General features: G+C 38.6%; 1 protein-coding gene across 1 annotated transcript; it reads right to left on the bottom strand.

Moving 5' to 3' along the window:
• Nucleotides 1-50496: 50496 nt before the first annotated feature.
• Nucleotides 50497-58342, bottom strand: LOC149167204 (ABC transporter C family member 10-like). The gene is given in 14 exon segments (XM_089432900.1): nt 50497-51018; nt 51167-51406; nt 51525-51588; nt 51688-51993; nt 52105-52319; nt 52420-52546; nt 52548-52715; nt 52819-52983; nt 53111-53716; nt 53896-53982; nt 54130-54450; nt 54545-54814; nt 55080-56911; nt 57143-58342. Coding segments are annotated over 14 exon segments (4545 nt in total). The 5' UTR covers nt 57159-58342; the 3' UTR covers nt 50497-50890.
• Nucleotides 58343-72089: the final 13747 nt, after the last annotated feature.

The raw sequence follows: 72089 nt of genomic DNA, 5'->3' as shown, positions 1-72089 counted from the left end.
CTTTCCATTTCCGGATAGCCATGGTGTGATGGGGTTCTCATGTTTTGGTTGAGCTGGATTGTCAGATGGATTCAAAGCTGAGTGGGGTAGATCTCCGAATGATCAAGAACATAGCCTAGTGGTCCCAAAACCGGACTATGGATGACTGTAAAGCCACTGGCCTAGTGACCCCTGAGCCAGACTGTGGGTTACGGTAAAGAAAGGATTGTGTTGTCTCTGTGGGCCTAGGAATCCTTTCCAGTGAATGGCATGATATACGGTAAATCCATGAGGTGGTTTGCTCTCTGTTGGGCCTAGTAATCCCAAGTTTGTGATATGTGGTAAAGCCTAGAGATTGGGACTCGGTTTAGGGCCTAGTGATCTGGGTTTGTATTGCGGTAAAGCCTGAGAGACTAGGAGACATGAAAATTCCCCACGGTGTAGGTGGAGAAATCCAGTGGCATCCATGCTTGTTTGCCATAGTGATCAGGTGGAGATTACAATAACGCCTGTTATGATGTATTCATTATGTTGGCCTAGTGATCTGGGATGGATTATGATAAAGCCCGGTATCTATTGATGAGAGTGAGGTAGTTTAGCCTCAGTATGCCCTAATTGCTTCTTTTGGTTTGAGTCCCACATTCATGCTTGGAATATGGCATGTGGTTAAACGTTTGAAGAGAGATTTGGCTCAATCATTCTATGGTCTAGTGGAGCATGGTAGTCCCATATTTGGTTGGTTTATTGCACTCATTAATGAGAAATTCATTCCCTTGATTTTCATGTGTAAATGTACTGATGTATATGTGGATTTCACGGTTGATATGCTTATAATATTTTTGTCCCTATTATGTTGGTTATATGTATGTTTTATGACAACAGCTATGTATGGATCTCAGCTTGTTTTTACTTGTAAATGAATGGATAATGTATCTATGGCCTAATAGATGATAATATAGAACATTTGTTCATAGCGATTCTTAGATAAGTATGAGATCCTACACTTAGTTTTGTTGTTTACACCTGTAGGTTACATGTTGATGATACGTTTGATGAAATGCCTGGCATGGCTAGTGTTATCACTCCTCCAGATCTCCAAGGCTAAGGAAGAGTCTAGCTAAGATAACCACAGACCAATATTTTGACTTGGTAGCTAGCCCTACCAAGCTAGAGAGGGCTCTTTCCAAATAATCACAGCCAAGAGGGCTGGATGAATTATGGTTTTAGGCTAGTTGTGATGAGCAGAGGTTGTTTAATTTGATTTGGTGGGGTTGTTGAAGAGGATTGGGTCAAAAAGACCAATTCAGCGCAAATAAGGGTATGATTACAGACATCTGATGGAGCAAGGTAGGTAGGAACTCAAACACTTTAAGGTTATGAAGTGAGATGGATAAGACTGGTGAGGTGCTAGAAAGAGAAAGACAAGCACGTATTCTTTCTAAACTAAAGAAAATGGACAAACTACGAAGATTTCCCCAAAACAGAGCATGTAAGATGTATTCTACTCATCAAGTTGAAAATCAACATATCATAGAAGTGAAATGAAATATGGGAGTGCAAAATATTCAAACATATGAAACATAAGAAGAAACTATGTCAAAATTCCATACCACGGGTATTCCATCAAAATAGCTACAACTCATTCATTAAATTCTGCCAAATATTGATTACGCTAGTGTCTATGATCAATAGCCAAACATCCAACTGAGTCCAACCATTGTCTATGGTGAAGAAAGGAACTAAATATACATTAAAACCACTTCCCATCATCCTCAGGGGATGAATCCATGAGGTGAGGAAGATATTGCTCAAAAATCTGAACTGATAGCTAAATTGTAGGATGGTCCAAGTGACTCATTCCTATCTTAACTGAACTGATTCATTACACCTCATCTGCTTGATTTACCTAATCAATTTACCTTAGGTAATAGTAAAAACATGATAATTACACCCAATTTAATCATTTACATAGGTAAAATCATCATTTACCAAGGTGAAAATCAAAACAGGAGAGAAACTCAAAAAATTGGAAAAGATAGTCAAACGCGCCCTCTCTTTGTCAAACACACCCTCCAAGTTCAGGACTACTTTTGGGTGCCCTCCCAGTGTCCAAATTTGCTCCAATATAGCTCGTTTGAAAGCCCTTCAAGTATAATTTCTATTGATGGCTTCATTTTTCAATTTGGAGATCTTTTTCCTTGTCAAAAACTCAATCTCCCAAGACTGGTAAACGCAAAGCGCCCAAGCCAGAAATGAGGCAAAAAGGTGGTTTTTTGGTGGTTTTTGACCTTTTTAACTGACCTGTTTGTCTCCAAATGCCTAGAAAATGCATAGGGTGCATGTCCTCATCACTTTAAATCCAATTATGTTGACCTTTTTTGATCCAGGTGGATATTGGTGGCCACCTTCCAAGTCCACCTGGACCCCCACCATTGTCTTTCTCAGCATTTTCAGTTTCCTTCATTGTAGCACAACTTACTATTTTTAGCAGTTTTTCGGGTCCTAAACTTCTGGAGCCGTTTTGAGGCCCTAAACGACGTTTTTTGGGGAATCCGGGGGCAACATGGGTCCATGGAATGGACCGACGTTGCCTGTTCCAACAATGATAGTGCTCGGATAGATCTTTCTAACGAGCTATTGTATTCGTCAAACGGAGATCATATGCCAAAGTTACGACCCCGGGAAGTTGATGTACCAATTTACCCCAAACGAGGCCCACAGTTTGGCGTTTCATCTCCTAGGGTTAGGTTTTGGAATGTTAAGGGTTTTCCATTGTTTCTCAACAATAAATAGGCCTTCGAGCCTCATTGTAACACAGTTCAGAGGCATGTAGCCATCACATCTCTTCTCAGAGATAAGCTACCATCGCCCTAGCTGGTTTATTTCCATTTCTGGTTGTAAGCATATTTCAGTATTTTCCATTAATGAAATGAAGTATTATTTCCGCTGCATCTTTGGGTATATGGTTATCTCTGTAATTTGTTGCCTTCCTATTTAAATCCGGATCAGTGGTATCAGAGCGGTCTGCTTTTTCTCTGTTTTTCTTTGCATGTCCCCAACAAGGTCGGGATATAAGGAGTTAGGGCTTGAACTGGTTGAACCTTTGCAAGACCAACCTCGCAAATCCCGACAGCCTCCCATGGCGGACGAGAAGAAAGACGAGGGGGCAGGAGATCCCATCAAAATCTTGCTCGAAGAAGCCCTCGAGCGACAACGGAACGCGATGATGGACAGCTTTGCCCAGATCCTTCAGCGGCTACCCAGAAGCAACGCATCGGCTTCCAGCAGCTACTCTGGAAACGCCACACCCTTTAAGGTACAAGTTAATTTTGAAATCCCCATATTCGAGGGTCAGATAGACACAGATGCCGTAGATAAATGGTTAAATCTGCTAGAGGGTTATTTTTCTGTTCATGAATTTTCGAGTCAGGAAAAGATTGTTTTTGCTCTTCTCAAAGCAGCCCCCCATGTCAAGGACTGGTGGGAAACCTACTGCGAGCAGAAGGATGAAAGTACTGGCTCACTATTTTCAGCCGCACCCACCTGGGCTTCGTTCCGGGATGCCATCAAGGAGCAGTACTACCCTGTCGGAAGCTATGAGGATGAATACATAAAGTGGACCACGCTGCGGCAGGGAAGGGACCAAGACGTGCCGGAGTTCACCAATCTTTTCCATACCCTTCGGACAAAGTTGGGTATCAAGGAATCGGAGCAACATTTGATACTCAAATACCGTGGCTGCCTGCACAAGTACATCCAGGAAGAAATACAATTCCTAAACATCCCCTCGCTCGGCGCAGCATACCGATATGCCGTCAAGGTCGAGCAGAAGTTTAAACAAAAGAAGCGAGACTTTGGATCTGTGAATCCAAATCTGGGGAAGGGTGCCCCTAAACCACAGAACAAAGGACAAAGCCAAGGCGGGACAGCCCAAGACAACCAGCCAAAGCTGCAAGCAAAGAACAGCGCCGCGAAGCCGAGAAAGGACACTGGAAAATGGTGCGAGTTCCATAAGAGCTCCACTCACAACACAAGTGAGTGTTGGGCCAAGCAGTCACTGGTGGCTGAGCTAAAGGTTTCCGAATCAGATGCATGTTCCGACTCTGAGTCAGAACCCAATAAGGGGTATGAAAAAGGGAAGCAGATCATTAATGCGGATCCCAGCGCCACTATTGCTACCGCAAAGATCCAGAAAAATGAACCCGAAGATCCAGAGGAGGAGGAGCGTCTCTTCCACTCCCAGATGTGGGTAAAGGGCTCCCCGATACAGTTCATTGTTGATAGCGGGAGTCAAAAGAACCTCATTTCGGCAGAGGTCGTGAAGCGGTTGGGCTTATCGACCACAGCACATCCACAACCATACACCATTGGGTGGCTTCACCAAGGACGAGATCTTCGCGTGAGCCAGTAGTGTCGCCTTCCATACAACATCAAGCCCTTCAAGGATGAGGTATTTTGTGACATTGCTCCCCTTGAAGTTTGTGATGTATTACTAGGACAACCATACTTGTGGAAGCGACATGCTGTGTATGAATCAAGGCCCCGTGCTGTTATTATTACATTGGGAAATAAGTTGTTCAGGATACCAGAGGTAGCACCACCTGCCGCCATCTCTTTGATTACTGCAAAACAATGCAGTAAGATCATTTCCAAAACCAGGAAATTTGTTTTCCTGATGATACGCCCTCAAGGAAAGAAGAAGACAGTGGTCGCGGCCTCCAAATGGGGTCCCTCTGCACGACAACTACAGATGGACAAGATTGTGGAGGAGTACGAGGACATCTTCACCTCCCCGGCAGGGGTTCCTCTGCACTGTCAAGTCAAGCACTCCATCGATCTGACCCCAGGTGCGCCGCTACCCAATGGACCAATTTATCGGCGCTCCGTTCTGGAGAACAATGAAATCAAGAGGCAGATTCAGGAGCTCCTGCAGAAAGGTCACATCCGTCCAAGTTCATCGCCCTGTGGGAGCCCGATCGTGTTGGTACAGAAGAAGGATGGGACGTGGAGACTCTGTATTGACTATCGGGCGCTGAACAAGATCACTGTCCGTAATAGGTACCCGATCCCGCGGATTGATGACCTCCTAGACCAACTAAAGGAGGCGAAATATTTCAGCAAGATTGATCTGAAGTCAGGATATCACCAGGTACCAATCGAACCCTCTGATGTGTGGAAGACTGCCTTCAAATCCAAGGAGGGCCTCTTCGAATGGTTGGTCATGCCTTTCGGATTGACGAATGCTCCTGCAACCTTTATGAGGCTAATGGATGACATCATGCGGCCATTCACCAACTCCTTTGTAGTAGTATACTTGGATGACATTCTGATCTTCAGCCAGAGTTGGGAAGAGCACCTCCACCACATCCGACAGGTTCTCCAAACACTGCGGCAACACAAGCTATGTGCCAATTTGGCGAAATGCACTTTTGGCATGACCCAGGTTCAGTATCTGGGATACATCATTGATGAACAGGGGGTGCATGTCGATCCAGCCAAGGTCCAAGTCATTCGGGATTAGCCCTCTCCAACCACTCTAACAGAGCTCCGCAACTTTCTAGGTCTTGCCAACTTCTACCGCAGGTTTGTGTTGGGGTTTTCTCATATTTCTTGGCCCTTGAGTCAAGTCACCAAGGGAGGAGCGAAAGCAAAATTCTTTTGGTCTGAATATCAACATAAGGCATTCAGGGAGTTGAAGGATCGCCTCTGCACGGCACCAGTGCTCGCGTTACCAGATTTACAACAACCATTTGAGGTCGAGACAGATGCCTCTGACTATGCTATTGGGGCAGTCCTTACTCAACATGGACATCCAGTGGCATATCACAGTGAAACACTTTCAGACACAGTCCAGAAGTACCCCACTTATGATAAAGAGATGTATTCCATTGTACAGGCCTGCCGACAATGGAAGCATTACATTTTGGGGAAGGAAACGGTCATCCACACAGACCACCGACCCCTGCAGTTCATACAGACCCAAGGGAAATTGCAGAATGATCGCCATCAGAAGTGGTCTACATACCTGCAACAGTTTCACTTGAATATCAAGTATAAAAAGGGCAGCACCAATAATGTTGCAGATTGCCTCAGTCGACCACCGATCATGGCGCTAACCACCGTGCTCAACTCTTGTGGACACGAGACTTCTGATTGGCCACTTCTCTACAAAAGCGACCCAGAATTCGGCCACACATACCAGACACTCTTGGAGGGTCGGCATGTTGCAGATTTTCACCTCCAGGATGCCCTATTATGCCACCTCGGTCACCTTTGGGTTCCTTCAAGCGAGCGTGCCAAGATGATTTGGGAAGCACACTACAGTCGGGCTGCCGGGCATTTCGGGGTCGAGAAAATAGTGGCAGTACTGCAAAATTATTTCTATTGGCCGAATCTTCGACAGGATGTTGGGAAGTACATCCAATCATGTACTGCCTGTGCCATTGCCAAACCGACCATTAAGAAGCACGGCCTCTATACCCCGTTGCCTACCCCTAGTCGACCTTGGGAATCCATCTCCATGGATTACATGTCAGGCCTTCCTTCCACTAAGCATGGAAATGACTGTGCTTTTGTGGTCGTCGACAGGTTCTCGAAGATGGCCATTATGGTGGCCTGCAAGAAGAATATCACAGCAGAAGCCACTGCTAAACTCTTCTTTGAACGAGTGTGGGTGCACTTTGGGATCCCACAGTCTATCATCTCAGATCGGGACAGTCGGTTTCTCAGCACATTTTGGTCCAGTCTCTGGTCAATGCTGGACACCAAACTCACGAAGTCCACAGCCTTCCATCCTCAAACTGATGGCCAGACAGAGGTTGTCAATAGGATGATTGTGCACATTCTGCACATGTATAACTCAAAGCATCCACGCACATGGGACGAGAGCCTCCCCTATGTTCAGCACAGCTACAATCGAGCTCTTCACAGCTCCACTGGCCATAGCCCTTTTCAGGTGGGTTTGGGATTCCAACCACTATGCCCCATTGATGTGGCCATGCCGCTTGCAGCTACTCACATGAATTCAGCTCATGTCCAGTCCGAAACAGATAAGGCCACCAGCTTCATTGAGCGCATCCAACATATTCGCCAGCAGGTCCATGACATTCTTGAGAAATCAAATGCTAAGTACAAGCAGCGACATGATCAACATCGGGTGCCACACAAGTTTCAGGTGGGCGACAAAGTCTGGTTGCATTTGCAAAAGGAACGCCTTACTGGAGCCTATCGGAAATTGAGACCACTCCGATATGGTCCTTACACCATTACTAAGGCTATGGGAGACAATGCATTTGAGCTCAGCATTCCCCCATTCCTCGGCCTGCACCTAGTGTTCAATGTGGACCGCCTTCGGCCATACTTTCCACCATTGCTAGACACATCCAACATTGCAGAATAGCTCAAACCCACAGAATTAAATCCAGATTGCATGGAACAAGCTGCAACTAATCGGATCATGGACACACAGATCAAGAAAACTCGCCAACAGAATATCCAACTGTATCGAGTTGTCAAAGCAGGCCAACTCCTTCAGCAGGGCAAGTGGCTCACCAGGGAACAAGTTCAGCAGAAGTTTCCTCATCTCATGGAGGAGCTCAACGCAATGGGGACCATTGCTTCCTAAGGGTGGAGGAATGATCCAGGTGGATATTGGTGGCCACCTGCCAAGTCCACCTGGACCCCCACCATTGTCTTTCTCAGCATTTTCAGTTTCCTTCATTGTAGCACAACTTACTATTTTTAGCAGTTTTTCGGGTCCTGAACTTCCGGAGCCGTTTTGAGGCCCTAAACGACGTTTTTTGGGGAATCCGGGGGCAACATGGAACCATGGAATGGACCAATGTTGCTTGTTCCAAAAATGATAGTGCTCGGATAGATCTTTCTAACGAGCTATTGTACGCATCAAACGGAGATCATATGCCAAAGTTACGACCCCGGGAAGTTGATGTACCAATTTACCCCAAACGGGGCCCACAGTTTGGCGTTTCATCTCCTAGGGTTAGGTTTTGGAATGTTAAGGCTTTTCCATTGTTTCTCAACAATAAATAGGCCTTCGAGCCTCATTGTAACATAGTTCAGAGGCATGTAGCCATCACATCTCTTCTCAGAGATAAGCTACCATCGCCCTAGATGGTTTATTTCCATTTCTGGTTGTAAGCATATTTCAGTATTTTCCATTAATGAAATGAAGTATTATTTCCGCTGCATCTTTGGGTATATGGTTATCTCTGTAATTTGTTGCGTTCCTGTTTAAATCCGGATCATTTTTCTCATTAGATGCCCCAAAAAAGAGCGTAGCACCCTAGGTGATGCGTGTTTGACCTTTTTATTGTGCTAAAAATGCCTTAAAAACACATAAATTAACAACTTGAACACTTTGCTCAAAACTTGTCAAACTTGAGCCTAGGATATCTCATTGGAAATATTATCTTTTCTAGTTTCCAAATATGCCTTTAGTTTTCAAAATGGACTTAATTTGACCCTCCAAAAGTTCATTCTCCCAAGGCTAGTCAAAAAGTGCAGAATGAGGGTGAAAAAATGAAGTGTGATCTTGCAAGAAACTTTTGGAGGTCTTCCTAAACTCCAAATTGAGCTCATGATATCTCATTGGAAATATATTTATGCCTAGTTATCATTTTACTCATCAAGAAAGTCATTTGGACACTCCATCTAAGAGAAATTTTGATTTTCCTAAGGTCAGTCTAGCAGTGCAGCAACTCTCTTGTAGCAACTGTATTTTTTACATTTCTTCAAAACCACGACACCTGTGTAAAAAATTAAGAAGATTTTTCATCCTTGGCCTATTATTGAAAATAAAATCTCTCGCGTTTGTAAAATTCATCTCTGTTTGGTTGGAGACATACTTTCAATCGAAATTGGCCCTATGTGTGGCAAATGATTTGTCCCTTGGAATGACTTCTTGAAAAATGATGGAGGCATGATGTTTTTGAGTTTGGAATGGCCTCATACTTGATGAAATGACCTCCCTTAGACCTCCTCTGCTCAAATGTCTCTGATTCCATAGCCAAACCTAGCTCAGTGGGAGAGGAAATTAGGGTTTAGTGTTTGTGGAAAATGATGATTTGGACACCCTTGGGAAAAGACAACTCCCTTTGGCATTCACTTAACTTTTTGAAACATTACCCTTTCACTTGATTGTTTCCTTTGACAAATTGATCTTTTGATGATCTTTTAGAACTCTTTGAATTTGACTTTTCTTTAATGAAGTTGGCATATAGAGATTGAGTTGGCAGCTTAGGAACAATACTTATTACATATAGTGAACATAAAATTACATGATGAAATAAGCATTTCTCTTTACAAATAATCTTCACATGGTGAAGAGATGTTATTTGATCACCCTTTACTTTCCATTCTTATGCAATGAAATGGAGTTTTATTGGAACCTTGGAAACCCTAATGACCTAATGAAACCTTGAAAAACCATAAAAGACTTAATTAGACCTTGAAGGACTCAATTTCAAGATGACATGACTGATGTGATGGCATGATTTCATTAACTTTATGGACAATGGATACTCAACAAGGTTAAAATGAGCCAACAAGGGGTCAATTTCTCAGAGTAAAGGAAACTCTAATCCAACCTTCAGTGACCAAATTTTTGCATGACGACCTAGTGGAATGACAAAAGTTTTAGAATGGGACCCTAATATGATATGAAAATAGGATTTTTGATCATTGATGGCAGTATGCAAATACTAACACTAAAAATTAGTAGGGGTCTGATTAAGGTCTTGTTCAACCCGTTTCTTTTGCATGATTTTTTCCCTGTTCTCTTACTATGCCTGATTTATCATTCCATTTTGGGCAGTGAACTTGGCTCCAGGCCTGAAAAAGTGGCTCAAATCTCGGATTCATTGGCATAGCACTACCAAATTTAGTCTCTGGTAGTTGGCAAGCAAGCCTGTGAGAGTGACTTTGGGTTTTTGGACGCTCTCTTTCCTATAGCATGAGAGAGATTGAGGCCTAAGATGTCTAGAACATCAGTGGGACCCAAAGACAGGATGTCTGAGTGGCTGACATGTCTCATGAGGGTTCTTTTTCTGATATGGATAGGTTGGTTAATGTGTTCCGTCGATTCCACTTCGTTAAGGTCACATTGGGGGTCAAATATAATCATAGTAGCCTCTAGTTGCATGTTTACCCCGTTGGCATGGTTATTTAGGTAGATGTGGGAGGAAGGTGTTACAGAGTGGTATCAGAGCATGGTTCACCCCTCAGACTGGATGGGCGATGTGTGTTATTCATGCATGCATGCCAGTTGCATGTGTGTCTCTTACACTTGCATTCCATGTGATTGTTGCATTTTCTTGATGTTGATCATGATGGTAGTAAGGTTGTCATGAGGAACTTGATGATTGATTTTGTGGAATGCATCATCATGAGTATATGACTGGTTACATATTGTTATATGAATCTTACATGTTGTTATATGTCGCTTGATTACATCTTTTCATGTTAGGTTGCATTCTTGTATCTTTGATTACATGTATCAGTCTTGTAAGTTGGTTACAAGAATTGATCGCTTATGCTCGACTACATGCATTCATGTGTATGTGTAGTTAATTAGGAATTTCTTATGCATGTGATGGTTGCATGTGGAAATGTGTACAATGGAGTAATGGTTATGTCATGCATGAGATCATGGTTTCTGTGGTTGATATGGTCATGCATTGATGACTGGACTCTAGCTAGAATGAGGTGTCTATGGTTTGGTACTGATATGTTATATGTTTATAAGTAGTCGTTATGCATGTATGGTCTTGGTTATAGTTATGCATGAATAGAAGGTCAAACATTCCTTCTGAAGTCACAATATGCAATTTAGGTTATCATGATGCTATTGGTTGTTATGATGCTAATGTGTTGGCTGAGATCAAGCAGGAGATGTAGATCATCAAAGTGAAGTTGCAACAATGGACCTCAAGGCAAGAGCATGTCGTCATACAGGTGTCTATGTTGGGAGTTCAAGTACGTAAGTTAAGGATTGTTATATGCATTAGGGTTATATACATTAGGTTTATGTACATTTCTTTTGATGCTATGGTTACATACATGATAGATGCTAGTTGATTAGTGTAGTCATATGCACATGTGTCGAATAGTCATAAATGATGGTAACCTGTGGTTGTATGCATTTCTATTGTTGTTTTAAGTCAGATAGCTTGATGATTATGTTATATGTTGTTGATGAGTATGTTACATATTAACTTGTTGTTGTTATATGATAGTTAACTTGATGATTATGGATATTTCATTGAGATATTGATGTTGTAATTTGGATTGGTCATATGCATGATGGTTATGTTGATTGCATTGAAAATATTGATGTTATATGTATTGTGTTAACCTGTTTTGACCTATGCAGATGGTTATGGTTGCAGCATTTAGGTATGAGTTGACATATTTGTGATATGGTGTCATACTAATCTAGAGTGATCGTACATATGTGATTGTTATGCATGAACGACAAATGCTTATGAGCTTATGATGTGAACATGTTAGTTAGTTATTGTTATGGATATCATGATTTATGTTTGAGTTGATATGTTGTGAAGTTGTATCATGCTAACTTGGATTGATTGTGCAGACAAGATCACCTTCCCTGAGATACATTAAGGTATGAGTTTGTTTATGTCGTATATATGGTACTTGATTGTTTAATTATGTTTCCTAGTTGATTTATTTAACATGGTATGTTTGAAAATTGGTTGAATGTTTGATGAATTTCTTAATATGATTATGTGTTGAAATGATATTGTTTGAGATGATTGTACTAATAATATATATTGAGACAGTTGATATGTACTTGAGTATAGTAGGTGATAGTTATACCATTGTGTCTAAGGACTATGAGTTGATTGTGTATTATGACATTATTGTTAGTCTTGGTAAAGGTTGATTTCAAATTGATAGATATGATTGTCTTTATATTTGGAATGTGAGACTGACATGTGTGAGCAAGTTCCAAGGAAACATGCTTGTTATTAGTGTGAGAAGGTAACAATTGATGTGCTTATATTACTAATAATTGGGTGATGTGACAATTTTAGTAAGCCTTGATTGCAACAAGGTAAGAAGGTAAATGAAAGGGATTGGATAAGAATTCCTTTGGCTATGTTTGGAAACCCTAATTCCAAACGAATGAGTGCTTTGCATACAGGAATTATTATTAACCTTGATTTTGTCTAACATTATGTGGATATGTGATATAGTCATGAATATGTACTTGACGAGTATATTAGCTAGCCTCTAGTTACAGGTGGATCTGTTAAGGGAATTGGAGTCCCTTGAGAGATGGCGTGGATGTGTTCGGTTACAAGGCAATGTGTGCGGCACAACAAGGTAAGATAATCAGTGTATTGTTATGTTTAATTATATGCTGAAAATTATGTGTTTATGGTAGTATGATGCAGGGAGTTGCATGGAAAGAGACACTGCCATGAAATCTTGGAGAAGGCTTAGTTTGAGCTTTCCTTTGGAAGCACTGAGAACCATGGGGATTGATTCATGGTGTTTGTTTCTAGCCTTGTGCTTTTTGCCTTTTGGTGATTTGTTTTCCTTGAATGTGGTTTTTGTTTGTGTCTTGTGCATGGCCATGCCATTTTGTCTGTGATATTGGTTTTCATGGTCTTCTCTTGTTGTTTCTTGGTTTTCCTTTTATGTTTTGATTCTTGGGAATTGGTTTGGGAAAGAGGAAAGTTAATGGAGCTTGGGGAGAGATGTGAGGTACTCGAAAGGTAATGTAAGACATAGATGAATCTCAGTGCATGAGTAAGCATAATGGGAAGTAAGACTATGACATTCAATTCGACTGGTTGGATCCATTATGATAAATGAATGGTGGAAGCACAAACATGCAAAAGGTAACCAGAAAAGGTAAAGTAAATGGATCCGATGTGTTGGATGCCTTGGCTATGTTGGGAACCATTGTTCTCAATTTTGTGCATGTTGTGCATGAATAAAAGAAGTTCTCTTAACCTAGACCTTATGTTATCTAGTAATTATGTTATAATCATGATTATGTTGATGTTTATATATGTATACATGAATGTATGTATGTCATTGTCTGACAGAATGATGATTGTTTTATGCTAATGATTATATATGTATGTATTTATGTATATATCTATGTCACTATCTGATAGGGTCATCAGGAATTGTCCTTGTGGAGGAATGATTGCTTACGCAGGAAAATGACATGAAGTGGTTCCTGGTTTATGAGGAATCAAGTGGGAAGAGTAGTCCTGAAAAATATACGAGGTCAATATCATATGGTTATGAGTTGATATTTTGTGATTATATTATGCATATGTTATGGATAGGTTATACCGAGGCATACAACAGTGAAATGAAATCAGTGTGGTCTATGGCATGCTAGGACAAGCATGGATAAGACACTAGAAGCAAGGTTCCCTGGTAGGGACAATGTGCCTTCAAATGTGAGGTACTATTGTTATGCATCTATTGTATATGTTGTACATGTTTCATCTGTGATATTGTGTGCATGTGGTGTTGTGTATACATAGTGTGTGTACATGTCGTTTATGGAATGTTATGTACAGGATACAGATAGTGTTGTGCGAATATTGCATGTGCAGTGCTGGGTATAGATGGTGCTATGTACATGATGGATATGCGGTGTTTTTGTACATATGGTGTTGTGCACATGTTGGATATGCATTGTTGTGTATAGATGATGCTATGTGGCGTTATGTACATATGGTATTGTGTGCATGATTGTACAAGTGGTGTTGTGTGCATGTGTTGTTGTGTACATGTTGTACAAGTGACATTATGTGTAGGTGTTGTTGTGTACATGAATTGCACATGACATTTTGTATATGTGGTGTCGCCTACCTGTCGTGCATGTGGTACTGTGTACATGTGGTATTGTGTACACATTGTACAATGGTGCAGTGTACATGAGGCGTTGTATACACATTGTGCAGGTGGTGTTGTGTACATGTAATGTTGTGCACACGTTGTGTAGGTGGTGCTTTGTACATGTGGTACTCGTGTGCATGTTGGATTGAGTGCATGCCATACATGTTGTGTTGTGAGCATGCAGTACTATGTATGTGCATTGTGTAGTCATGTTATCATGACATATGTATTCATTTTGTTGGACTCTATATACATATTTGTCTTGTGTTGTATGTTGGGTGTATGTGTATGTGTTGTATGTCAAGTGTAAATGCATGTATTTCATGTTGTTGTATGCAGTGTTTGATTGTATGTGTGTGATGCACACTATGTGTACACGCACATGGTTGAGGAGAAGGCATTGGGTGATTGTCGGATGTGGAAACCGATCCAGAGTGTGTACAGAATAAAGACAAAAGTAGAAGCTAAGGATTGATGAAAGGATAATTATCAGTATTTTACTTCAGTTTTATTATGCATGTGATTTATGATTCTGGTTTATGATGATTACATTTGATCTATGATTCTGATTTATGATTTTCATCTACGATGGCTATGTTTAAACTAAGCTGATGTGATATTTTATACATGTTGATTTGGTCAAATATGTTAGTTTTATTTGTTGTGACAAGAAGTAAATCGGATTGCAAGTGTACCTTATTGACGAGCTACCAATAAGGTATAGTTTGAAGTTATTTCAATTTATTTTAAATCTAATGGAAGGTATGTGCTTGGCACAGGAAGCATGGAAATGCTTATTTGGATGGTTGAAATCCACTGCAAGAATTGGTAGCAACACTGAAAGAAATTAGAACAGGCAGCAGTATGCTAGTAAAACACTTCAAGAGCAGAGCCATTGTGGTACATTGGTACCCAATAGTGTCCATTGATTTACAAGATCATTCTATTGTCGGTATGATGGTTGAGGCGGGTATATGCCTTGTTTGTTTGATCTTCTGATGTGAGGAAGCCTTGCCAAGGGATGGATTTCTTGAGATAGGGGATGTCGGTGAACTTGGAAGGTGAGTGACTACATAGAAGAGGGTGACTGAATTTCCCGAGCTAAGGCTTTGGAAAGGTATGACACATTAATTGGCACATCAATTTATGAAAATAATGGAAATTAGGAGAAAATGAAGGTGAAAGGTCACAGGTTGCAAGTGAGGAAGAAATTGAAGGAAAATGATGGAAAATGAAGAAAATAGAGGCCTCATTAATAAAAAGGCTTCTAAGGATCAGTTGGAAAACTTGATTAATTGAGTTTCAGAGCTCTCTCATTATTCTCTCTCTCTATCTCTATCTCTTGAATAGTTAGATTTTTATTGGATAAATTTTGGCATTGGAGCAAGAAAGGCAAAGAAGGCAAGAGGAAGCAAAGATCAAGAAAGGAAATGCATGATCAAGCAGTTATAGCAGGATTCATTGCATGTATTGATTTGCATGTGTATTTTCGTTTCTAGATTTGGCATGAATGGTATTGCATGTGGTTCATTTTTATCATGGCATGGGTTTTTCCAAGTGTAACAATGTTTTCAGCCTAGCCTTTCCATTTCTAGATAACCATGGTGTGATGGGGTTCTCATGTTTTGGTTGAGCTGGGTTGTTGGATGGATTCGAAGCTGATTGGGATGCATCTCCGAATGATAGAGAACATGGACTAGTGGTCCCTGAATCGGACTTTGGATCACGGTAAAGCCACTAGCCTAATTACCCCTGAGCCAAACTGTGGGTTGCGGTAAAGCTAGGATTGTGTTGCCTCGATGGGCCTAGGAATCCTTGCCGGTGAATGGTAGGATATATAGTAAATGCAAGAGGTGTTTTACTCTCTATTGGGCCTAGTAATCCTGGGTTTGGGATATGCGGTAAAGCCTGGAGAGTGGGTCTCGGTTTAGGGCCAAGTGATCTAGGTTTTTATTGTGGTAAAGCATGAGAGACTACGAGACAAGAAAATTCCTCATGATGTAGGTGGAGAAATATGGTGGCATCCATGCTTGTTTGGCCTAGTGATTGGGTAGAGATCACGATAAAGCATGTTATGATGTATTCGTTGTGTTGGCCTAGTGATTCGGGATGGATTATGGTAAAGCCTAGTTTCTATTGATGTGGGTGAGGTGGTTTAGCCTCGATATGCCCTGGTTGGTTATTTTGGTTTGAGTCCGACATTCATGCTTGGAATATGGCACAAGGATGAATGGCTGAAGAGAGATTTGGCTTAGCCATTCTATGGTCAGGTGGAACATGGTAGTCCCATCTCTACTTGGTTTATTGCATTCATTAATGAGAAATTCATTCCCTTGATTTTCATGTGTAAATGTATTTATGTATATGTGTATTTCATGGCTAATATGCTTATGATATTTTTGTCCCTATTATGTTGGTTATATGTATGTTTTATGAAAATAGCTATGTATGGCTCTCAACATGTTCTTACTTGTAAATGAATGGATAATGTATCCATGTCCTAATAGATGACAATGCAACAAATGACATGAGGGAACAATCATTCATAGTGATTCTCATATAAGTATGAGATCCCTACATTGAATTCTGTTGTTTACACTTGTAGGTTACATGTTGATGATATGTTTGACGAAATGCCCGGAATGGCTAGTAGAGTTCTGATTAAAGTCTTATTCAACTTATTGCTTTTGCATCATTTTTTCACTTCTTTTACTATTCCCGAGTTATCATTCCATTCTAGGTAGTGACCTGGGCTATGAACCTGAAAAAGTGGCTCAAATCCTGGAGTTGTTGGCATAGAAATGACAAATTTAGTCGTTGGTCACTGTCAGGAAAGCTCGTGAGAGCGACTTTGGGTTTCTGGATGCTCTCTTTCCTATAGAATGGGAGCGACTTTGGGTTTCTGGATTCTCTCTTGCCTATAGAATGTGAGCGACTGGGGCCTAATATGTCCAGAACATCAGTGGGACCCAGGGACAAGATGCCTGAGTGGTTGACATGTCTTCTGAGGGTTTTGTTGGTAATGTGGATAGGTCGGTTGATGTGTTCCATCGATTCCACTTCCTTAAGGTCACATAGGAGGTCGAATCCAATCATAGTAGCCTCTCAGCCACATGTTTACCTGGTTGGCATGGTTAGTTAGGTAGATGTGGGAGGAGGGTGTTACACTTACCTACAACCATTTATATTTCATATAAGTTTAAAAAATTCCTCTTTTTAATGCTAATTTTGTGAAATTCTTCATTTTTTTGTTGTTAGCAATAAATAATAGATCATGATAAGTGTAGAACATGAATGTAAGAACAATAAAATGAATGAAAATGAGGTATTTGAGGGAATTGTAGTTGAAATTCCTTCTGAAAAGTGTATGGAGCACTCATATGCTTCCATATAATGATTATCCTAACCCATTTTTTAGTAACTACATGATCTAACTTCTCCACTGATATTTTCATACATTAAATGTTTAGCTTTCTAAGTCAATGTGGGTGGATGGTTTCATTTAAAGAATCTAAGGGAAAGGGGATGATCTTAGGCTTACACTTGACTATTGAGGGTTACTTTCCCATAGCCCCACTTTCTTCTTCACCTATGAGGGAATCATATTCTCTCTTTTTCTATTGGAAACCATCTTTGACCATCATGATTGAATTGAAGCATTAATATTTACATATATCTTGGGAACATGATGAAGTTTACGATATGGTGCATATAATTATATTTACAACATCTATATACATAGTCATTCACTATTTGGGCCTTCGATTTGATGTCCACATTAGAAATTCATATAGACATATTTACATAAGTTATAAGTGGGGCCATTTACTGAAGCTTGCACATATTGAATCCCATCATTATAACCATACATTTACAAATTATACATAATATGATCCAATACGTTCTTGGAGTTAAAATTAAGGCATTGTGTTCCTCTCCCCATTAGAAGACTAATCTTGTCGTAGATTTACGCTATAAAAAAATTAATATGCCTCCTTCATATAGCATCCTCTACTTCCTACATAGATTCATCAGAACAAAAGTGAAACTATTGCACATTTCCACATCCAATGGCTTAATTTCAAAGAATTATCACCTTCTTGTCATGGATGTAGTGGCTTTATTTGGAAATATCCCCATTGTTCAACTTAGATCATAGTCAAATCAATCACATGGTTAGGGTCATGTATATATATATATATAGATATATATATACTAAGCAAGATCACATGGAAAATATTGTAATCTTTAATGTCCAAAACAAATATATATGTGACTATCCCTACCCTATCAAAGACTTTAAATCGCCTAGAATATTTAGGTGCCAACTTAACACAACTTCCAAGATTTAAGGAGCTCTCCTTTAGCTTGACTCTAAAGACTTGAACCCCATCTTTGAATTCTTTATGCACTTTGTTCTCTTTTGTATAACTTTTCTTCCTATTTTGGGTTGCCTTTAAGTTATACCTAATTCTAGAAATCTCTTGCTCCATTTTATTTAGTGATTCTGGCCCAAGCACAATTCCATTTACTAAATCATCCCATCTCACTATAATATGGCATCTTCTACCACATAATGCATTAAAATTACTCATTTGAATGATGCATGATGCCCATTATTATATGAAAACTTCACCATGTATGTTGAATCTTCCCACTTAAACAATTTTTCCATCACATATATGAAATCATATATTCAATCACTTGATTCACTCTTTTAATATGTCCATCTTTCTCTATATGGTTAGAAGCATTAAAATTTACCTTGTTGTCCAAGTCTTCCAAAATAATCTTCCATAAATAAGACGTAAGCTTTATATCCTCATTGGAAAAAATTGCTTTGGGTACAACATGCAATCTAAATATCTCTCTCATGAATATTTCACAATGTCAATAGTTTGACTAGATTCAAGGGTGAAAATGTGAATCTAGATAAAAAAAATTGTTGTGTTTGACTATTATTTAATTATAAGTCCATCAATATTTTCATGATTAGCAATTAATTTTGACATTAAAAAAGATAGTGTGGGATTCTATGTAGTGCATACCATTTCTTTCATAAATATTTCTATAAAATGTATTTTCCCAATTCTTAGAAACCACCAAAACTTATTTCCGAAAAATGTTACCAAGATTTGTGTTTTTAACCCCAACAAGCATAAAATGAGCTGTCTTAGTTAACATATACACTATAACCATGATAGAATCATGGTGTCCTATTGTCCTTAGAAATCTAGTAATGAAATAAATTTTTAATACCTCCCATTTCCATTCCAAACATTAAAAATGTTGCAACAAACCTACTAGCTTCTAATGATAAACCCTAACATTTTGACATTCACACATCTCAAAATGTATTCAACAACATCTGTATTCATTCTTAGCCAAATGTATCATTTTGTTTCTTTAGCAATATTTTTTTGGTATCTTAGGTGCTCAAAATATGACATCTTATATATTTCATCTATGGTAACTCTTCTTAACTCACAAGAGTTGGGAATATACAATTTATTTTTATAAATAAGAAGTATAATATTGTTTCGATGATAGCCTTCATTATAACCTCAATCTTTTCTAAATCCATAAATATTATTATCCAAAAAAAATGTGACATGAATAATGAATTTATTTTTGATAAAATAGATGCTTTCTTATTTTGCATATAACTTATACCCCTCAACACTTTCAAAATGATCTTCAAGTAATTTTCATGTTTTTCTTATTTTTTGAATAAATTAATATATCATTAAGAGAAACAAATTGTTGAAGTATTTACCAAAAAAATACATGAAACACATGAATGTAGCCAATGTATTAATGAGATTGAATGGTAGCATCACAAATTAATAATGAGTATACTTCATTCTAAAGATCATCTCATGGATCCCTTGTTTTTTAATCATTAGGATGATATCCCAATCTCAAATCAATATTTGAGAACACATTTTCCCTTTTTATTTGGCCGAATAAGTATTAATTTGAGGCAATCGATACTTGTACTTCACTATGAAATTATTTGGTTACCTCTAATGAATTCAAATCCAAAGAGTTATCCTCCTTTATAAATAATATAAGTGCTCCCCATAGAGACATAGTTAGTTGAATGTATTTGTTTTCTAGAAACTATTGCAATCACATCTTTAGCTCCAATAATTTTGGGTTATTTATTTTGTATGAAGTATTGAAAACTAGTGCAATTTAAGATACAAGCTCAATTGAGAAATAAATATTCCTCTTTGGAGGATTCCTAACACTTGATCTAGAAATAAATTGATGAATTCTTTTAATACAAGATAATATTCATGTTTTGGGTCCTCACCTTTTGCTAGTTCCAATATATGGGTTGCATACAATTGACATCATTTTCTGAAACATTTCTTTAGCTACAAGATTGAATTTTCCTGACAAAGACTTTTTTTGGAATTCTTCTTACCACTCTTAAGTTTTCATTTTCAAAAATGACTAATCATTTCCTTTGGAATTCTTCTTACCACTCGTTTTCATTTTCAAAAATGTCTAATAAATGGTGAATATTAATTCATTGTGCTTCCAACCAATTTATGCCAATGAATATATAGTAAGAGCGAAGTGGAAAATTGTTTAAAATTTGTTGGCATTATGATTCTGGTATGGCTCTATGATACAGGTGTTGTACTTGATGGCAACTCACTCAAGTGGCAAAACTCTGTTCAGGCTCTCAAAATGATGGAAATTAAGAGGTTCGCAGGTGAATGGTTCAAAAGGTGCGGACCCGCAGGTTCTCCTTCCAGGAAGTGCGGTCATACCCGCAGTTTATCCGTTCAGAAAGTGTGGTCCCCTAGTTCACTCACTTCAAGGCAAAGAAGTGCGCTCACGTGGGGTTTCTTATGTTTGGCCTGTGGTATTTAGCCCGTCGTTCATGATCCTATGGTTTTGGCCTGTGGTATAGGATCTAATTTAGCCCCGGTTTGGATCCCTTGTATTGATATTGATGGTTTTGTCCCATGGTGTGAATAAGGGCTTGACTATAAATAGGGAAGGAGATCACTTGGCTTAGACAACTTTGAAATTTGAATATCATAAGAACTGAATTTTGGGTTATCAGTTTTAAAAGCCAGATCTAAATCAAGGTAAAATTTAAAGGCGAATCTATTGCTAAGTCGTGATCTCTCGGGCGCATGATCAGATCTGTGGATCTGATTGTCTATGGTACATTGGAGGACTGTTAATTTGGCCCTAATTAGAGGTTCGCAGGCGATCTGAAGGTGCAGTGCGGGGTACACAGTATAGAGGAAGGCACAGTGCGGGTATACGCAGTGCAGCTGAAGGTGCAGTGCGGGGTACGCAGTACAGAAGAAGGCACAGTGTGGGTATACGCAGCGCAGCTGAAGGTGAAGTGCGGGTATCCGCAGGTGTATATTGGTGAAGTTGCGGACCTGTTTTGAAATATTTTTTGGCTGCCTGTTTTCTATTTGTTGTCGTGTTCTAGGTTTAGGTTACTGGTGTTGTTTTTCTGTTACAGCATTCTGAGAAGTTTGGGTGGCTCATTGGATTGATTGTATAAGGAGATTGGTTGATTCACATGTACTTGATGTTTATTGATGTTCTTGGATCCAGTCTGAAAATTAATGAAACGTGGTCCTTGAAAGAAAAGAAGTAGGGGGTTGTAACTCCCTTCCATGAGAGACTAGAAAACGAGAGAGAGTTGTAGCTCTCTGCAGGTTGCATCTTGCGTACTGGTAGAGGACTGCACCAATACAAAATAATTGTAAAAGGAGTTTCTAATTGAAAGAAGATAAGAGACATATTGCAGCAGGTGGTTTTCACCCACATTGGGTTTCACCTTATATTTGGTGTTCTTTGGTGTGACTATCTGTTTTTCTTGTTCATGCTCATTATTTTATGGTACTGACATACAATAATTCAAAGTATAAATATATTGAAAAAGAATTTGATAATACTGATTCACCCCCCCTCTCAGTGTTATTTCCAACAAAATTTTCATTAAATTAATATTTCAATGAATTCTTACATACAACTCTCCACTATTTCACTATTCTTTTTCTTCATCTCGATGGAGGTTGGAATAGGCATGACTTATTACACTTATATTTATTGAAAGCACATGTTTCAAAATATGAGTAACATTTCTTTGAATTTATCTCAGAACAATTAAAATAGAAATGAATTGTCTGGAAATCTCACCTTTAATTTCAACCACCCATCATTGATTATTTTCCTAGAACATTCATAATGTCGCATAAATATGAGGAATTATTCTCCCCACATAATTCACAATAGTGGCCTATTAGATGTTATGATCAATCTTACTTTTTTATTTTTAGTTAGGGAAATTCAAAACATTTGGTGTTCTCCACTTCTTTAACATTGAATAGGTTTCCTTAATCTCTTTCCACCCATTTATCTTATTCTCACTTTGAGATATCTAATTTTTCTTAAACTTGTCCTTGTATAATTTCTAAAGTGAGGAGGCTTGAACCATTTCTTTCATTAACAAAGCTTATTTCCTTTCATACCCTTGATAAATATTACTTGTATTTAATCTATTCATAATGATACTTTTCCTTTTAATGGCCACATCATGTGTTTGATGTTTTTTATATTTAATTAAATGTTTATATGGTTGAGAGAAATTAAGAGAGTATTATTTTTTTTCCATTTGATCTCAGATAGATTTGACATGTCTTAGTGATTAAAAAAAATATTTACATGTTCATTTGTCCTAATTTTAGTTCATGGAGTTCTTCAAATTTACCTTCATAATGATGATATGAGAGGTATTTTTGTAAAAATTATTTCTGGAATTTCTTTAACACAACCTTCCTCTCATTGAACTTCTTTACTTTGTAGTGGTCCCAACAAATAGAATATCCTTGATCCAAATTGAATATGGAAATTGTATCCTTCATATTTCTAGAGTAATCATTGAACTTTGAAATATTTTACCATCCCAAGAAGCTAAACTCAAACTGCTTATCTACATTTAACTTCACCATAAAATGTAGGTAGTATTTCATTTTATAATTCTCCCTGCAAGTTAAGTTTAAGATGCTTATTCCTCCTAAGACCATTAAGAGAATATTTTTTGTTTATTAATAAGTCTTCAAATGTACATGACCCTCTAATAGATTATTACGATGAGAATGGTTCATTTGTCACATATTAAAAGGTTCTTCTTGAACTATGGGGCATCCTATGAGAATTGATTCTTGAGGTATTCCTATTGCCAACATTATTTGAATTATATTTACTGTAAATTTTCCTCTATATATTTATCAGACATTGAAGCGTGTTTTCATTTATCTATTTTTTCTCTTTTTGAGCTCTGATTATAGGTCTTTCCTTATTTACTATGCGATTTTCAAATTCTACTCTTAGCTTCTCATATTGTATCATAACTTTTGAAGGAATATTTTGGATCAAACCCCATTATGTTTTATCTCTATATTCATAGATTTTATATTTTCATCCATGGAATTTTTTTTAAATTCGTAAGGGTTTTGTGGATCATCCATGAAATCAATGTCTTGGTCCAACCAATAATGTATCTATTATTTCATTTCTTTTGATAAACTAGAAGGGTCTCTACAAGATTTGAATTTTCAATTCTCTTCTCCTTTGCAATAGCTTTCCAATCACTATAATTTTTTTCAATTTGGATATCAAAGTTAGAATTTATAAGCTTTAGAAGTTCATTACATGTTATGACTTCCTCATATTGAATAGTAAAAACTACAAACATCAGCAATGAAATAAATCATCATAATAAAATTATGCTATGATAATGAAATATAAATAAGTTCCTCCCATGTGTCGTTGTTAAACTAAGGAAACAATTTCATGGGGGTTTTCATATTCTTGAGGAAAGTTGTCAAGATCAAGTGGTAATAATTCCATCACACTATCATCTTATTTTTTTAAATCCATCATCGAATGCACACATTTTTCAACTAGATTCAAAACATTTTCCTTTACTTTTATAGTCTACCATTGTCATGTGTTTCCTTTTCACTGGTTGTGCGGGGCCCGTTTTTTGTATTTCCACAGTTCTATAAACCAAACTCCACTTCATGGTCTCATCCTTCCACTTTTTTTCTACATTTGATGTTATGTAGCCCGAAGAACATACATACCACAACACTTAATAGTTAATTTTTTCCCAACAATACTCACACAACACTCTTATTATTTCTATATGCCTTAGGCCTCATTATGTTCTTGTAGGTTTTAACCCCGTACAGAAATTACCTGCATACATATTCTAAAACAAAGAAAATAAACAATGCGAGAGCATAACACATAAAAAACATATACACAGAGATTTTCCCCTGGACCCCAAAACCAGGACTACTAGCTTGATTTTTCATTATGTTCCTTTCAATGTTATAATACATATTTATACATGCCGAAGCATCCAATACCATGGACCAAAAACCATCGCATCCAAAAAACATGTGCGAAAATAATGCACAAAACCATAGGTGGGTCCACCCAACCTAACATAGAGTCCAAAACCAAAATTCTCTGGGGCGTTGCTCCGGACCCCATAAAGTGGGGTTACGGGTACACCTAAAACCCCCTGTGACCCCCCCTCGCTACATAATCAGCGCAATGAAGCGGGTGCTCTGCCCCCCCTCTAACCCCCCGGTTAACTACGTGGGCTAGTTGTGGAAAGAATATAACACAACCCAACATTCTCCCACTTGTTGTTTTCTTTCCACAGGGGGCCACAAGAGAGCTTAGTCATTTTTCCAGCCCTGAAACACCCATTGTTTCTCTACACCAAGAGAACTTCTTAGAGCTCATAGATTTTGTCAATGCATCTGCAGTATTCTTCAAAGTGTCCACCTTTACCAACAACACCTTTTTGTCTTCTATCATATCCCTCACAAAGTGATACTGAACATCAATGTTCTTTGTCTTTGAATGATATGCAGGGTTTTTTGCCAAGAAAACTCCACTTTGGATATCACAGTCTATCCTTATAGCTTCCTGTACTAACCCTATACTTGAACACAATCTCTGCAACCAAACTGCTTCCTTGCTTGCATGAGTGGCTGCCATGTATTCTGCCTTTGTAGTTGATAGTGCCACTACAGATTGTTTCTTACTCATCCAACTGACTGCACCTCCAAATAGGTTAAACACATACCCACTTGTAGATCTTCTCTGATACAGATCTCCAGCCCAGTCTGCATCAACAAAGCCATGAATATCCAACACTCTGTCCTATCCTGGTCTTCCTTGGTAGCACAAACCATAATCACTAGTGCCACGCAAATCCCTGAAAACCCGCTTCAATGCTATCCAGTGTTCCTTCCCTGGTTTTGACATAAACCTGCTTAATACTCCCACTGCATGTGCAATGTCTGGTCTAGTACAGACCATTGCATACATCAGGCTACCGACTGTACTTGCATATGAAACACAGGACATGTCCTCTTCCTCTTCTTGTGTCTTGGGACATTGTTCAACAGATAACCTAACACCTACAGGAATAGGAACCTTCACCGGTTTACTATCCTGCATATTAAACTTCTACAGTATTGTCTCGACATACTTCCTCTAGTTTAACTAGAGCTTCCTCTTTGTCTGATCTCTTTTAATTTCCATGCCCAAAATATAGTTTGCAGCACTAAGATCTTTCATGTCGAATTTGGAGGAAAATTGGGTCTTCAAATCCTGGATGATTTCTTTGTCATTTCCAACCGGCAACATATCATCCACATACAAGACCAGATAAATAACACGGTCACCAATTAATTTAAGATACACACAGTGATCTGCTTTGCTTCTTGTGAAGCCAAGTCCCCGTATAAATGTATCAAATTTCTGATACCACATCCTTGGTGACTGTTTTAACCCATACAGAGACTTCTTTAACTTGCATACCAGTTCTTTCTTACCCTTTGCTGCAAAGCCTTCAGGTTGCTTCATGTAGATTTCCTCTTCCAGATCCCCGTGAAGAAATGTTGCCTTCACATCTATCTGTTCTACCTCAAAATCAAAAGCAACAACAACAGATAAAATTAATCTAATAGAAGTTACCTTGGCAACAGGAGAAAAAATATCACCAAAATCAATTCCCGGCACCTGAGAATAACCTTTTGCTACCAACCGAGCTTTGTATTTCTCCACTTTTCCTTCTGAATTTGTCTTATTTTTTAACACCCATTTTCTACCAATGGGTTTCCTTCCAGCCAACAACTCCACCAGATCCCAAGCTTCATTTTTGTGCAAAGATGTCATTTCATTAACCATGGCCTCTTTCCGGAGTTTTCCATCCTCTGAATCTATTGCTTCCTTCACAGTTCTGGGATCATCGTCAGTAATAGATAAAGCAAAATTTGAATAGAAAGCAGATGGATTATACCTTTCTAGCTACCTTCTTTCTCGAACTAATCTTCTCACAGTCGGAGTTTGTGGCTCTTCATCTTCTGATTCCTCCTCTGTTGTAGAGTCTGATTCTTCCTCCTTTAGCTCAAACTCTATCTTCTCAAGTTCCTTTCATTGAAATTCATGTTTAATAAGATCTTTCACCTCTCTAAACACCACATCTTGGCTCTAAACAACCTTCCCTGTGACTGGGTTCCAAAGCTTATAAACCTTTAAACCATCCTTATACCCAATAAAGATGCACTTTTCAGATTTACTATCCAACTTGGTTCGTTTCTCCTTTGGAACATGTACATATGCATCACATCCAAATACCCTCAGATGTGAAAGAGAGGGTTTCTTACCAGTACATACCTCTTGTGGAGTCTTATCCTCCAACACTAATGAAGGTGACATGTTGACCACGTAACATGCAGTATCCACCACCTCTGCCCAGAATTCCTGTCCTAACCCGGCACCACTGAGCATGCTTCTTGCCCTTTCCATCAACGTCTTGTTCATTCTTTCTACAACTCCATTTTGCTGAGGTGTATATGGAGTAGTCTTCTACTATGCTATACCACACTTCTTGCAGAATTCTTCAAATTCCTTACTGCAAAACTCTCCACCATTATCTGTCCTCAGCACCTTTATCTTCTTCTTTGTCTGTTTTTCCACTAGAGCCTTAAATTCTTTAAACCTTTCAAAGACTTTAGATTTCTTCTTAAGGAAATATATCCATGTATTCCTTGAGAAGTCATCTATAAATGATACATAGTACACAGACTTACCCAGTGATGGAACCTTCACAGGTCCAAACACATCACTGTGCACAAGTTCTAATATCTGTTTCGCTGTCTTACTACCAGAGGGGAAACTCACCCGATTATGCTTCCCATATACACAATTTTCACAGAAATCAAAATCTAGAGAGCTATTACTCATACCTTCTACCATACCATTACCATGAAGTATTCGAAGGCCCTTCCTTCCAATATGTCCAAGCCTTTGATGCCACAACATGGTCTTCTCTCTAGAGACCACTATATTTTTTGCTCCACTTTCAGGAACCATAGAACTATTGTACCCATCAATAACAGTGTTACCTTGTAGCTTGTACAGAGTTCCAATCTAAACTCCCCGCATCAATACCAGTGCTCCTCGAACCATTTTACAGGTATCCTTCTCGAACACTATTTTTACACCTGCATCATCCAGCTTGCTTACGAAAATCAAATTTCTGGCTAATGCAGGAATATGTAGAACACCTGGAAGCGTTCTAACCCTTCCACCTTGCAACTTCAACTTTACTTTTCCGCGACCAATGATTCTAGCCTTCTTGTCATCCCCCAAGAAGACATCACCACCATCATATTTCTCATACTCGCAAAACCACTCTTTATGGGGAATGAAGTGAAAGGATGCACCTGAGTTAATCAGCCATGCCTCATGATCTACATGTGTACTTGAAGAAGCCAAGTACACATCCCCACCTTTATCTGAGGTGGTTTTCGCCTCTGCAGAAGGAGCCTCATCAGATCCCTTTCCTTTGTCAGGAGCTTTAGATTTATAGTCCCTTTTAAAGTGGCCTTCCTTTCCACATTTCTAGCACACCACCTTTACAGGTTTTCCTTGAGATTTAGATCTCCCACTCGATGACTTATTTTTGTTTCTGTTTTGGGACCGTCCTCATACAGACAAGGCATCACCATTTTGGCTCTCCATATTTTTCCATCTCATCTCCTCCGTAAACAAGGTTGAGACTATTTCATTAAACTACAAGGCAGTTGCATTGCTACCTATTGCAATAACCAGACTATCCCGCGAATCTGGTAGAGAACGCAACAAACTGATGCACTTATCTTCATCTGAAATTTTAATATCAACAGATGCTAACTCACTTACCACAGTATTAAAAGCGTTCAGATGCTCTGTCACTGAGCCTCCATCCTTCATCCTCAGGTTATATAGCTTTTTCCGCAGGAACAGTTTATTCACCAAAGACTTAGATTGGTACAAAGTCCCTAACTTGTCCCACAAAGCCTTCACTGTAGCTTCCCCTGATACATTCAGCAATACTGAATTTGAGACACACAATCGTATTGTGCTCTTTGCCTTCCAATCCAACTTTTTCCATTCTTCATCGGACACTCCCATTGGTTTAGTACCCAGATCTACTACGATCCACTGGTCTTTCTCCACCAACAGATCCTCCATCATGAGTTTCCACAACTCAAAACTCTGACCATTAAATTTCTAGATCTTTATCTTTCCACTGCTCGCCATCTTCTTTCACCACTAGAATCGATCTCGCAGATCTCCCACTGAACAGGGTCTACCACAAGCCTGAGTGAAACCCCTTAGCAACAAAGGCATCCCCTTGAAGCCAAATCTTCTCTGATACCAAATGTAGGTTTTAACCCCATACAGAAATTACCTGCATACGAATTCTAAAAAACATAAAATAAACAATGCGCGAGCATAACACATAAAACACATATACACAGATATTTTCCCCTGGATCCCAAAACTGGGACTACCAGCTTGATTTTTCATTATGTTCCTTTCAATGTTATAATACATATTTATACATGCCGAAGCATCTAATACCATGGACTGAAAACCATCACATTCAATACCATGGACCGAAAACCATCTTGTCCAAAAAACATGTGCGAAAATCATGCGCAAAACCATAGGTGGGTCCGCCCAACCTAACATAGATTCCAAAACCAAAATTTTCTGGGGCAAAGTGGGGTTACGGGTACATCTCAAACCCCCTGTGAGCCCCCCTCGCTACACAATCGGCGCAACGAAGGGGGTGCTCTACCCCCCTCTAACCCCCTGGTTAACTATGTGGGCTAGTCGTGGAAAGAATATAACACAACCCAATAGTTCTAAGGTCCTTCCACATGACATGCATTCCTTGGGTGATGAAATAATGGGACCCTCCTTTGTTAATATCCAATTTCCTTCTTTTACACTATAAATAGAACCCCCCTTCACTATCATTTTGGTCATCCACATATCCTTGGTGTAATGAAATGGGTACCTCCCCTTTCAAGCTATTATTGAGTTCCACAAGTTATTATGGGCCATTGAATAATCTAAAATGGTGGGTAAAGCTTGAGAAATTCATGGAAAAGTCAAACCCCTTGATTCAATACTTTAAAAATCATTGTAGATGAATGAGAGCTATTGGACCATCTCTTCTGGAATGAATCACATGCCATTTGTGGTTAATTGAATCACCTTTTCGAAAAATTTTAGAAGTTTCATGATGCTTTTATATGTTAATTTCTCAACACTAGAGTGATTCCCATATTTTCATATAAATATAGATATCATTAAGGGATGCAAACATTAAAACTTTTTGGATCTTCAATGCCATTGATCTTGTTTTAGTGCACTAGTTGATTTCTCTTTAAACTAAATAGTTACTTTCCATTTAGCATTCTCTCCTCACCATGATATTCTAAGGTATTAAGAAATATGGGTTGATTCATTCACATAGGTCTAAACCTAAGCATGTTCAATACTAAGCAACTCTATTTTATGACTTTCCAAATGTACAAACATTCTTAGATGATTACACACCACATTTGTTGAACATGCCATGCCCTTCTCATAAAAATCTTAGATTGCCCCACCATCGAAACTAATATTTAATACTACATTATGTCATCCCCATCATGCGCCCCCACCCATATGATAAGTAGCCATTAAACTAACCATCAAAATTTCATCCCTAAGAGATCAAATCATTGTAATCACAACAAAGGACATCTACCATTGAAGCCCATATTTAATAATTAAATGCATGCATGGTGAAAATTAATAAAATGTAGTAGAATATAAAAACATGGAATGCCATGAATTCATTGTAATAATGTCCATGTTCTAAATTATTTGCATGCGCCCCAATAACACACAAACACATATATTTCGATAATAAAAAATGACATTAAATTTCAAATCCAAAGAATGAGATAGAATACTTATCTCTTATCTAAACTTAATCCAAGCAACTAGTGTGTATCAATGATTTCCCCCCACCATCCCCCCAATCATATGCTTCCAATCTAGATGCCACCCCCAATATGGGCTATAAGGCCATTAGTCAATTAGGGGAATTTTGAGGTAAAAAAAGGGCCTCAAAATGAAAAATATACTAACAAAATCAACTTTAAAAAAACAATAGGATTCAATAAGATGATGTCATTCCCAAGCGTAAATATTTTTGGAGGGAAAAAAGAAAACTGTTTTTTTATTGTATTTTCAACTTATCTCCTTATAGGTTTACTCAAATTTCAAGTGTTTACACTCGTTGGATGCATAATTACATTTCGCATTCAACAAGTGTACACTTGTAACTTGAGTAAAACTATAAGGAGATAAGTCAAAAATACAATTAAAAAGTATTTTTTCATTTCTTTTAAAAATTCACAACTCTTATTTTATTATTTTCCTTAGGAGGCCCATTTTAGACCTCAAAATTCCCTTAATCTAGTGAAGGAAACAAGCTATATGGTTTTATCTCACTCAATTTAACCAAATTGTTCTCATGGTTCAATTATTTACTCACTACACAATACTTGAGGTTTATCATCCAACCATCAAATGACCATGGCACTCTCTTCCACTTTTCTAATCAACATAGCGAATATCTCCCCTTTCTTTGCTCAATAGTCCCTTGGTGATATTATTTCATTTCATTTCTCTTTAGTATATGTTGAAAGAGTTCAATTTGATAAATTGTCTTCTAGAAATATCCTACAAGCATAACATTTAGCTCTAAAGTGATCAAGGAGAAGTAAATATACAATGGGTGAAATCTTCCTAACTTGGATAACCTCTATGCTCACCTACAACCATCTATCTCTATCCAAGCTCTACAAATTCTTCTTTCATAGATATGATTTTGTCAATATCCAAATAGGTTCATGGATAGAGATGGAGAAGAGAGTGTGAGAAATCTAGAACGTGAATGCGAGAGTGATAAAATGAATAATTACAATAGGGGAGTTGAGGAATGATTATTGACTTCCTTCTAACAAAAGAATGAAGTACTCTTATGCTTCTCGATAATGATTGTATTCAATGCATGCATCAACAACTAATTAGGCATATTTCTCCATTAACCTCTATATGCATTCAAAGACTAGATTTCTATGTCAATAGATGTGGATGGGCTCATTTAAAGCATAGATTAGAAAACATGTGCAAATTCAAGGTGACCTTTGATAATAGAGGATACCTTTCCCATAGGCCCCCTTTCACTTTTTCCTCCAATGAAATTGTAACCCTCTTGTACTCTTTGCAACCATCTTGGACTATCATATATTATATTCTAGCATTGTACTTTTTGCGATCATCTTGGACCATCATATAATATATTCGAGCATTGATATCTATGTATCTTGAGTTGATTTTGGGAAGTCTTTACCATAGTGTATATAAAAATATACGTGCAGTTTAAACATGTGCCAAATTGACTATTTTTTTGCTATTAAAAAATAAAAATCATTTTATATTTAATAGAATTGCATAATGAAATTATTCTTGAATGTTGAATCCATTTCCACATTAGCAAAAAAAAATTAATCTAGCCCTTCTACCAACCTTACCTATTCCAACTTAAATGATGACAAATAAAAAAATTGTGCACTGCTAAGTCTACGAAGGCATACATACTCGCATACATACTCTACCCCCCTTTGGTTTTGAACCTGTAACCTCTTAGGAGGAAACACATGCTCTTAACCATTAAGCCCACTCAAGCTGTATTAATATTATTTATATAAAAAAATTATCTTTATAGCTATGCATTTACCAATTATACATACTCTAATGTAATACATATTTATATTTATTTAAATTTACATGATTTTATTACATTACATATCGCACTCTAATTTGAAACACTAGATTGTGCATCACAAAAGTATTACCATTGATAATGCAACAATGGACAATGACTGATACAACCAATGATGCATTATGAATATCATCTTTTTGTGTAAATATCGCACTCTAATTTGAAACACTAGATTGTGCATCACAAAAGTATTACCATTAATAATGCAACAATGGACAATGACTGATACAACCAATGATGCATGATGAATATCATTTTTTTTCTGTAAAATGTGTTTTAAATTTTATGGTTAATTGTATTTGATTGTGTTCAATGACTTTATTTTGCAGTAATGGTTGAAATAGAATGAGAAAGGATTGTTTATGGAGGTGGAAATATTATTTGCATAATTAAAAGTAATTGGAATTTTTGTAAAAAAATTCAACAAATTTTATAATAATAATATTTAAATTATATTTTTGATAATAAAAATAAAATTACACTATCTAAAATTTTATTAAATTTTATCAAAATCTTAACGTAATTTCCATAATTTTCAGAAAAAAACAATCTGTTTAGACTACGGCGCATTAGAACGTGAAATAATGAGCAATTTGACCTTGAATCCCATGGTACCATATCACCAACCAACTATATTTGAGTGTCCCATGAAGAGCGGTTTTATCGTCAAATTGCATGATACCAACCCACCGTCTTTGAGTGTCCAATAATGAGAGACTTGAGTGTCGAATTCTACGATACCATATTACAAAAAGTGCTATCACATATTACATTCAGTGTTGTGTTGGTAATTTGCCTTTTCGCTCGGTGAGGAGACAAGCGTCAATGAGGTCATGGATATCGTGACAGCGAAGTGTTCAGGTTTTATTGGATTCCATGGCCGACGGTGCACGTGAACGAGTTCTCAATTTTTTATTTGCCACAGTTCGGAAGAAGTCGGGGATTTGAAATGATGGCCAATAAAGTTCGCAATAAACGTTCGTCAATTTTAGTCACGGCATCAGGTACCAATATGCACCCCATATACTAGCATTTTTCCGCCGTCATGGACCTGAGTCACAGCTAAATAATTAAAGCCACGTATTTGCTAATATTTTATGGTAAATATTCAGTATCATATGGTTAATCAATAATTAATTTATTACTTTTTCATCTCATTTATCATTTTCTCGATCATAGATCAAATGAAAGGAAAATTAAACAAACAAATATTTTAGTTAAACCAAGTAAATATATAATAATAATAATTTAATAAAAGTAAAAATATGTTTTTTTACAAAATATTAATGGAAAATTACATGTGGTAGACAGTGTAATTGGGAGGGAGCCGGAGCGCGTCGGAGTGGGGAGCCGATTACAGTCGAACAGGTGTCTGATGCCAAATTTTTACACCAATCACCGTAACAACCAATCCTCAATCGCCATGGGACGCTCGTATTCTCACGACGCATGCAGTATCCATGCATGAAGCTCTGGGAACGTGGTGGTACGTGGTTTAAGCTCCTCTTTTCCTCCATGCAAGACTCTTAACATCTGGTGGAGGACCTCTGCTTTATAAACCCACTCTTGCTGTCAATAAGGTTTTCTCCTCCGGCCTCACAGGCTGGGGGTAAATCGCCCCCCCTGCATCTCTTCCTAGTTTCATCTGGCCATTTGAGGTTGCACGGACTCCCGGTTTTGACTTGGCTCTCTGGTTCTGACGCGCCCGCGGTCTCTTCATGCAGGTTAGTTAATCTCTTACTGTTTTGGAACTGCTTTTTTCTCTCAGTTTGAAGCTAATCTCAAAAGGATTTGGTTAGCTTTCTGGTAATATTCTCATGGTTGTTTTACATTGAGGTGCTTTCCCGTTTTGATTAATTGGAAAATTCTCATATGTTCTTGGAGATATTGCCTGGGAAGTACAGCTCCTTTTTAGGAAGTGGATGACTTAATCTTTGTTTTATCTGTTAACCATGTTGAAGTCCCTTTTGAATAGAATAAAAGCCTCTTTTTACATCTACAGCCCCTGTTCAGACCTCCGTTTTCGTATTGGGAGATGGTGGTGCATTATTCATGTTTATTGTTGTTGTTTTGACTGCAACAGTCAGCCAGCAGCATAGGTCTCTCCTCCTGTAGCTTCAGGTCTTGAGCTGTGGGCATCATCGGTTCGAATCCTTCCTCTGAAGCCTATAGTTTTTCCGGTGATTTCCTCCCCTCGGAATCAAGAATTCAAATCTCTTTTTCCGGTGGGTCTTTAGGCTTTTAATGATCTCTCTGAACGATCTCAGACGGTATCAGTTTTCCATATGCATTAGTCATCCTCTCCCCTTGTAATTGACACTTCGACGGCTGGTATTTGTCTCTCTAGAGACTTCGCATTAATTCTCCCCCGTCCTTGACCTTCCTTTTTGAGAATTTCAGATATCCATTCTGGTTCTTCCTTAATTTCTATATCTTGCTTTGTCCTTAGCTCCTGACAAAATCTTCCGAGAGAATTATATCTCTGTACTTCTCCAGGTAACTCCTTCTGCCGGATCCTTTGTAGAGATTTAATCAAGTACTGTTTGTGGTACTCGGGTTTCTTTTTCTCGATCTGTTCCTCTGACTAGAATGTCAGAAGACAGCGACTCTCCTGCCACGCGGGCTCTTTTTAGAGCCGCCATCGAAGCAGAAGCAGCACGTGACATTGCCATCCAAGATCACAGCTGGCATGCCACGGTGAATGAAATGCTCTTTCCTGAAGTGAATCCTGACTCAAAGACGGGCCCGGCCTCTTCAAAAAAGAAAGGCTTTGCCCATGGTCGGCACCCTCTCAAACCCAGAGCGCCGGTCAAAACTATTCCCCCTCCTAAAGCCGTTTCTGTGACCAGTTCTTCTTTGTCTCAAAGGATTGATAGTCTCCAAAAACTCGCTCTGGTTGGGAAATGGTATTTTCCTGAAATGAATGAGGAAAACATGAGGAAATGGATAGCAGCTTCGTGGACCCCTCTCATTGGCTATACTCCAATCATTTCTCGCCTCATGAAAGACTGGTTCTCTTTCCACTTTCAGAAGGCATCTGACTTAGAATTGACTTTGAACAGACCTTGGGTGTTCGGCCGAAGTTTTCTTTCATTGTCAAGATGGTATATGGGCTTCGACCCTCTCAAGAACACTCCATCTCATAACATGATCTGGGTCAAGCTCCCCAACTTGCCTTTAGAATTATGGACGACTGAAACTCTCACAATGATCGGGGACGCAGTTGGCAAATTCATATATGTTGACCCATGGGTCAGGGGGGAGAAGGACAAAAGAATCGCGTGGATTCTAATTGAGAAGCCTTATAAGGGAGGCTATCCTGATCAGATAGAGATTACATGGGAAGGTTTTAAAATTTGTCAAAGACTTGACTTCTGGGGCATCCCTTTTCGATGCTCATTTTGTCATCGAACGGGCCACCTCATCAGAAATTGCAGGCACCGATCCAAACACAGGGCGAACAGGCATCTTTCTGAAAAGAAAAGAATTTCGGGGCCAGACTCTCCTTCTGAAGATGTAAGTAATTCCGAAAATCATTTCTCTTTTCAATCTACTGACCTTCGATGCTCCCAGCTTAACTCTCAATTTCAATCTGAGTCTCCAAATCTAGCGGACTTTCATTGTACCCCTATCCCCGAGCCGCTTGATGAGAACCCCGTGCCTTCACCGCCGGTAAAGAATAAAGCGGACTTTGTAGTGGGGTCTCATCCTATTCAGATTACTTCCTCCTCGCCATCTCCCAACGGGCCACCCCCTGCCTCACAAAAGGGTAAGGAACCTTTGATGACCCCTACCCCTTTCAACTCTCCATCTGAGTCCCCTGTTAACAGAGACGATAGTGACATCGACCTCCTCCTCCAGCGGAACCCATCGGTTCTCGAACCACTGACTATTCATAAGCCTTCCTTCCCATCCATTAGTCCCAATTCCGCCAAAAATATCACTGTCAGGAAAAAGCAAAAAGGAGGAAGCCGTCACTTTCGAGGCAGAACGATTGCTTCTGACCTGGGGGTTACAAATCTGTCTCTTGTGGAAGTCCCAATCATGGAACCTACTGCTCCGCAGCCTCTTAGAGCATGCACGGCTGGGCAAGCCTCCAAATGACCTTCTTAATATCTTTCAATATTAGGGGATTGGGTGCCGCCCCTAAATTCCTGGCGCTAAAAGAGACACTTGCTTCTGCTCATCCCCTCATTATCTTTATTCAGGAAACAATGCACTCAAGTTCAGTGTCTCTGGCTTTCTTCAGAAGAATGTTCCCCTCTTGGTATATGGCTGCCACAGAAGCTGATGGTATGTCCGGTGGTCTGGCAGTATTGTGGAACCCGGCCTGGGTCAGAGCAAAGGCTTTCAAATGCTGTGCTGGGATTCTCCTCTCGGCATCTATCAGAGGAAGGCCTCAGATTATCAACATCTTGAATATATATGCGCCCTATAGGGACAGATCTCCATTCTGGGACAAGTTGTTTGATTCTGAAATTCTAGACATTGAATCTTTATTAATAGCGGGTGATCTAAACTTGACCCTCAACTCTGCGGAATGCTGGGGTTGGTGTAGAAAGCAGGATCGTATGGCTGATAAAATGCATCGGGAACTTCTAAATAGAAATTTAGTTGACATAATTCCTGAAAAAATGGTCCCAACATGGGAAAACGGCAGGACGGGCTCAACCTACATAGCTAAAAGAATAGATCGCTTTATTATAAAAGCCAGCATAATTGAAAGGTGGGGAATGCCTGTCGCTAGAACTGGAATGGAGTACTCCTCGGATCACAGGCCCATCTTCCTGGAATGGGTGAATATGAAATGCAGGATGGGCTACCCTTTCAAATTTAATAGATCCCATCTCGAGGACAAATCTTTCAATGAACTCATTGCAAACACTTGGAGGGATATTCATCAATCTGAAGAGGCAATCTTATACACTTTCCGGGAAAAAATTCAACTGCTGAGAGATGCTGCAAAGGACTGGCAGATCAAGAAGAGGAAGAAGGACAATCAGGAGCTATCTGATATCAAAAAAGAAATATGTTATCTTTCTAACTCGGTCCATTATAATGGTCTATCTTTTGATCAAAAAATCCACATCAGAACTCTGGAAAAAAAGAAACAAGAGCTACTGCAAAAGGAGGAAGCTTTGTGGAGACTTAAAAGCAGAGCGACATGGCTCAGGGAAGGCGATCGTAATACCAAGTTTTTTCACAATTTCGCCAACGCTCGTCGGGCGAAGAACTCCATTTGGAAGATTGAAGATGGCAAGGGGGGCTTTCTCCACACTCAACAGGATATCTCGGCAGAAGCCACAAGATTCTTTCAAAATCATTATAAAAGGCAGAGAAGCGATTATAATGACACTTTATGGGCCGTGGAACTGATGCCTGTAATGTTTGATGGGGGCGCAAATGATGAATTTTTTAAGCCAATTACGGAAGAGGAACTTCTCGACACCATTAAAAAGTTCAAAATGGACAAAAGTCCGGGACCCGATGGCTGGCCGATCGAGTTTTTCTCTCATTTCTATGATCTGTTCAAAGAAGATTTGCTGCGCATGGTGGATGCCTCCCGCGTATCTGGGAATATAAACAATGCGCTATCCGCCACTTTTATAGCTCTTATTCCCAAGAAGGACAAATCGGAATCTTTTTTCGATTTCAGGCCGATCGCCTTATGCAATACTCTATTTAAAATTATATCCAAGATAATTGCGGAAAGGTTCAAGGTTGTTCTAAATTCCTTCATATCAAAGGAACAACATGCTTTTTTAAAAGATAGACTTATTCTGGATGCCGTTGCTATGACGCAGGAATGCCTCTTCTCAATCTCATCAAACAATATAGATGCCGCAGTCCTGAAGATAGACCTCAAAAAAGCCTACGATTGCGTAGACTGGGGCTTCCTTAGAATCCTTCTTGCAAAAATTGGATTAAGAGCACAAGGAATTAAATGGATAATGGCGTGTGTTGAAAACGTCAAATATTCAGTTCTCATAAATGGCATCCCTTCAACTTTCTTCCCAGCGGAGAGGGGTCTTCGCCAAGGCTGCCCTCTTTCTCCTCTTCTTTTTATTCTCGTGATGAACTCTCTCAGCTCTCAGATCAATTTGGCCGTTGCAGAAGGGAGATGCAGGCCGATCAAGATTTGCAAGGATATATCCCTCTCTCATAACCTTTTTGTAGATGATATTCTCCTTTTCGCGATGTTATGTAAATCATCATGGATATGCCTAAATGTGATATTCCAGAAATTTCAATCCGCATCTGGTCTGACTATAAACAAAGACAAGTCTACGCTGTATCATAACGAATCAAATCCGGACTTAGCTCATTGGATTGCTGCGCGTTTTGGCATAAAACATGCTCTGATAAAGGACGGGTTTAAATATCTAGGATTCCACTTAAAAGCCAAGGGATATCGCGCACGGGATTGGCAGTGGCTGATTGAACGCTTTTACAACAAAATTTCATGTTGGGAGATGCGATTTTTATCCCTGGCCGGCAGATTTATATTGGTTCAGACCGTTCTATCTCAACTGGCGGTTTATTGGGCCCACCTCTTCCTTCTACCTGCATCCATTACAAACAAAATGGCTTCTCTGGCAGCCACTTTTTTATGGGGTGGTAGAACATATCAGTCCAAGATCCATCTGGTAAAGTTGGATTCTATATCAAGGCCGAAGAAGTTGGGCGGATGGGGCCTTCTGCACATGCCAACTTTCGGCAAAGCTCTTCTATGCAAATCCCTTCTCAGAGGAATTTATGGAAATTGTCAGTGGAGCACCATCATTAATCAAAAATACCTCAAAGGAAAGAGCATGGTATTCTGGTACAGAAGGCACACTTTAGGCATCAGAAGAGGTTCCCCCATATGGCAAAGTTTTAGAAAGATCCAGTCTCTTTTCATGATGAATTTAAGATGGAAAATCTTCTCAGGATCGAGCATTTTTATTGGCATTGACTCTACTGTGCATAATCTGGAATCGATGATTCCCCCTGCCCTGCTATCCTTCTTTTTCTCAAGGGGCCTTTTCACATGGAATAAATTAATTAAAACTTGGTCATCTCAGAATCCAGTTTGGAAGGACGCGGCCGAATTATCTCTGCCCCACTCTCTTCGTCCCTTATGGTCTTCGGCTATCAACAGGTTTTCTAGCAAAGGCATCTCTCAATCGGGTTCAATGGATGAACTCATCTGGTCACTTCAGAAATCCTCTCAGTCTATCGGCGTCAGAGATCTATATGCTGCATTCTCATCTGGCCAGTCGCCTTCCTCCTCCATTTTCCCACTCAAATTTTGGAAAGCTTCCTGTCCGCTCAAGATGATTCTCTTCTCATGGCTTCTCTTCTCGGACAGGAATCTCACCTGGGAGGTTCTCCAAAGAAAGGGATGGCAGGGTCCGGGAAGATGCCAAATGTGCCTATCGGAAGCTGAATCCAATTCTCACATGTTCTTCCAATGTGCCTCATCTTCATCAATCTGGTATGATTTGTCTTTGATTTATGGCTTTTCTCATCAAGTTTTTTCATCTGTACAGGATGGTTTCAACTGGTGGAGTGTTCAGAATCCCTCCTGGCGTTCTTTGTTTATCCTCACCTGCTGGTTTTTATGGAAATGGAGAAATGACTGCATTTTCCAGGACTCCAGGACGCCCCTTGCTTCTATCCTGATCTCAATCACGGGCTTTATGCCCCCTTCAGATTAATCTCAAGTCCAGCTCTGCTTCTATTACAGTTTATTGGACCTTCTGCTCTCACTGTTGGCGGATTTCATTTCTGGCTCATGCTGTTCCAGCTCCTTTTTAAATCTTTTTTTGGAGGTTCTGCTTCACTCTCATGAAGCGTTAATTGTGGAAGTTTTGATTCTCTCTTTTTATCCTTATTTGGAGGGTCCGCTTCTCTCATGAAGCGCTATCTTGTGTTATGGGTTGGATCCACATGCTTTCTTTGTTTCGCGATTTTGCTCATGCTGGCCCAACACTTTATAAATCCCGATGCTGGCTTTCTCATGAAGTGTTATTGTGTTCATGCTGTCTCATCATCAGTCATATTATCTGATTCAGCTGTAAGTTTCAGCTGTTTCTCATGTATTTTGATCATGTATACAGATCTTTATATTTCCTTAATATAATCTATGATGATTTTTCTCTCTGAAAAAAAATAATTTTATTTAAATAACAATACTAAATCAACCTATATTATCACAACCTCCGATAATAATTGTTACCAGTAATAATTATCCCGACAACCCAATTTTAAGTAATACATATCCATACTTATATACTAAGTCAGGGATCATTAAACGGATTGGGTGACGAAATATGATCAAGTAACCTGTGGTGCAGATTTTAGTAATCATGATGTGGGGAGGTATTTTAATAAAAAGGTAAACATAGCTTTGAAAATTGTGGAACAAAACATTATAAGAGGTAGCATGTTGATGATGCATGATGGATAAAGATGGGTTTTGGAGGGACAACGTAAAATAGATAGGTGTGGCTTTCTGTTTTCTGAGATGGTAGATTGTATTTAGAATTACTGTAATGTTATTTAAATTTCAAATTATAGGGGATGAAAATGCATTTCAAAATAATTTTGGAATCATATATTTTTTAAAGTGCATTATATATATATATATAAGTTTTTGAAGTGTATATTATTGAATTGTATATTTTATGTGGGTTATATATATATTAGTTTTTGAAATCTGTATTATTAAATTTTATCTTTTTGCATTGAATATGTGTGGGGTTTTTAAAATGTATATGGTTGAATTTTATTATTTTATATTAAATTTAATATGGTAAATTTTTGTTTTTTAATTTAGATAAAAATATAATAATTTATTTTAAGATTAAAATAAAAACTATTTTTTTATGTTTTTTTTATGATAAAATTTATTTTATATATATATATATATATAATTCTCTTCTATTTATCAAAATATTTCTTATAAATCTCACCTAAATTTAATCTATGCCTAAAAAAACATGGCTCTATGAAGATTTCCTCAAAGTTACCATGACCACCTTCCATTTAGATGATGTATCATCATAGGTCCATTTAATGGTGGTACCATGTAGACTTGTAGAGTCATATGGCTTTGCGAGGTCAGTTAACTTTATTTACACAATTTAAATGTAAGTTTATTCTTATGCTCTTTTATATATATATATATATATATATATATATATATATATATGAGGTGGAAGGAGGGGGAGAGATTCTCATTAATCCCAAAGGAATCATTGAATTCAGATATGCTTGGGGGCTTGGCCGGAAGACAAATAACCAAGCAGAAGCGTATGGAATGCTCCTAGGACTAATCCTGGCACAAAGAAATGGTATAAAAAAGATTTAGGTGTTAGGAAATTCCATGATCATTATAAGGCATATGATCAACACTTCAAAGGCAAAGATCACTAACCTGAACCAAATCATTAAGAGAGCCTAGAACTTGCTCCCTGCTTTCGAATCAGTGTCCTTCTACCATGTCTTGAGGGGAAATAACCAAGAAGATGATAGGCAGGCTAATAAGGCATGCCATCTAGAGGAGGAAAAATGTGTATTAAACAATGTCGTGGGCTCGACAAATATTCCTTAAGAAAATGAAGAGAGAAATTTGTAGGTTGTTGTTAAAGTCTCGAAGGAATGCTAAGAAAGTTGAAAAGCCTAAATTATCATATCATATAGTTATGATGCCCCTCCATCCTCCCCCTAGCTCTCCCCTTGTCGCTTCCTTCCCCCAACCGCCCCCACTCCCCCGCTTCCCTACCATTATATCTCATTCCCTCTCCCCTTCCTCTTTGCACTCCCCTTCCCCCCTCCCTATGGTCCGATCTCCTATGCCCCTCCACGAAATATTCATCACCCCGGTATCCTCCTCCCCTTGTCGCATCATCCTCTGCAAGTTACAAACATTCATGAAGACTCGTGGCAAGCCGAAAAATCTCACTCAAACGAGATGTGGCGTCATATGTCATTTTAGTACCACACATGTTCTTGTTTTAAGTCACAGTGTGCGGATTCATTGTTCTTACCCTAGTTCTTGGAGAATTGGGCTGCGCATCACCTCGGGCATCTGCAGAGAATTGAGAATTACGGAGAAGAAATTAATTCAGGTTCTCAGTGAAGTTGGGCTCGCTCATGGGAGAATAGTTGGGATGGCTGAAAGCAATCAAGAGCTTGGTGGGAATTTAATGGAGGATGGTAGAGTTATGATGGAGTACTCTTGGGATCTCGATTACATTATTCTCCTCACTCATCTTTGCATCACCTCTCGGTCAGGAAGCAGTTATAGAAGAAGAACGGTATGTGGAATTTGTATGTTTAAGGTTTGAGTGTGGGACAATGGCCTCTGCAAAAACCTAGTGGCTAGAGTCGAGCCCGCTGATTATTAGTTCTTATGTCACAGAGGTAGGGCTTTATATTGTTAAATGTCGACATAAGGGACTAAAGGTCTATCCATATGAGGTTTTAAAGGAAATTAATGAGATTCTAAGAATAATTGAGGGGTTGCGGGCTTTGGAAGGTTTGGGTGTGTCTGAGTGTTTGCAAGCATTTTGGCTTTGGGACACTGGGTGGGTTCTTAAAACTCTCTTGAAGTGGGAGGAGAATTAGAGTGAGGTTGGGCAGTGCATATCAGCCAAGGATCAGGGCATTCTCCAGAGGATTAGCGAGGGTGCCTGGCTACAGAAGAACGTGGAAAATAGTGACAAAAATTACTGGAGCCTGTTAAAAAGTGAAGATCTGGAAGCCAGCATGTAGGGTACATATGCCAATTCTTGGTCGGGCATGTGGGGAAGCCACAAGCCGAGGTCTGGAGGACCGAGGGTCAGTTTCTCGAGGTCGGGTGGTAGAAACAAGCCTTCTTGTATCACTTGTGTGCAGGACCATTGGGATCTTAGAGAGGCTCTGACCGAACTCCAACATAGCATGCACCAGCAAATTCATGAGAACATGGCTATGCAGGAACAGGAGCTCGAGAAGCGGGAATGCATCAGGCAATTGGAGGATGATGTGGATGCATTGCACATCAGCTAGAAAATTTGAAGATCAAGAGAATTTCAAAGGCTCAGAAGATGCTTCTCCTAGCCTGGATCTAAATTACCTAGCTCCAATGGACATCTAATCTCCTAGGTTTTGTTTTTATGTTTTTATCAGCATGATGAATTATAAATGTATATACCTTCTATCTCAATTTTGTCGAAGCTATAGCTGTAAATACCCCAAAATGGGAAACTTTTGTAGGTGGGATAGCCATATCTACTGCAACAGACTAGATGGACAAAGAAATCATTACGAGCTTGTAGAAGCATTGATAAACTGTTGTAAATCCCTGATTTTGTTGCAAACGAGCGCAACTTTTTAATACATATCTATACTCATTCTGGTTATATATATATATATATATGCTTGGTTGGATCATTGGGAAATAAAGGAAGAGATCACATTGCCTAATTCGGATAATAATAAAAGTTATAGGAAGTGAGCAATGCCAATCTCAAAAACGAAAAATAACTTTTTGACTTCACTAGTGTTAAGAAGACAATAAACATTGTCAAGATAAGAACTAATTTGGTCAATTCTCAAAATACCATGGGATGAAAAGTGTTAAGAGGGTTGAAAGTGAAAAGCTCTTTATCTTAGATTATCCATCTTATATTAACATTGCATCTAATTTTCAAAATATTTACACCCATAGGCCTCTCTATTGAAACTTAGTAGACTAAACTTTATTTTAATCGAGATCTTTATCTTATGGTCATAAATGAATGTTGACATTACCATATTCTTGTCATATTCTCAACATCAATAGATATATTTCAAATATTAACTAGTTTTATCTCTAAAATTATGTTTATCTTTTCACATTTGCGTAATAATGCAACTATAAAATTTTCATGTAAATTATCAAATAACAAATGACATCATATGGATACATGTTTTATCTTTCCATATTTATCTAATACAATTATGAAATTATCATGCAAATTATAACAAATAGCACAAAGTTTATTTTTTCACATTTACTTAAAACAATTATAAAATTACTACATAAATTATCAAATAATCACATTTACCTAATAAAATTATGAAATTGCCATATAAACTAGCATTTGCACCTTATGTTGCAAACGAAACGCCGTAAGGCATAGAGTGGTGAAGAATAGCATAGAGTGGGGAAGAATAAGGACATGTATAGAGTGGGGAAGAATAGCATAGAGTGGGGAAGAATAGGGACATGTGAATGGACATTGTTGAAAGCAAGGGTGGATGATAATGAGTTACAATTGCAATAGTTAGTTATGTGTATTCTGAAAATGGATATTTTGTAAATAATAATAGTTTGTGAAAGAATAGCGACATGTGAATGGACATTGTTGAAAAAAAGGGTGGATGATAGTGAGTTAGAGTTGAAAGTAATAGTTATGTGTATTCGAATATGGCTATTTGGTAAATAATAGTAATGTCATGTAGAGGTTATCCATTATCCATGTAGTTGCTTTTGTTTATGTGAACATGTTTTTGTACCTCTTCCGAGATGTAATTTTTCCATATGCTACCTATTTAAGGTGTTATTAGAAAATACTATTATATTGTAATGGAAGAGGTGAAAGAAACGATACGACATTGTAACTTGTTGAAGACATTGTAACTTGTTGAATAGTTCAGTATACTAACATAGTAAAGTCTGATATACTATAGTATATACCATATTGCATTTCCAACAGATAGGAGGCATTTGATTGAAATAAAATTTAAATACTAAAATCTGAAGCATTCCTAGGAGACAAAATAGTTCAGAAATAGCCCACATTTTGATTGAAATAAATAGTAGAGTATACGCATTTATAAGAAGCATAACATTCCAATATTGGCATTATATTTCAGTCAGTTTTGAATTTAACCAAATATACGTGGATTACATTCATCTATCATGAATGTATCTGAACATTGGTAAGTAATACCTTCAAACAGCGTATGAATGTAATCTGAACATTGGTAAGTAATACCTTCAAACAGAGTATGAATGTAAACTGAACATTGGTGAGTAATACCTTCAAACAGGGTATGAATGTAATCTGAACATTGGTAAGTAATACCTTCAAACATTTTATAAATTGAAATATGATATATCAATGCACCACTCACTATAAGATGTATTGTGATTCAGAATATTTTTTCATAATTATTTAATTTATAGTATTGCCACTCCCAACCTGACGTTTCTTGTAAATTTGGAAGGAACTTTAATGTTCTAAACCCTCATATCCACATTCCCAATGTTCCTGTATTCTAGATACTTGTGCAATGTGAAGAAACTTTGATGTTATAAACAATCATATCCACCTTCCCAATGTTCCAGCATTCTAGATGCTTGTGCAATGTAGCTATTATTTTATAACAACAATATTTCAAAGTACCATTTGGCACTACCAAGAGTGTCTAAGAGTACAAAAATAAAAAGGCCATCACATTCCCCTTGCAAGAATGTCTAAAGAGTACAAAAATTATAAAGCTATCGCAGCCCATACAGTGCACAAAATATGCAAACGTATGACAAATTTGGATGAATATATTACTGTAAGTGCTAGTATGTGGTTGGGCACATCATCATTTAGAAAGAAGAAACAAATGACACAGCAAAAAGAGTCAGCATCCATTTAGTTCCCAAGGTTGAAGTTCAACAAATTAGATGTGTAGCCAGCTCATTGAAATAGGATTTAAGTTTGGAACTCATAATTTTAAGCCAAGTTCCCCAATTTGAAATAAGCAGCCACCTTCAACATGCACATAAATTCTATGGTGGGCTGGGCAAAATTACAAGAAAAATGTGTATGTATTAAGAATAATTGATGATATAGTCGTGGGTTGTTCTCAATGGTGATAGTCAGCAACATTTCATTGTATTATTCCCATACAAGGGGAGGCCACACTTGCTGCCGAGTTAATAAAAAATTTGTTGGTATAATCACCTTACTTACAATGACAATAACCACTCTTACACTAGTAGCACATCAAATCATATCTAAACACCAGTACACAAGAAGTTTATTATATCAAAGTAAATGTAACCCGCATGTCTAATTCAACTCCATTACCAGTAGTTCATTCTATCAATTTGTGATGCTTATATGACATATATTGTCTAAAATGACGCAAGCATAAAAGTTCAATGCAGTACTGCAAGCCTCCTGGTCTGGTTGAACTCATTCTGTCAATTTGTGATTCTTGATGATGATGATGATGATGATGATGGTTAACGTCCACTGAGACCAAATTGGTCTATCGGACCTACAATTTTCTTAATTTTTACTTGTCTGGCTCCTCGTCTTTCTTGGCGAGATTGGTGTTGTAGCTTTCTTTCTTTTCTCTACGGTCTTCCAACTTCCTTTGTCTTGCATCTCCTTCATCTCTTCTGGTTCTTGGGACATTGGTGTCTTAGCTTCGCGATCTATAGTCGGAGAAGAAGTTTGGTTTAGGAGATCTGCTTTGCTGTTAAATGAAGATTTATTTTCCGCGGTATTCAAATCCTCATAACTGTTGATTTGTTGGGGCGGGCTTTCTCCTTGCTTGCTTTGAGAGTTGTTTCCTTCTTCCTTGATTTATTGTGACTCATTTTCTCTAGAATATTCTTCTTCTTTGATGACAGTGTAGTGTTCTTTTTGTGCTCCTTCCCACCATGTAGATCTGTGGTGGTTTTTTCTAGCAAAATTTTTCTCAGAGGCTTTTGGGCAATTTTTGGCTAGATGCCCCGTCTCAAAGCACGATTGACATCTGAAGAGGACACTTTCATAATCAAGCTTCTGGTTCCACACATAGTCTTTACTTGTTAGGTTTATTTCAGCTGGGAATCCGGCGCTGAAATCCATTTCCACACAGATGCGTGCATAGGTGGTTCTGGCATATTCCTCTGTTTCTGGGCACCTGCAGTAAAATTTCCCAATTGCATTTCCGATGGCTTTTAGCGAGGAGAGATTCCAGAGATGCAAGGGTAGGCTTGGCAATCTCACCCAAACCGGTGCTGAGGTTATCACTGCTGTAGAGGGATCGAATGATGGGTTCCATGGCTTCAAGAATAGGCCTGATTTTTCCCAAAACCAAGGGCCGGAATCTAGAATACATTGTCTGCTTTCAGGATTTTCGAAATCTACTATAAAGAAACCTCTAGCACAGGGGTAGATATTAATTTCATCAGAAATGATAGGCTTCCATACCTCCGAGATCCAATTGTGGAGTGCTATCAGCCGCGGCCAAAAACCATTGAACCGGCAAATTAGGGCACTTTCGGAGAACTTCAAAGCTTCATCGAGTGAGTCCTGGACCACTTGGATAGTGGGAGCTGGGGCTTCACTCACGATATGGGCAGGAGATTGCCCTCCAGAGGCGGATGAGCCACCAGTTATTTTTGCGAAGCTCGGAGCCATATTTTACTTGCTCGTAGAACCCAGCCGCAGACAAATAAGACAGAAGCAACCAAGAAAACTTTAGTACAGTCCCGTAAGCCTCCTGCTTTAGTTGACATTCCATTCATTTACATTCCAAGGAAAATTGTAAAGTTATAACTAAAATTGTAAGTTGGTTTGGATGGCCTAAGACCCGACATATCAAATCAGCAAAGGTAATTACTAAAATTCAGGTTATAAAGTCCCAAAGCCGTTGGCATTGCTCCATTATGAAAATTATTGATCTTAGTGAAACCGCATATTTATGATAACAAAGAAAGTGTAGATACAATATGATCTTTGGATGATAAGCCTTCACCTAAAGGCTAAAGGGTCAACACATCCTTAGCCTCAGATATCTCTAAATAGAATGGACACAATAAGCTTTAGAACATGACATTCACTAAACTCGTACTTTGAAACCAATTTCAAAGTATTCTCAGTTATTAACTTGCATATCTACAAGCATACAGTGCAACAGGGTAAGTATAAATAGGGCAGGCCACAGTAGAAAAGGTCTAAAGCTGATGCAGCTTCTCCTGGTTACAGAGCCTCTCTTCACTTTGTCTGTTGTATGATAAGTGCATCTAGAAAAGCTAGCAAATTGATCAATTGGAAGTCGAATAGTTCTGCTGGCGCATCCTGGCACCCCAAGATGATGCTTGACCTGCATCTCTAACATTAGCTCTCTGCTTTAAATTGTAGAGCTGGTCTTCCCATCTTGATCTCCATTCTTCTTTTGCAAGTTCCTTCCAAAGGACAAGTAAAATAGTCAAAACAAAATAGCAATCATTGTATGTGTCAGCCACACATTTACCATGCTAAAGCAACCCCTGGTTAGCACATTATACAAGTCATGGATCACAACACAATACCAAACGACACCCACGTCATGACATGCATAAAAAAGAGGTGAATGAAGTTTTTCAGTCATTGTTTATAATACAAACCTAACATAAGATAGTTCCAGATTTTGAGATCCAAAGATACACAAATTCAACATCAAACTAAGCCTCACCAAACAAATATTTCAAATGCAATCCAGCATACCATTACATTTCCTTGAAGAGCTATTTAATCCTAATCCACATCCGAAACCATTAACAACTCACAACCAGTGCAACATAAATGTCTGCCAAATCATGGAAATACATGTAAACAAAGAAAACTACTATGCTAGGCATACTAAGCAACCTGGAGTGCTTTGATTTTTGTTCACCTTAAAACTGTTAGCAGTTTGACAAAGTGTATTCAAAACAATAGAATGAAGATGTTTGGACAATACAAATTGTGTCTATTTCCATACAGATCAAACTCTATGAAATTGACACAAGCAGTCACAAATGCTTTGCTAAACAGAATGCAGTCTTCACCAATTAAAAACCAATGTAGCTTAAGACAAAGCTACATCATCTTAGATGCATAACTTACGATTCTCACATCCTCATCTTCTTTTATTTTTGGCTATGCTAAGCCTAGCCCTAGGCTAGCCCATTTATTGGATGGAAGAAGACTGATCCACCCACAATGGGATGCTTATCACCAAGATACAAGTGCGGGACTTGGCCGAGCCTGGATGTCCCTTCGGAAGTTTAATTCCCCCAAAGTGGCCTCCATCCTCAAGTGCTCCCCATGAGGTTTGAACTTGTGACTTGTTGGGAACTAAATCCCATGCAAACTAACTGATCTACACCTCATGGGTTCTCACATCGTCATCTTGAATGCATAACCTATGATTCTCATAAATAATTAGAGAACTTAAGTTTCATAACATCATTGAGAGAGGGTAAAAGACCCCTTATCCATTCCACATAAATAATAAAATAGAGCGTTCATCCATTCCATACAGACAATAACAGTCTATTGAAAGGTGGGAAAAGAACTTGCATCTACTTTATTTCAAATCCCAACAGTAATCAATCCATCAAGACCCATTTTGGTTCAAATAGGTGAACCATTTCCAAACTTGCATCATAATAGAAGGAACTGTTGATTTGGGGTAGCATCGGATGTGCTCCAGCCATGAAAATTGGTGGAGAGGCTGAAACACATGAGATCTCCAAGACCGAGAATTGGTTTGGGGAAATTCCACCCGGTTAGAAAGATATTAAAATAATTAATAGTTTTAATGGAGTTCCTAAGTCTAAACTTAGGAAAATTAAAATATTAATGGGTATTAATATAAAATTGCGTGAGAATGTTCTAAAAGACATGGATCAAGCCCAATCTAATCTTAACCGTTGATTAGAGATTTAATCTCGGCCGTTGAAAACTCGACATAAAAAGTATAAGAGGAGGCTTGAGGGTCAGTTGGAGATATACCAAGATTTATTAGTCAGTTTGATTTTCTGGAGCAGGGTTTGCTGAGAAAATTCGAACAAGTAATCTGAGTTGCAGCGAGGGGCAATGAGTGCATAGCAGAGAGGCAGAGATAGTGCCAAAGGACCAGGACAAAAGCAAAGGAGGCTACGCAGAGCCAGCAGGAGCCACGCAGAGGGCCAGAGTGACTGCACAGAGGCTCGCAGGGCCTGCGTGGATGACGCAGAGGGCCAGAGAGCCAGCGCAGAGCAGCAGAAGGCTGACGCAGGGGGCTTCTGAGTGACGCAGAGGCCAGGAGGGCTGACTCAGAGCTTCTGAGAAGCGTCAAAGAGATTTTCGTGGAGCAGACTTGCTGAATATCTGCTTCCGAATAGAGGTATGGTTGCCAGATTGATTTCTCTATTGAGTGAGCCAGTTTGGCACCCTAGTTGTACTCAAGAAGCGCTGCTTAGTAATAAAACCCTCAGAACTGCTGCACCAGTTTTCCCAAGTTGGGTTTTTCCGGGGAAGATTGTCCAAAAATAATGGTGTCACTTGTGTGTTTGTCTATTCTTTCTGTTGATGATTTTTAGATGGTTGAGACTGCATTTGTGTTTATTTTCAGTATTTATATGGTTAAATAACTTGTTAAAAATTTAAACAAGTAGGTGAAATAAACCAGATAGTGCAGGAAGAATTTCTAACAGGTTAGACTTAGAAATTTCAACAGAGACTTTTTCAGGCCCTTGTGCACAAAAACACATTGTTCAAAGTATTTTTTTATGAACGAAAATTCAGGTTGCAACAACAGATGAGCTAATTTTAAACAACTGGCCTCCCAGATTTTCGTAGACCCGTCATTTTGATCGTTGTTACAATGAGATCTTATCTAACACGAGAATACATCAATTGAACAATAAGGTCACCAATGCTACAATTAGCCCTTCATGCAAGAGTTAAAGCATCGACCAAAGATCTCATGATCTGGGCAGAGAGACGGAAAGGTTATTCATTTAGTGCTTGTTGCATGAAGAAGAGCATTTGATGTGTGGGACCAATACTCTATCACAAGCCTTCCAAATAACGATCCTTCCCTTTCCATCAGCTTCAATGGATGATCACACTCCACCATCTCACCTGCATGAATTCAAATCAAAAGCATTCAAATTAGGTAGAAATGAATAGACTCACTTTCACTACTGTCCATTTCCTCAACTGCAACAAATTCAGTTGAAACCAATCCATGCATACAGCACAGAGATAAGATACAATTACAGGGCCTTACCATCACTGATGGCAACCACCATGTCACTGTCCATAACAGTCGGTATCCTGTGTGCAATGGTAATTACAGTGCAATCTGCAAATTCCTTTCTAATTATTGTCTGGAGAATGGCATCTGTAGCATTGTCTATTGATGTTGTTGCTTCGTCTAAAACAAGGATTCGGCTTTTCCTTAGCAATGCACGTCCGAAACAAAATAATTGTCTTTGTCCTACACTCCAATTCTCTCCATCGTCCCCCACTGCATTTTATTGATCTTTTAGTGCCACGAAAAACTTGCAAATCTAACAGCCAAATTCTTGGCCTCATGTCAAAGAATTCCATGACATTTAAAAATATATATTTAATACAAAATTTACCTGGTGCATCTAGGCCATCCACCTTCCCTCTTACAATGTCTCCAAGTTGACACTCGTTCAGAACCTTAATAAAGAAAGAAAATAAATTCAAAGCATTATTTACTATTGTCATTCCACATATGATAAATTCAATGAGATGTTATGTTGAATAGCATTTACATACTTCCCAAATTGTCAAATCTGAGTGCTCAGATAATGGATCCAAGTTGAAGTGAACAGTTCCTCGAAAAAGAGTTGGTTCTTTAGGAATAATCCCAAGGCGCGATCGCAAATCATGAAGCCAAATAGAGGTAGTATCCAAACCATCTATAAGGATTCTACCCCCTGCAGGTTCCACTAATCGAAAAATAGCACTAATGAGAGTGGCCTTCCCACTTCCTGTTCACCCAACAATGCCAATCTTTTGCCCTCCCTCAAATGTACATGTAATGCCCCGTAAAACAAGGGGGTTGTTGGCTCTATATCTAATCTGCACACATATCAAAATATATTTGATTGCAAACATCATAAACCATTCAAATTTTAGTTAAAAAAATAAATGTTAACACATTCATCTTGTTGGAATGCACAACTCAGGTACCTTCAAGTCTTGCAATTCCACCTTCCCATGCGAGGGCCAGCTATCTGGTGGTCTGCAATCTTCTATAACAGTTGGTGCCTCACTAGGGATGTGCATGTACTATTTGATGCGTTCTACAGAAACAATGTAGTTTGCAAGTGTACATTGGATGTGAATACTGGAAACCAATGACATGTTCAATGACAGACCATATGATAGTGCCATCCCAACAAAACCTGCACCAGTTCAAATGTTAGGCATCATCATCGTATACATAAAGGCATCCAGTAACAGCAGATATCTCCCATAGACGACCCTTAGTTTCATCGTTCATACCAGGATTGAAGCTTCCCTTTGGGAGTAGAACCATAGCAAGAGCAGAGGAGCAAAGAACAGTTGCACTTAACATCTCTAGACGCTGAATCAACCATTCATTTGCCGAGAAACTGTAGAAAAAAGGGGTTCGAATTTTTATCAATAAGGTCTAGGTTCTTCTTTAAGAACTGATCCTCAACCTTGAAAGCCTTAATGGTCATTGTTCCTGCTATGGACTCGCCAAAATGATTTGCAATAGGTGATTTCGTTGTACCATTCAGTCTCATCAGTTCTTTAGCAGAGGCAAAATAGTATTTCTGATTAAATTGAACAAACAAAAAATCAATTATAGCTTCTCTCACAATATTCATAGTGAAGTACAGAGTCTTCTCAAGAAACTTGCGTGAAGTGGCGTTTTACCTGGAGTTGAAAGGTCAAATAAATCATTGGAATGGCTACAAACAAAACTTGCCATGTTACAACAGCCACAACTCCAAGACTGCTATAAGCATTCATGGTAGACGACATGGCAAAGACAAAAGAGAAAGGAATGTCTACATCGAGAATGCTGAAATCTGAAGAAACCTGAAAAAGGAGGTGGGGAAGATAAATGTCAGTAGTTTACTACCCTGATGTACATCAAATTTCACTTTTTGTTTTAAGGAGCGAAAAGAAAAGAAGGAAGCCCATGGTGATTACATAAAATACTTACTCTGCTCAGAACTCTTCCCAATGGAGTTGCATCAAAAAATGCCATTGGTGCTCGGAATAAAGAACTCAGAAGCTCAGAAAAGAAGGACTTTGATGCCTCAAGCCCCCAAATAACACAAAGCAATGACCGAAGGAATAAGAACAATATAGATGTGAACCCAATGGCTGAGTACACTGTTATTAAACTTAATACACTGACTTGAAGACTTTGCACCTTTGCAGCCATCCAAATATTTCCTGAAATCTGCCCAATCAGAAATATAAGATGACCGAGACCAGCACAAGAACAATATAAGAAACCTTTATTCTGTTTCAAATAGTCAATATATGGCTTCAAACCAGTGTCCCCAACTTCCTTCTCTTCCCTTTTAACTAGCTGATCCCCCTTGGGAGCTCTATTTGAAATCAGTCGTTCTTTCTGTGATTTGCTCCTTTGAATTTCTCTCTCGTCATTAATCGGTTCATCTTTTGTGGATGGCATCGTGGCTGTTGATTCATTGGAACCAACAGTATTCTTGTGTGCATTCACAAGCTCCCTAAATACCTCACTCGAGACCAACAGTTCCTGATATTTCCCAGTTTGATGAATCTCCCCATCTACCATCAACTACAAAAGAGAGAAACTTTAGTGTAGAAATTCAAAGAAAAATTGCCAAAGCTATGAGCATTAGATATGTTAAAATTACAGGAGTTATAATTATGTGCAATCTGTTAAAAAACTTCGTCAAAATGTTGTATACAAGCAAACAAACAGCTTCCACATGGCTAGGACAACTGTTTACTAACCAGAATAGCATCAAATGCCGGGAGAAAATCAACTTGGTGTGTTACAAGGATTACTGTCTTGTTTGACAGTGCTCCCATTATGTATTCCTACACATCAAAATCCGTGATTAATAGGATCTGCGGAAGCTAAAGAAAATGAAAATCATTGTTGTATAAAGGTGCAACAAGCAAATTAGTAACAGCTACATAATAACTTTAAAAACCTTTATATTAGAAGGAAATCGCCATATTAACCTTAAGCAGGCTAGTAGCTGTATGAGCATCAACAGCACTGAAAGGATCATCCAATAGATAAATATCAGAATCTTGATATAAGGCACGGGCAAGCTGTATCCGCTGTTTCTGGCCACCGCTGAGATTGACACCTCTTTCTCCTATTTCAGTCTGATCACCAAAGGGAAGATTCTGGAGGTCTTTATCCAGTGAAGACTTGAGGATAACTTCCTGATATTTCTGCTCGTCCATGGGACGCCCAAATAATATGTTGTTTCGTACTGTTCCAGTTTGAATCCATGCAGTCTGAGAAACATATGCGAGGGTGCCACAGACTTGCAACTGCAGAGGCAGGGTTGAGAACAATAAGAAAGAGAATCAATCAATTTAAATGGTTGACAATGTTAAGGTAAGGAGGTAAATAATTCATACTCACACTGCCCCTTAACTTTGGTACTTCTCCAAGTATTGCAGCTAAAAGAGTTGATTTTCCAGATCCAACTTCTCCACAAATTGCCAATTTTTGGCCATGTTTAACCTCCATATTTATGTTTCTCAATGCGGGCTTTGATGAACTGGAATCCCAACTTAGTGTTGCAGAACTGATAAGAAGAGAGTGGTCAGAGTTCTGAAGAAATACACGCTCAACCACCCGATCCTGTAATTCAGCAGCCTCAAGAAATTTGATGATACGACTTAATGAGACCTTTGCTTGAATGATAACAGCAATTACATCAGGCATTAGTCGAATTGGTTCTTGAACAAGGCGCAAAGTGGCTATGAACGTGAAAACGTTGCTTGGAGTAAGAGTTTATGTTTCTCAATGCGGGCTTTGATGAACTGGAATCCCAACTTAGTGTTGCAGAACTGATAAGAAGAGAGTGGTCAGAGTTCTGAAGAAATACACGCTCAACCACCCGATCCTGTAATTCAGCAGCCTCAAGAAATTTGATGATACGACTTAATGAGACCTTTGCTTGAATGATAACAACAATTACATCAGGCATTAGTCGAATTGGTTCTTGAACAAGGCGCAAAGTGGCTATGAACGTGAAAACGTTGCTTGGAGTAAGAGGAATTTAAAAAAAATAGCAGGTTATAAACGTTACAGTCGAAACCAAAACGGGAGATGACCAAAACAACAACGAATTATAGGCTTTCCGAAACTGAACCGCAGATAGCCATTTGAACTCTACCTTGTGCAGCTTCTCAATACTTTCTTTGAAGCGTTCCTCCCATGCATGCAATTTCAGTACTTTCATATGCACCAGAGCTTCTGTGGTAGCCCTTAACCGCTGATCCTGGGCTGACATGAGTTCAGTTTGAAACTTATGCTGTAACTTTGCCAATGGAGAGTTAAAAAGAACGGTAATGATGATAACTGCCAAGGCCGAAAGTGTGGCCCATCCAATTGCATGGAAGAGGATGCCTAAAGCAAATATAAGCTGGAGTACTGTTGTCCAAGTCTGATGAAACCAGAAAGGAAGTTCGCCAATACGATAAGCATCTACCGCCATATAATTCATGATTTCTCCGGCTGTATGTACCTGTTTAGCTTCATTGGACAGCTTTAGTTGTTTCTGATAAATTGCTGCAACGAGTGAAGAGCGCATTTGCAGACCAATCCGTCTAGTGCCAAAATACCATTGCCTTTGAGATATGGACTCTATGGTCTTGGCAATAAAGAGTGTTCCTGCCAAAACAAATCCTTCATATTTGAATGACTGTCTACCTTCTGAAAATCCAATAAAAGCATTCAAAACAAGTGGTCCAGAAGACAGAGTAAGTATTTTGAGAAAAGCATAGAACCCAGTCCTTGCCAGATTTTTCCAGTGACAGCAAACCAAAGCCCAGAAAACTGATGGAGTGCCAAATGGGTTTTTCTGTTTTTGCCTCAACAGTTCTTCTGTAAATGTTGTATAATTATTCTTTGCTTGATCATCTCCACACACACAAGGCAAATCATCTTCTTCTAGAGGCTTCTTCTTTCCTTTGGACAAAAGAGAATTCAACCACCAAAATGTTATCCTGCTGAAGAATCCTGCCTTGGCAAAAGGAGTTACAATGGAATTTAACTTCAATGTTATCTGATCTTCCTCAGAAAACCTCTGGCTGGAGTTGAGATACCCATGATTTCGGTAATCCCTGCCTAGAAAGGGTTCTGACAGAAGATCATCCTCTGAACTCTTCAAATCCTTTTTCGCAGCACAAATGAGCATCAAGCAACATGCTGGCCATGAAACAAGGGAGAGAATAGTGCCATAGGGAAGCTCTCTGTCATTGATGAAATTCAGTCCAGCTGAAACACAATCCACTGTTCCGAGCAAAAATGACACGATCCACCAAACACGCACAAATGTCGTTACAGACCGCGTTAGCCCACTTGTTACTGTTAATCCGAGTGTAAACCATGCCAATCCTTGCACTAAAAGTACAAGCCATTCGTGCAAGGGAGTTAAATCAAACCCATTTCCCAATTTCTCTTGTAAAAGCCAAATCCCCAATCCCAAATTAATCGCACCCAAAATAATATTTATCACTGCAACACATGTGCGAAATGGCTTTCGAGGTTTCACATTTCTCAGTATGCTTGTCCGCCTTACCCACTTGATGAGAACGATGGACCAGAATGTCAGCAAGAAGACTAAATGTATGAATGCGATCAGAGCATGTTTGCTGCATGAGGTCAAATGGAACGTGTGTAGTAATTCAGAGTAGAGAGATAGGGGTAAACTGCAGTTCTCTTCACAGCGTTGAGCAGGGGACAATGCATTTGGGGTGCCACAAAAGTTGTTCCAGAGCTCTGGGTTGATAAATCAATTCAATGCAAGACAATTAATAAAAAAATTGTAGAAGTTCTTGACAAATTTCATCTACCATAACAATCTTATAAACATATGAATATCATATTATATATATGCCATACGACCAGGGCCATGCTACCCATTTTGTTGCAAAATCCGTGATTTCAAACAATAGAAACAGGATAACTCAGACTGAAAATAAAAAAATATAATCAGAGTAATGAGATTACCTGTAAATATTGCCATCCTTGTTCTGTAAACCACATCCGAATGAATGTTTTTGATATTTTGATTTAGAGCTGGGTCACTGACATTCTCAATGTGGATTGGGGAGTCTGCACTGTCTGAAAACAAGTTATTGATGGTTTTGTCCTATCATATTCTCCTCTCAGAAGCTTTTAAAAGTAGTACACCATTAAACTACATAAATTGTTAAGCTCTTTCCTATGCCCAATGCATGAACCTCCTACTTCTGCAGTCTCCCGAATGCTCCCTGAGTTTCCTAATCGACTACTCAAGGCAATAAGGGAAAAACTCAATCAGCCAAGAGAACTGAACTTTCCCCAATCAGACAGAAACCATACTCTGTCACAGAGTACTTTCCCCAATCAGACTAGAAACCATACTCTGTTACAGATTATTCAAGTCAGGTCACATCAGGCCTGTCCAAGCTCTATACTGATACATTTAATGGAGGCAAAGACGCCAAAGTACACTGATCCAAAACAGTGTAACGAACCTTGGCTACTCTTAAATAGAAATTCTGTTCCCAGTAAACATCTTGGACAACACAACCTTCTGAATCTATGTGACATGGGTGCCCCGTCCACCCTAAAATAAAAAACAGAACACCCTTGTATGCAAATAAAGCAAAACTATCCCAACCTGACCATCTGCAGTTCTTTCAACAAGTTGAGATTAAACTCAAAACCCAAATCTGTAAACTATCAAGAAAAAACTGCACCCTGTCAATACAGTGTCATGAAGCCCGGCTAGACATAAACAGAAATTCCATTCTCAATAACAAGACTACCTTACAAACCCAATCGGTGCCACAAAGAAGATGACCCATGTATCATAGATCAAGCAAAACTATAACAACATGTACTCTTTCAATACAGTGTCATGAAGCCCGGCTAGGCATAAACAGAAATTCCATTCACAATAACAAGACAACCTTATAAACCCAATGGGTGCCACAGAGAAGAAGACCCATGTATCACAAATCAAGCAAAACTATAACAACTTTCCCCTGTGACAGTCTGCAATTCTATCAACAACTTGGGGATGAATCCAAAACCCAAATCTGTAAATATCAATGGAAGCAATCACATAAGACACTGAAATAAAGTGACCTGCATGAATAACAAGCATTAACAAACAATTTTACTGAATCAAATGCGTTTACTCTGCGCTACCAGTCTAAAACCAATAGCAGATCAGCTTCTGATCTATTAGCAGTTTGACGAAGTGTATTCAAAACAAATACACTCTGAAGCTCCGCGCGACGCCACTGTCATCAGGTCCAGGGATCGATTCTTGCCCTCATGCAGCCTCCTCTGCAGGCCTCGTCATCATTTTTACGTCGTCCTCTGCACGAACCCTTCACTGCAGGTCCCCGCCCTCCTCTGGAGCGACTCCGCCTGCGCCCTCCTCAACACCCCCGCCCTACTCTGCATCAAACGCGGATATCCGCGCGCAGGACGGGTTCGATAACGTGGTTAGGGTAAACGGTTCGATAACTAATAGCATTACGTTTTTTTAAGGTGTTTTTTAATGTTTTAAAACATTTTTTATTAAATTAGACGGCTGATTTTTGTTCAATCGTCTAACAAAAGATCTAACGGCTACGATTAAGACAGAAAGGCATTTGGGGGAGTTCATTTCAGAGGGAAACGCCTTACGGCGTAATTATGAAATAATAAATAACATCATATAAATATAAATATCATGTAAATATAAGAGTTTATAAAACAAATAATCAAGTTAAAGTCATAAATGTAGTTGTGATCATGGTCACACTAACCAATTTTCTTATTCTTTTTAAATTAACAAAACTATAAGCACTTCTTATTGAAAATAGAAATAAAATATTAAAAACTTATGAATAATCCCTTAGCTTTTTGAAATCCAATACACCATATAAATTTTATTTATAAATTTTAATAAACTTAGTAATCATTATCATCATATTATATTAAGAAACCTTGTATGGTTAATCATTTTATTAAGAAACATTGTATGGGTCATGCCGTTCGTGAAGCAAGTACTTCCCTCGACGTAATCAGGGTCCCACGCCCAACGAGAATCTCCTCACACCTTACACAAGATCCGACGGTGATAAGCCAAGGAAGCTTGATCGGATGGCTTTCAGGCGTTTAGAAATAGTTTTACCCAAAGGCCTGGAAACCACAATAGGCGTAATGGAGATTAAGTGGAGCTTTCAATGGCCATTAAAAGGTATGCTGCGTTCATAATTAAATTCGAATAGTTATAGTCAAATATGGACCATTAAAATGGTTAATTTGAAATCATAAAGATTAATTTACTCCAGGGTCCACAAGACTTGAGTGAAGTATATGACCTAACGTCATTTAAGTGAATATTTAGGTTTTTACAAATAGTTAAAGAGGCTAGATTTAAGGCCGCCAATTTCTTTAGGAACAAAATCTTCATATATTTCGAATTAGTTGAATATAATGTTCTCTCACATTTCATTCAATAATTATAATAGTTGATGGAAGCTCTTAAGCTTCCCTATAATCTTAACTACTTATGATTCCACTTATTGCTGAGTTTAGGTTTTCAAAAGCCAATTAAGGCCAAAAATATTGCCTAATTTATTTTAAGAGTTTTACAATTCTAAAGCCTTGCATGATCAAATGAAAAATTAACTTTTGGTTCTGGTTTCTCAAGAGTACAATGGCTCCATAATGTCTACTACAGAGATATCAAAGCCTAGTCATTGTTCAAGGGGGTTTGTGCATCTAAGGATGACATTCATATCGTAGGTTTTTATGGATTATCTATTTTTAGTGAATATTAATATTTTTTTTGTTTCAGATGTTTTGTGAAGACTCAATTGATTTGGTATTCACTATAACAAAGTTCTACCATTTAAGATTCAGATCTAGATCCAAAAAATTCACTAGGCTAGCCTACCCCTAAACAGCATGTGAAAGGATCATTTTTCAAAGTTGGTGTATGTTGATCTCACTAAATTAAGACCATGTAAGAGTTTTCCATTCTTAGAATCTTCCATTTCAAGCCAGCCATGAAGACTATTTAAAAGGTTGGCAAACAAACTTCATCTTCACTAACAGCCTTAAAATTCCTTTCAAGAGATGTGTTATAGCCATAACAACAAAGACAACTAAGAACTAAAATTTTTCTATGAGTCGTATGCTTATGATAATCATTAAATATGAGCTTGCAACCATAAATATGCATCATGAGAAGTCATATGAATTTCAGTAGACAAATATAAAACTTTTTTGAACATCAATTACCATTTCATTTAATAAAATTACATTACAGTTTACAAATCATAGAGGTACATGTTTTGTTAAAATGAATAGTTGCATGCATTGATGAAGGGTGAACCATTTTCCACCCAACCATAGGTTTGGTCATCTATTCAATTCTCTTGCAACTGGCCAAACCTTATCCAAACCATGGATCCAAGAGGGGAACTTTCTCTTAATCAATAAAATGTGGATTCATCAAGGCAACTCTCCTTCATTAAATAAAAATAATAATAAAATCCTTTCAAACCTCACTAATTCAAGGCCCTACTTATACCATTAGTGGTTTCTGAGCTATCTTGCTAATGTGTAAGGTCAAAAAAGAAACCGATGGCAAAAATTTATTATGATACGGTGAATCAGTGAATCTTAGGATGTAACATCCCCCAGCTACCTAGTTGGGTTGATGCCATTCACATTGTTGTTGATATTGTATAGCTCAAAAAAAAATAACATAACAAAAAAACATAAGACACATGCATAACAACCATCGATAACATAAACAGGCTTGGACAATCATCTAATAAAATCTATCAACTAGTTGTAGACATTGGACGTGTCACTTAGTCGTAGACCAAGTTGTTCCAGCTCTCTTAGTGGGCGGTCATCCTCAAGCTAGGGCCATGACTCCACTTTGGCATTAACTTCTTGGGCCAAGTAAATATCCAGTATCGTACACAACATGGCCAAGGTACCAAACCCCAACAACCTCTAACTAATAGGTTCACATCCCTCATCATCCCCACACACAAGTAGTGAACCGCCTTCTCTGCATTTGCAGTCCCTTGGGTTGTGCCATTACCTCTAGGGTGACCAACTCGGGTGGCCAGGGATGTCCAAAGCATTGTGGTTGTAGGAGTTTTTGCTTCCTTCAAGGGTCTCTAGGTCCCCTCGAGGCCCTCACATAAGGACACTTATCCAAACTGATCCTTATCCAACTAAATAAGGGAATCACCATTTTATAGGCATGGTGCCCCTCTTTATATTCCAATAATATATTATAATATTATAACATATTTTATATCAAGATACTTTTCTCATTGTGGCTTCATATCCCTCCTAAACTCTTTTATTCCCCTAACCTACAATTGTGGTGTTCTTTTTAACAAGTGCACTTTGGATGATGTAGGATCGTTGGACTTTTAACACAATGGCTCTACTTTGGCCTCAAAACATATCAATACATTAGCCCAATTGCCTAACACATTATACACACATAAGCACATAGGGTTCCATAGAATCCGACTCAATAGCCTAATCAACATATCATAGCTCACTAGCCAAGTATCACATGAACAAGTACATTATACTTCAGGGATTAATTTGAGGGTATTATATTTCCCTCCCCCTAATTTATGCACTACCCTCAGTGCATTTAGATAGATGTATAATCAAGATTACCAATAGTTGCAGGTACTACTGTTGCCTAGCGTGCTTAGGCTCCTACTTCCAATTTCAAAATTGTAACAGGAGCATTGAATGTTGGCATTATGATTCATGTGTTGTACTTGATGGCAACCCACTTGTAGCAGAACATCTCACTTATATATAACTAGATGTGACAGAATACATGGGATGCAGGGCAGCTCAAAGGAATCAGTTCAAATCTAATAAACAATGACAACTCATTAAGATGACAGTTCTCAGTATGGCAAGTTAACTTTGCCATCAAGTCCAAAGGGGGAGATTGTTAGCATTATGATATAGGTGTTGTCCTTGATGGCAACTTACTAAGATGATAGATCACATTTTAGGCTCACAGAATGAAAAAGAAAAAAAGAGAGATATACGCAGGTTCCCCTTGATAAAGCCGCGTATACACGCGGGTTAGCCAACCAAAAGGTGCGTACATGTATACACACACTTTCATGCAAGGGAAGGCGTGTACATTGGGTTTCATTCCGTGGTATTTGGACCATGGTATTGGTCCAAGGTATCTTGTCTAACATATTGACCCTAGGTATTTAGTCCAAGGTATTGGTTCTAAGTGGTTTTGGACCATGGTATTGAGTAAGGCCTAAGACTATAAAAGGAGGAGAAGATCGTTAGGCAAAGGCACTCAGAAAGTCTTGAATATTTGATGAAGTATGAGATCTAGTATACAGGTTATGGGTTCATAATGCTTTGCTTGATCTGAGCTAAGGAGGAATCTCAACGGTTTATGGAGAACAAGATCTAAGGATAGATCGGGATCTAATGGCTTGGAATGAATCATCTCTATACGATTTGATCATGTTTATTCTAGATCTGTATACTGACGCATGTAATGTTTTGTAAATATTATGATCTTGGTATAACTCAAGTTTGGAATAGCTGCAAATCATGAATGAATATTTATAGATGTATATGCTGGTTAACTATGATAAAAGCACGTACATATGCAGGTTAGATACATCTAAGTAGCGTATATTATATGAACTATGATGTTTGAAGTTACAGGTGGTTCTGGTTGTTGATGAGTTCTGATGACTATTTATTGGTGTCATAATTCTGCATATTCAATTGGTTGATTGTGTTTAGCTTCAGTGTTGATGGATGAGATCTAATAATGGATCAGGATCATAATGACTTATCTTTATGTGATTTGATGGACTAGATCTGGTTGTTAACACACATATTATCCTTGTATATGTAATGATCTGGTTATGTCTGAAGTCAGGAAGTGCAGCAAAGACATAAGTAATTAATGACATATACGTTGGTTCTCTTTGGTGAAGTTGCGTATACACGCTGGTTCAACTCTTCCAAGTAGCGTATGCACTCTAATGCATGATTTTTGATGATACAGTTAGATCTGAACATTGTTGCAGAGTTTTGTGTTCTGCTCTGTGTTTTGGTGATTATAGTTTATTGACAAGGTTTTAGAGATTCAGTATTGGGTGATTCAGAGATTGATGTTGATATTTTTGATTGATTGTGTGCTTGAATGATATTGATGGGTCTAGTATGAAAATTGGATGAAACATGGCCTTTAGATTATGGTGTTGTGCTTCAGGAGTATCCAGTGTGAAAATTTATGAAACGTGGTACCTGAAGGAAGAAAGATAAGGTTGTAGCCTTCTATAGGTCGACACCTACGTACTAGTACATCAACTAGTACAAGAGCTAAGGGGGTTGTAGCTCCCTTCCAGTAGTAGCTGGAAAACGAGTGAAGGTTGGAGCATTCAGTAGGCCGACGCCTACGTACTAGTAAAAGGATCAGCTAGTACAAGAGCTAAGGGGGTTGTAGCTCCCTTCCAAGAGAAGCTGGAGAATGAGAGGAGGTTGTAACCTTCTGTAGGTAGAAGCCTTGCGTACTGGTATAAGGCTGCACCAGTACAGAAATATTGTAAAAAGATGTTTTTTATTAAAAGAAGATAGATACGAATTGCAGCATTGGGTTTCCACCTTACATCATGGTGTTCATGTGTGCTTCTTGTGTGTGATGATCTGTTCTGTGTTACTGCACCTGTTTACTGTTCATATGCTTAATAAAGTTCTGATGCACTAACTAAAGATCAACATTTAATGGATTAATTGAATCATAAGTTTACTGGATATATGTTGGTTGCATTAGACACAGTTGTGTGTACATGCAGATTCCCTTAACTGAAGTAGCGTATATGAATCTGAGCATGGAAATGAGAAAGTGTTTGATTTGATAACACTGATTCACCCCCTCCTTAGTATTATTTCCAACAATTGGTATCAGAGCAGGTCCTTTGGTAGAAGCTTGATCGCTTGAAGGAGATCCGTAGAACAATGGGAAAGAAGCTTAAGAAGAAAGCGCCTAAGAAGAAGAAGATCACATCTCAAAAGAACTATGACAGTGGGAGAATCGATTAGGGAATATGTGGAAGAAGCACTTCAGATTTAGAATCAATTCAGAATGAAGATGAACAAGCAAAAGAACTATCAGGTATGAATTTTTTATCCTCTAGTGATACATTTCTCTATCCATTTGAAGATGATGAAAGTGATATTGAAACAACTGAATTTTCTCTTATGGGTAAGAAAGAAAGATATCAAATAGAGGCAGAATTTAAAAGGCTTACAGACAAAATTAGAGATCAACAAGATCTATTGCATAAAAGGGAATGTATCTCCAAAGAAGAAGGTACCAAACTAAAAGCTCAACTAGAGGAAGGAAACAAGCTATTCAAGGAAAAGGAAGATCAATGTCAAAAGTTGCAGGATAAAGTGACATCATTAATAAATGAAGTAAATGAAATGAGCATAACAATCAAGAAACTCAGAGAAGATCTAGTTACTATGAAAGTCTTGAAGTACGATCCTCTCGCTAAAAGAAGATCTTGAAGAATCAGATAAGCAGAATCAAGAACTACTCCAAGCTCTTGAAAAACAAGAAAACAAAGTTCATGAATTAGAACATCGGTTGGAAGAAGGAAGAAAAGCTGAAGAAAACATGAAGAAGCAGTATCATGAAAAGGTAGAGCAACTTCAGGTTGAGGTAAATATTCTAAAAGATAACTTAGAAGAAAAGGTTAAGCTCTTACGATTTAAAGATAGTAAGTAGTCAAAGGTCTCTTGCTATCAAAACTGGTCTTGTTTTTTATGAATCTATTGAAGGTGAATCTAGTTCACAAAATAAAACAAGGAACTCTAATGCACAATCTGAAATACTCAACAAGGAGATGAGAGGTCAATCCCATCAACAACCAAGGAAAGAAATTCTTCAAAGAAAATCTTTTACTCCTCTGATGAATAATGTTGAATGTTATGTATGTCATAATCTTGGACATGTTGTAGCTAGATGCAGAAGTAGAATGGTTCAAGATCATCAGACAGAAAGATCATCACGTTCTAGGTACTTTAAGGGATATTGTTTTTCTTGCAATATGTTTGGTCACAAAGTTGTTGATTGCTACAGAAGGAATATGAAACATGTAAGATGTTATGCATGTAACAAGCTTGGACATATAGCAAAGGAATGCAGGAACAAAGTACAGACAACATACCAAAAGGAGAAAACATCATCACACTTGAAGATATGGAAGAAGAACGAAGTACAGTCAGAAAGATGTGGCACATCACAATGTACAGAGATAACGGACTCACAGGAAGCTGAAAGTGTAAAACTTCCGTGTTCTCAATCTCATACGCAAGTTTCATAAATAGAAGTCACGTATATATGCGAGTTAGACAATGCACAGTCACGTATATGTCAGTTTGAGAAAAGCAGTGGGACAGGCTCAGGAAAAGGGTCTGATATGATTCAGTCCATTATTTGCTCTGTTTGATAATGGTTACAATCTGCTGATGATGTGTGGAAATGTCTTGATACTTGTAAGATGTTTAGAAGTGTTTTGATCCTAACTTGATGATGATGATACCTTGATACTTCTTGTTGATATATGCATGATCAGATCTGATAGTAAAAAAGATGGCACAGGTTCAGGGGGAGCATATACTTTTAATAATGCATTGTTGGCATTATGGTTAGTAGTCCTTGGTGATGATGCTTATATGGCTAAATGATACATCTTGCTATGATATGGTTATGAGTTGTCCATGACAAAATCTCATATGATTCTTGGGGTTACATAGTTGGTGTTCAAATCTGATTTGTGGTTGACTCTTTGATGATGCATATATGGTGCTTACATGGTGATCTTCATAAGGATAAGGAGAAGTACAAATCTTGAATACACAATTTCATTACTTGATGATGAGTCACTCATATGCTGTTGTCAACATATAATATAGTTATGATGCAGGATTCCTATAGTTCTTGGTGCTCACATGGATGAGGATTGTTGTTGTTGATGATATCAAGAAGTCTTGACAAAAGATCTTGAGCTGAAGATACATAGTGCTATATATAGTATGCTGGATACATGGATGATATTTAAGATCATGCAGATCTTGATGTTGATGAGATGGCTATGGAGTTTTTCACATATGATATAATGTGAATGATTTTGTATGTCATATGCAGAATTCATTCATGGAAGGCTATGATAATGTTCAAAAGGATGAGTTGATATCTATATGCAGACATACCTTGTTACAGGTTGATGACTTATACACTAATGGACATACACATGGTTCTGGTCTGGAGGCTGTTGATAGAATGGAGCAGATCATACAATGTGTATGATAGTTGATGATGACTATCATGGTCTTTTTTAGATATTTGGTCTCTGTTATAAATGTCATATATATCATTCAATGTAAAGGTCATATCAAGACTCATGATGTAATAGTTTGTCTTTATCTATTGTAGTCATTTGATGAATCCCTTTTGGTCATATGATGTAATTTGTACCCCCACTATGCATGGGAAGGATGATGTAATATTTCAGTCATGTATAAACTATCGGTATCTGGTGTATCTCCACTTGGTTGGGTGGATGAGTCAATAATGGTATATCCCCACTTGGTTGGGAGATGGATGTATGTATGAGCCTTTGGTGATAGGAAGGTCATTTATGATGTATAGAGTCATGTTCTTCTTGTAGAACATCTTTTTGCAGACCTTGCTTACAGTCAGTGGGAGTATGAACATCACACTTCAGCAGAGTAGAGATTTCAGCATGTACTCAGAGGGAGCATGGACAGATTGGTACACCTTGGCATATACAAAGGGGGAGCTCAATCAGAGATTTCAGCAGGTACTCGGGGGGAGTATGGACAGCGGAATGTATATCAAGGAAGAGAATCTCTTGGTCTACCCTTTGCCCTTGATGTCAAAGGGGGAGAGTGACTTGGTATGGTTGTTGCCATCAAGTCCAAAGGGGGAGATTGTTGGAATTATGATGCATGTGTTGTACTTGATGGCAACCCACTTGTAGCAGAACATCTCACTTATATATAAATAGATGTGACAGAATACATGGGATGCAGGGCAGCTCAAAGGAATTAGTTCAGATGTAATGAAAAATGACAACTCATTAAGATGACAATTCTCAGTATGGAAAGTTAACTTTGCCATCAAGTCCAAAGGGGGAGATTTTTGGCATTATGATACAGGTGTTGTCCTTGATGGCAACTTACTAACATGACATTCAGGCTCACAGAATGAAAGAAAAAAGAGATATACACAGGTTACCCTTGATAAAGCCATGTATAAACACGGGTTAGTCGACCAAAAGGTGCATATATGTAGAAATTTTGAATAATATGACACTTATTCATAGAGATTATCCCGATTATACACTATTTTCGAATACATGCTCAATACATAATCTCCTCTATGTTGATCATCAATTTAGTAGCATAAAAAAACCATGAAACATCAATCGCATGCACACATTAACATAGTATGTAACCCGGGGAAAGCATACATCTGAAAACCCCACACTATCTGTATATTATATGATTGAGAACATGTAACAATAAATAGTACAATACTCCTCACAAGTACTCAGCACTATCTCCACATGTTACACACAAAACTAGCTCAGATCCGAACAAGTCACAGGTTCAAATCTCCTCCGCTGCTTTGCCTGCCTCCACTGCACAATCCTTCAAGAGAATCATGTGAGCACAAGCTACAATTGCCTTAATATTGGCCCACACTGTGTGGTCCTCATTGGCATAACCCAATCCATCCATGTGCAAATCTCATGCACAACTGATAGTCACAACTCACCCTTTCACTTACCTCTAACACTTGTCTCTGTTGAACTGTCCATGCACTGAGTTAACTGATGTATTCTTTAGTTTCTTTAAGAGTTAATAATTAGTGAATTAATTTATAATTAATTCACACAACTCATCACTAGTGTATTCTTTAGTTAGACTAAATACAACTAGTTCAACTAAGTCAAACTGAACACAACTCCATCAACTCCACATCCAACTCCACAGAACTCACATGCATGAGTTCTATCTGAAGTCCTCCATGCAATAGCTCAACTAACACATAAGAAACCACATGATTCCTTCTGTCAGTTGCATGTGCCACATCCGTAGCTCGAACTGAAGTGCTCCAAGAGAATAAGATAATGTTTAGAGTCCAAATATTACTAAGGGCTAATAATATTTGACTGTTTCTATTTTTAGCTTGGCAGTCTAAAAATAGACTTTGATCACTCCGCTGTGAACCAAAAATAGAAGTCCATCTATTTTTCTCAACATGACCAATCATCCATAAACAGCTCCTGCAACTCATAGACCATGATCCATATGTCTAAAAATAGACATAGTCTAAAAATAGACTTTGCGCCAAAAATAGCTTACGGGTCCACTTAGTGAAGGCAACTCCTTTCCACTAAGCTCCATCATCTTGTTGCATTCTCAACACTCCCTCTCAACAAGATATGGATTATCTGCAACCCCTATCCTGCAACTCTGGAATGTTCTACATGCAACACATTTGCCCGGTCCACTTGCTCCAACAACACTTGGAACAAAAATACTCCCAACTGACCACTCTGTTGGGCTAGGAACATACTCTGATGCTGAAGCTCTACCTGCTGTTGACAAGTGCTCCCTCTCCGAAATCTACACTACTGCAACATCTCCATGCATCTCGCACCATTGCACACCTCTCTGTGCCACCTAACACTGTGCAAAACACTTGTGCCTCTTGCATTGCTATAGCCTGCTAGTTATGCGCTATCCTGGGATTCCCACACTGTCGCTCTCTCTGCTGCTCCATCCGCATCTGTCTCTACCCAATCAATTAGTTCCTGCTACTCCACATCAGGGGTCCCATAGCAAGGTCTCATCCAAGAGGTTGGGTACCTCAAGGATCCTGCGCCTCCTCCTTGGGACGATCAATCCACATCACCCCACCTCCTACCTTGAGGTATGGTTGCATGCGATCCCTCAGCCAACCTGGCTCGAAGTTTCCCCCAACTGGAGGTCTCTACATGAGTAGATGTCTCTACTCGATCTCCTCTCAGCTTCCCTTGTTGTGGCTGCTCCACAACCTCCTGAAGCTGCTGCACCAATCGTGGCTCCTCCACAATCGTCTGAGACTTCTTTTGGCTCTGCATGTTGAGAGGTAATATACCCTCCCTCTCAACCACCAAGTCTCCATCAGTTGCCTCGCTGCTCAAGGATTTGCATGCATCTACATGCAACTGATATAGGTTCCTGACTCGAACCCCTATCTTCCGGGTTTCTCCAGTTGTCTTGTTGTGCAGGAAAGCCTTTTCCTCACTGAAAACAACATCATATCCCTTGTCTTCTAACATCGCCACACAGATAAGATTCTTCTTCAATCTTGGAACATGCATCACTTCCTTCAATTTGAAGAGTTTACCAAACTCCCTCTCAAAGGAAATGGTACCGATACCGGTTGCACTGTATATATCATCATCGCCCATCTCGATGTGCACTCCAAGATCTTTCTAATCTAGATCAGAAAACAAATCTCGATCTCCTGTCATGTGAAAAGATGCACCACTGTCCAAGAACCATACCGATCCCATCACACTTGAAACCAAGCATGCGATCAATGAAAAATCAAGCTCAAACTGCGAGGCTAGAGCCTCTCCTGCTACAGATCCAGCAGCTTGCTTGTTCTTCTTCTTCTGCGGACAATTAGTGGCATAGTGTCCGTGCTGGTGACAGTGAAAGCACTTCACCTTGGACATGTCCTGGTTCTTGCCTTTCGCATCAGATTAAGAAGCTTTCTTGTTCTTCCCCTTCTTTACTTTGGCAGACAAAGCGCAATTTTCTTCATCAGTTCCCTTTGATGAAGATTCGTCCCTAGTATTTCGCCTGATCTCCTCTTGCACAAGATCTGACCAAAGTCTTTCCCATCCTAGCAATTTCTCCTGACCATTTACAGAGTCCTGATAGGAATGCCAACTCTTCAGAAGACCAAGGAGAGCCAAGCTCACTAAGTCCTCATCATCGACAGCCACCCCCACACTTCCCAGCTCATCCCAGCATAGGGTGAACTTCGTGAGATATTGGGGCATACTGTCTCCATTCTCAGCTTTGATGTTTCTGAGTTTATCCTTGAGCGCCATTCCACGAGCTCAAAACTCAACCACTTATGATCTAAAATTCGTGAGAACAAAGTATTTCTCATACAGAGATTAACTGTATGGGCTTTTACCAGATATCTCACCTTCCAAAAGAAGGATGAATCCAGAAGCTACCTGGCCCGATTACAAACTCTGCCTGAAGAAATAAAATGTAAACACTTTCTGAATAATAGATCTGATGATCAATCCCGCTTTGATATCCTGTAGAACTTTTTCTACAAATCAACCAGCTCTGATACCATGTAAAAATTTTGAATAATATGACACTTATTCACAGAGATTATCCCGATTATACACTATTGCCGAATACATGCACAATACATAATCTCCTCTACGTATCATCAATTTAGCAGCATAAAAAACCATGAAACATCAATCGCATGCACACATTAACACAGTATGTAACCCGGGGAAAGCATGCAACTGAAAACCCCACACTATTTGTATATTATATGATTGAGAACATGTAATAATATATAGTACAATACTCCTCACAAGTACTCAGTATTATCTCCACCTATTACACACAAAACTAGCTCAGATCTGAACAAGTCACAGGTTCAAATCTCCTCCGCTGCTTTGCCTGCCTCCATTGCACAATGCTTCAAGAGAATCACGTGAGCACAAGCTACAATTGCCTTGATATTGGCCCACACTGTGCAGTCCTCATTGGCATAACCCAATCCATGCATGTGCAGATCTCATGCACAACTGATAGTCACAACTCACCCTTTCACTTACCTCTAATACCTGTCTCTGTTGAACTGTCCATGCACTGAGTTAACTGATGTATTCTTTAGTTTCTTTATGAGTTAATAATTAGTGAATTAATTTATAATTAATTCACACAACTCATCACTAGTGTATTCTTTAGTTAGACTAAATACAACTAGTTCAACTAAGTCAAACTGAACACAATTCCATCAACTCCACATCCAACTCCACAAAACTCACATGCATGAGTTCTAACTGAAGTCCTCCATGCAGTAGCTCAACTAACACATAAGAAACCACGTGATTCCTTCTGTCAGCTGCATGTGCCACATCTGTAGCTTGAACTAAAGTGCTCCAAGAGAATAAGATAATGTTTAGAGTCCAAATATTACTAAGGGCTAATAATATTTGACTGTTTCTATTTTTAGCCTGGTAGTCTAAAAATAGACTCTGATCACTCCGATGTGAACCAAAAATAGAAGTCCATTTATTTTTCCCAACATGACCAATCATCCATAAACATCATCCTGCAACTCATAGACCATGATCCATATGTCTAAAAATATACATAGTCTAAAAATAGACTTTGCGCCAAAAATAGCATGTGGGCCCACTTATTGTAGGCGACTCCTTTCCACTAAGTTCCATCATCTTGTTGCATTCTCAACAATGTACATATACACGCACTTTCATGCAAGGGAAGGCGCGTACATTGGGTTTTGGTCCATGGTATTTGGATCATGGTATTGTGATCCATGGTATTGGTCCAAGGTATCTTATCCGACGTATTGACCCTACGTATTTAGTACAAGGTATTGGTTCTAAGTGGTTTTGGACCATGGTATTGAGTAAGGCCTAAGACTATAAAAGGAGGAGAAGATCATTAGGCAAAGGCACTCAGAAAGTCTTGAATATCTGATGAAGTATGAGATCTAGTATGCAGGTTCTGGGTTCATAATGCTTTGCTTGATTTGAGCTAAGGAGGAACCTCA

This window comes from Pinus tabuliformis, chromosome 5_1 (genome assembly GCF_031772625.1).
Source record: "Pinus tabuliformis cultivar Carrire ecotype Pingquan chromosome 5_1, CPIR1, whole genome shotgun sequence".
Lineage (NCBI taxonomy): Eukaryota > Viridiplantae > Streptophyta > Pinopsida > Pinales > Pinaceae > Pinus > Pinus tabuliformis.
Note: the sequence above shows the minus strand (reverse complement) of the source record. Positions and strands in the feature narration are given on the sequence as shown.